The sequence below is a fragment of the Lactuca saligna genome, chromosome 4 (assembly GCF_052625555.1).
Source record: "Lactuca saligna cultivar CGN05327 chromosome 4, ASM5262555v1, whole genome shotgun sequence".
Lineage (NCBI taxonomy): Eukaryota > Viridiplantae > Streptophyta > Magnoliopsida > Asterales > Asteraceae > Lactuca > Lactuca saligna.
Window position 1 is genome coordinate 67438581 of NC_136420.1, and position 72089 is coordinate 67510669.

General features: G+C 33.3%; 4 protein-coding genes and 2 long non-coding RNA genes across 6 annotated transcripts; 1 reads left to right on the top strand and 5 right to left on the bottom strand.

The window, feature by feature from the left end:
- Positions 1–10667: 10667 nt before the first annotated feature.
- Positions 10668–15045, bottom strand: LOC145042074 (actin-related protein 2/3 complex subunit 1A-like). The gene is made up of 16 exons (XM_078990437.1): positions 14908–15045; positions 14732–14807; positions 13928–14013; positions 13709–13785; positions 13486–13580; positions 13221–13290; positions 13071–13140; positions 12799–12872; positions 12661–12712; positions 12335–12416; positions 11995–12083; positions 11821–11906; positions 11673–11736; positions 11447–11538; positions 11275–11336; positions 10668–10920 (listed from the first exon to the last, which is right to left on the bottom strand). The coding sequence occupies exons 2-16, from the start codon at positions 14799–14801 to the stop codon at positions 10856–10858; spliced, it is 1134 nt and encodes a 377-aa protein (XP_078846563.1). The 5' UTR covers positions 14802–14807; positions 14908–15045; the 3' UTR covers positions 10668–10855.
- A 6412-nt stretch (positions 15046–21457) lies between these two features.
- LOC145038591 (uncharacterized) lies at positions 21458–23210 on the top strand. The gene has a single exon (XM_078986902.1). The coding sequence runs from the start codon at positions 21591–21593 to the stop codon at positions 23073–23075; it is 1485 nt and encodes a 494-aa protein (XP_078843028.1). The 5' UTR covers positions 21458–21590; the 3' UTR covers positions 23076–23210.
- A 1076-nt stretch (positions 23211–24286) lies between these two features.
- Positions 24287–26580, bottom strand: LOC145038592 (putative polyol transporter 4). The gene is made up of 2 exons (XM_078986903.1): positions 26323–26580; positions 24287–25633 (listed from the first exon to the last, which is right to left on the bottom strand). Exons 1-2 carry the CDS (start codon positions 26441–26443, stop codon positions 24288–24290), a joined length of 1467 nt encoding a protein of 488 aa, XP_078843029.1. The 5' UTR covers positions 26444–26580; the 3' UTR covers position 24287.
- A 1943-nt stretch (positions 26581–28523) lies between these two features.
- Positions 28524–30762, bottom strand: LOC145039717 (uncharacterized). The gene is made up of 2 exons (XM_078987735.1): positions 29041–30762; positions 28524–28889 (listed from the first exon to the last, which is right to left on the bottom strand). Exons 1-2 carry the CDS (start codon positions 30760–30762, stop codon positions 28524–28526), a joined length of 2088 nt encoding a protein of 695 aa, XP_078843861.1.
- A 6964-nt stretch (positions 30763–37726) lies between these two features.
- LOC145038718 (uncharacterized) lies at positions 37727–38518 on the bottom strand. Its single transcript, XR_013679512.1, has 5 exons — positions 38436–38518; positions 38259–38306; positions 38084–38162; positions 37905–37956; positions 37727–37813 (listed from the first exon to the last, which is right to left on the bottom strand). It is a non-coding gene; the product is annotated as an uncharacterized LOC145038718 (long non-coding RNA).
- A 106-nt stretch (positions 38519–38624) lies between these two features.
- On the bottom strand, positions 38625–39220 carry LOC145038593 (uncharacterized). The gene is made up of 3 exons (XR_013679452.1): positions 39010–39220; positions 38798–38850; positions 38625–38664 (listed from the first exon to the last, which is right to left on the bottom strand). It is a non-coding gene; the product is annotated as an uncharacterized LOC145038593 (long non-coding RNA).
- Between the last annotated feature and the right edge of the window lie 32869 nt (positions 39221–72089).

The window sequence follows — 72089 nt, forward strand, 5'->3', positions numbered from 1 at the left end:
ACAACTCACCTCACAAGTAGCTTAGAATGATAACGTCAAACTCCTAAATACATCTCCAACTCCAACACCTACATCTATCAATGATCCACTTCTATAAATTCCCAAATTACTAAAATATCCCCAAAAGTCAAATTGGTCAACCCTTGGTTAAAGTCAAAGTCAAAGGTTAAGGTCAATAATCCATGTTGACCCAACTCGTCGAGTGTAGCTCACCGACTTGTCAAGTCCTTCCAGAAATCGAGAAATCGTGAAACCCTAGTTGACTCACCGAGTTTCCAAAAAGCTTGTCGAGTTCATGCGTGTCCAAATGACGGGGAAAACCATAACTGACTTGTCGAGTCATCTCACTGACTCGCCGAGTTCATGTAGAACCCACAAATGGCCAATCTTCATCTGACTCGTCGAGTTCTCCATGAAACTCATCGATTCCCTTCAATCCATTTCTCATTTAGATGATTTTAAACTACCCCAAAGCTCCAAATTGCAGATCTAACCTCCTAGGGTATGGTTTCCACGTAAAGTTGCATACTTTACGTACATACATGGTCCTAAATGCCAAAACCAAGCTAAGGGAAAGGTTTAACCAGACAAGCCAAAGCTTGCTAAATCTGATAACTTTATGACTATAGGGACATAGAGGAGTCCAGATCTAATGTTACAACTTCAGATCATGCCCAACATCCGAAATAACCCACAACTAACTAGAAAATGGCCCTAAACCTTTACATGAAGAGATCTAGATAAAGATAAGTCAAGGTAACGAATTGTTACCTTCAAAATGATGCTAAGATGAAGTAGAGTCAGATCCACAAGCTTCTATTTGCTCCAAGTTCCTTAAACTTCAATCCTTCTTCACAAAACCCACCTTCCAAGCTTCTTTACACACAAAAATGGAGAGTATGCGAGATTAGGGTTTTTTTGAGCTCAAGAGGGACGGTAAGGGAGGATAATGACCCTTTAAATAGGGTGCAAAACCCTGGAAATTAGGGTTTCATCTTCCAGCTCCTACTCGTCGAGTTGGGGTCCTCCAAATCGTCGAGTAGAGCGCATAAATCACGCATGCTTATTGAAACTCTACACGACGAGTTGGGGCCTCCAACTTGTCGAGTAGACTTCCTTAAGTGCATGAAATCCCTAAATATCATTCTCGGAAATCGGGATGTTACATTATATGAATATATGAAAGTGAATTATTCAAATATGTGTGACTTATATTATGTGCGTAGAAATTGGACAAATAATATGTGTATATATTATTTGTATAAAACTTATTTTAAAACAAAATAAATAGGGCTATAATAAGCGTCAAAAACAAAATATTATTTAGGATAAAAAAATCTAAATGAGAGTTGTAAAGATTGTGATTACGGGCTCATACATATAAAGAATGATTAAACATGACTTTGTATGAGGAAGTTAAGATTTTTCGAAGTTTCGCATCCAACCCTATATGGTAAAGTGTGTCGTAAAATATGAATTTGAGATAGGTTTCTTATTAGTGATCTAAATGAAATTCGTAGTCATCATAATTCTGAAAGCGTGCATATAAAGAACGCCTAAATCTGACTTCGTAGGAAGAAGTTATGATTTTTTGAAGTTTCATTGCAGTAGTGTGTGACACGGAAACTGAAATTAAAATTGTTTGATTGTTAACCAAAAAAAACATAAACGAGAATTGAAGATCTCAAAAAAATCAACCCATCGATATAGAGAACGTCGAGAATGGAGTTTGTATAAAGAAGTTATGAATTTTACATGGTCTTTTGGAGTGTAATCTTCATAGACTACTAAATTTAATATAGGATGAGAATTACCCAACATAATCTAAATGAAAGTTGTAGTACTCGTCGATATCTACGTGTGGATATAAAGGGCGTAAAAAACGAAGCTTGTATCAGAGAGATATGATTTTTTGAAGTTTGATAAAATTACCTGAGATCTGCGATGTTGCACCAACCATTGTCTGCAATGTGTCAGCTTTTCGGTGGAGGAACCACACCTACCTACCAAGGGCGCGACATGCCTCCCCTTAAATCCGCCTATAAAAAGAATGAAATCCTCCTAATTTTCCTCACCCATTCCAAATCAATTCCTTTGGAAATCTCCACTCTGATGGGTTTTTATACAAACAATCCTATGTGTGCATGCAACCCTAGAGTTGGATCTATGTTTTCACTATTAGTTATACAACTTTATGAACACAAAAAGAAACCTGGTATGCTAGTACTATTTTTGAAATCCACATAAAAGAATAGAATACATACCTTTTGATGTTATGTAGAAATAACAACTAGTTCCTTAAATTTCCTTAGCTCTTGAAAGCAAGTACCACAAGTGTAGTACCTCTAATGGCTCACAAACACACTAGGTGAAAGGATGAATATGGGAGAGAGGAGAGAAGGGTATCTTGCCCTAGATTTCGTCCTTTTTAGGGTTTCCCAAGGCTTGGACGAAATCTTAGTGCCTTAGGGTGCTATTTATACTTAAGGCTAACTAGGGTTTCAAGGTGTAAACCCTAATCCCTTAGCTTAGGGCCTATGCAAGTCCATGGACTCCTTTCCTTAAGCCCTTGGACGAAAACTCCTAGATCATTCTAGGATTTTCGTTCAAGCCTTAATAAAGGTGATCCAATGGCCCAAAGCCTCAACTATTAAATAATTACAAAATAGCCCCTGCACTTTCAATCAGTTCCTTTAATCCCAAAATTAATTCTAAATTAATTTCTGATTAAATACTAATTAATAATATGATTCCAAATTAATATATTATTCATATAATATATTAACAAATCATATTTATACCCTAATTTATTATTCTTAACAATAAACCAACCTCTCTCCTCAACAATCATCCTGTCTAGTCACCAGTGTGAAGGCAACCCAAAAGGACCATGCACAATCGGGTCAAGTACATACCAAAATAGTTATGGACTTTGACATTAATCCAAAACACTCTTGGGTCTGAGTACCTCTAGTATTTAGGAGTCTTTAGCGGAGCTATGCAGCATCAAAGAGCCCAACAAATCGAAGCTTTCGGGTCAGAGTTCTGCTGGCAAAACTTTTCATACTTTTTTCAGAAAACTCTATAAGTTAATTGAACTTATATTACCTTAAATATAACTTATATTTATGTTTATAAACATTATTATGAACCTATAAATAAGATTTATCAGTGATTCCACATCATAATACTGATTGATCTACTAACGTGGATGCTGTTTATGCTAGATTTAGTGAGGTGTTTAATGTGGATTTTCCAAACTATATATATATATATATATATATATATATATATATATATATATATAGTTTGAAAAATCCACATTAAACACCTCACTAAATCTAACATAAACATCATCCGTATATATATATATATATATATATACACACACACAACACACACATCCTAAAGGGATCCTACTTTCGATATGATCTTACATGGTTATTCCTTATCAGCTATATCTTGATGTATTCATTGAGATTATTGAGGAATCTAAACTATTACCATTATAGTCACGATAATTATGAAACAAGCACTAAGACTTATTGATAATTATATCTAGATCTTTCAAAAGGAAAAGCTAAGGTGTTAGGCTAAGCACTACACTAATCATAAGTCATCCACTTTTATTAACTGAGTACATAGTTACTTTCATTTTACACATAGATATGAAGTATTTAGATGATTAAATATTATATGTGCGTATTATATGTTTTTAAGATATCTGTGTTAGATGAAATAATATGACATTATTTTTCTTGATTTAACCGTATATGTATTTTCGTATTTAAAATATATTGGGTAGCAAAGGGTTATGAAACATGAAGATGATGATGAGAGGTTGTGACCATTATAGTACTAATGTACTGATGAACTAGTCATCTAACATCATATAGATAATGACAACAGGCTCGCAACCTATACGTGTTAATGAACCACGTGTTCGTTTGATGTACTTTATCCTGCTATGATTGCATTAATGATATATATTGATAAGGAATCCCTGAGGCGGTATTGTCTACTCGTTTCTTATAGTGATCCTTTAGGATATGTCCCTTGATATCGTCATGTGAGGATCAGGGAATGAGAACAACATGAACGGGTAATAAGGTTAACTGTTTCATGAGAAACATCGACTTAATTATATTACTGTTGGTTGAAAACCTTATGTGCTCACCAGACTCCTAAGCATGACCCACTCAGTTTCTTTGTATCACAGGTAGCGGTACGAAAGCATAGGGATGATGAGTTTAAACCTACTGAGAGATTTAAGAAGTTTGCTAACCATTAGTATAATAAGTTGATGTAAGGCTTGTAATGACTAGTTTATGCTTATATTTCTATATCGATGATAACATCCCAAGTTTGTAATTATTAATGAAATATGTTTCTTCATAAATGCTTTTATCTCACATTAAAATTATTATGGTATAAATTCCACACAAATAAAAGAATACTTTGTTTTAAATAAGCATAAATAAAATTTCTTTTCGGGCTGTAAAATTGGGGATGTCACACATTTTTTAGAGGATCTTGGGAATTGGGCATAGATAAACTGGGGGACAAGAGGATATCCAGGGTTGAATGACATGGTAGGGAATCTTCTGGATCATTTGAATGATGTGGATTAGATATTAAAGAATCCTCTCGAACAACCACTTGGGATTTCTTGGAAAATAGACTATAGGTCGCAAGTGGTAGCATCATAGACCGCCCAAATTGACTAGTATGCCTGGAGGTATTTGACGACTGGCCTGAGGTGGGGGGAAGTTACTTTGTGCAAGTAGTATAGGAGAGATAGTCACCAGAATAGTTTTCAGAGAAAAGATATTATGAGATTTCCTAGTCAGCGTTCCTGGATGATGCGTCGACGATAAAATTGATGATGTTCTGATAGGCGAGATAGTGGCGCCGAAAGGTGGTGAGATTACATACCTTAAATAGTGAGATTGTCGAAGGTTCGATGTTGGTGTAGAAGATAGGTGGTTGTCCTGAGATGACAAAGAGTTAGTTTGTACATCACTCGTTGGAGGTGTTGTTTTGCTTTGTGAAAAGACATGCCGTGATGAGCTGTATTAAAGGTGATGTGGCTGCTCATCAGAATTCAGTTCGATGTGGCTCCGTTGTTTGAGTTTAAAGACTAAACGATCCTAATTATTTATCTTGGTTTCTATAATTTTGTTTCTTTCTGTTTGTTTAGATGTATATTATGAAAAAAAAAAGTGTTGATTTTCTTTGTGTTATTTATCTAAAAGGTATGTGCATATGAAATTTGTGTTGTCTACAACTTTACACTGAAATTTCTCAAAGAAAAAAGTTTCTAGCAAGGTCAATACATAAGAGGTGATCATGCTCACTCAATGATTATGATTGAAGTTCTCACAAGACATATGGATTTCGCATGCATTCATTGGTGTCATTTTTTCCAACAATGATCTCAACGTCCTCCATCAATCTCTATTATTTGACGAACAAATGCATGGAAAGGCACCCAAGTGTCCATTTCAGGTTAATGAAGTAGATATACCACGGTTAAGCTGCTTTTGTGAAAACATTTACATATCCAACAAATGAAAAACGAAGAAGATTCAAAGGCGACATAAGAAGCAAAAATAAAGGATGTTGAACTAGCTTTTAGTGTACTAAAATCTTGTTGGTTTATACTTGCACTCCCTGCATGAGCAATGCAAGCACGGATGATAAGTGTATTTTATTCACCTATTTTTCATGCTGAATTTCATCTTCTCATTTCATTTTAGTCCTTAATTCCTATATTAAGTTAATAATCAGGGCACTTGTATGATTTGTTCAGAATGTCTGGTACTTCACCATTTTTGAATAATTTTGTAGGCATTTCATGCATGCGGGAAATGGAGCTTTGAAACATAAAGGAAAGAAGATAAAACATACAAGATGTGGAAGGAAGCTAAAAGACAACCCAAAGTGGTTGCATTTCATCATAGCAAATGACTACGCTTAAAATGCAGTCCATGTTGCACCACCATGGATCATGTTTGTCTATTTTATCATATTTTTGAGCAACAAGCTTCAGACTGAAGATAAACCGATGGCAGAGTGAAGATTAATGACCATTTGGTGTTTCAACAATAAGCGCAGTTGCATGCCAGATCGCATGGTCATGAGTTTCCTCTGCGATTAATCTAGGCGTTTACTAGATGAGTTAAAATAGAAGGAATATGCTCAATTTTTTTTTTTTTTTTTGGGGGGGGGGGGGGGGGGGGGGTTGGAATTTTGGGAGACTTTTGGAGAATTTTGAAGACTTATAATCATTTCAAACACTTTAATTTGCAATTTGTAAGCATGAAACGCTTTCAATTACATTAATTTGTTTGATTTGGTTTTAGCCAAGTATGGCTAAAATCCTTAATTTTCGGTTTCTATTTAAAACATGTTGCTTGTTTTATTTGAAACATATGACTTGATGCTTGATTTATGATTATACTAGACGAATGCTCGTGTGTTGTGCAGAAACACTCATATAGTTGAAATCTTTACAAATATATGTTTTTTTTAATTATAACAATAACGTTGTTATTAAATTTGATATAATAATTGTATACAAAAATGATATAATATATTGATTATTTTGCATTATATGATAATATATACATCTATTATAACTTCATAATCTCAATGGTTTGAATGACTTCTACCCGTGAGTTACACATGAATAAAATTAAATATAATATATGGCTTAATCTTATTTACAATTGTTATTGTTAATTATTTTTTTTAAATTTATTTGTTTAATGTTTTAATTTCTATCATTATAATTATTTAAAACATCAAACATCATTTTTATTTTAAAGGTAACAATAAAATCATTTATATACATTACCCGACCCGTTAGAGCCGCCAGAATCCGTGACATCGTGGCAGCCACAACGGCTGTAACTGTGGCCTGGAACATGGCAGGATCGAACTGAGGAGGTGGTGGCATTGGATCCGTCGGGGGATTGTTGTTCTTTCTGTTGAGTCTTTTCTTCGGGGGCATCTTGTTCTAAAAATAATCAGGAAGAAGAGGATGGTAAGTCCCCTAGATTTTTGAATCAAGAGATACGAAACAACATATATCTCAGCCTGAAAGATAAAGTGTTTTACAAAGCGATAAACAAAGAAAAGTTACCAATACAAGTAAACTATCGCTAGGAAGAAATAGTAGCAACACTTGGAATGAATCTCTACACCGTATTCGGTTCTTGCTAAAATACTCCTATAGTATTTTAAGTTGTATGTTGTGTTCTATCGATATCTTGTTATATATAGCTTATTAAGTTTTAGGCTTGTTGCAAAATCACAGTCACTCCCAAACACATGTTCATGTCTCAAATAAATATAGTTGATCGGGCTATATTGATCCCATACATGATTACATAACTATCCAGGTTTAACCATAGTGTCCAACATCCAAATACTTTTGTTTTGTTCTACTTACGATAATGTTTCTGGTACGTATGTACGCTTGTATACTTCTTATAAAATACTTATATTTTTAAAGTATACTTTTAGTTCAGAGCACTTCGGCCCCTTATCGTTTGTAGTTGTATACCATGTAAGGTTCGGTATACTTAGTTCGCTATAAACAATAACTCTGATACCAATCTGTCACACCCCCAAACCGAAACGGCGAAAATGTTCGGGGGTGGAGGACGTCATGTATAGTATCACAACAACTGCATCATAGTAATCAAAGTAAACACAACCATTACATTAAGATATGAATATTTACATCTATTTGATACGTAGCTTGTGTACATCAAAAGTATGACAAAATATGTAAAAGACGTGTCTCTATACGCTCCGTCTTCTCAAAATGTTGCGGGAGTACCTGTCTACTGATTTCCTGAGAATACGAGCGATTTTGAAAGAGTATCAGCATTAATCTGGTGAGTTCATAAGAATGTTTTTGGTAATGAAAACTTGTCCATGAATCTGTAAAATGTATGTATGTTTTCCCAAGAAAATCCAATATTTTCTTACATATATGCTTGTTACTACCAGTAAGTATTGTATGTTCTATTTGAAAACCCTGGTCACCAGCAGTATGTATAGTAGTTTTATTAATTAAAATAAAACCGAGTATGGTATCCCTAGAATCCTCCAGTGTAATGTATAGTAGTTTTATTAATTAAAATAAAACTAATGAAAAATGAAATCCCGTAAACAAAGGTTAGTTTATACTATTGTGAGTTCGTATAACCATGCTTGATATGACTGATGAGCTCAACGACGTTCTTCAGGCGTCGCACAATATGATATGTGTCACCCCAGGCATGTCTGTCTAACTATAGCTAGCAGTTTAGGTGTGGGATTGTCAGTCCCAAATAGATATATTCACAAATATCACACTCTCCTTCCAGGAGACTCTGTTACACTAAATGTTGAGGATTTTTACAAATGAAGAGTTGTCTCACAATCCTGTATTAACTAGTTTACGTGTAGTTTTGTATCGTTTTCTCGTATTTGAAATCGTTTTGTATACTTGGTAGAGTATCAATAATTATACTTAAATAATTATTTAGCGTTATACTCTTGTTATCCGAATATAGTAATGAATATCATTAATCTAAGCTATCATAGCTTATATGTTTGCCCATGTATATAGTCTGAATTGGTAAAAATTGTGTAATGAACTCCTCAAACTATAACCATTATAGTTTGCCTGAGATGTTATGTACTTGGTTCGTGAATTGTTCTGAAAACTATGCAATTATAATTTCAAGTTGAAAGCGTCCCTTATGCTCAGCATGTTACAAAATGGATAAAATATCTATGTATTTTATAACAATGTGAAAATCGTTTGACTGTATTAATTGCATGAGTTTTAAACTTGTTGAAATTCTTTTGTACTAGTTCACAAAATCATTTGTGTTTGGCTTGTATCCCCCCCCCCCCCCCCCCCCCTCTGAAAACGTTAAAAACCATAAAATCGTAGGGGTATGAACTCACTGTTAGTTGTGCGAAAGCATCGATCAACGAAACTGGAAACGAAGACCCTCGGGTTGATGTACGCGACACTTAACGAAATCCTAATAACAGTTAAATACATAATATGCATCTAGATTAGCGATTTCGTTAGATAAAGTGTTAGAAAAAAACACTTGTTTTCGGATAAGGAATGTTACCTGGACTTAATTGAATCAGGGAAAGCGGGTTTTCAGCCAAGTTCACCACTTGGGGAGGGTTTGCGGCTGTGAAGGGGGTTTACGGCCGTGAACTGTGTTCTTGAAGGAATTATGAATTTTTGAAGGGTGTACGGTCGTAAACTCAAGAACTGCAACACTTGATTTTGATGAAAAACTGATGATTCAATGCTCCAAAACGAGTTCCAATGCGAACAGAATGATAAATGAAGAGAAATCTTGTGTTTTCGGATGATGATTTTTAGTGAGAGAAAGTGTGTTTGCGGCCAGAAAAGTTCAAATGAGGGTGGGAATCACGTATATATAGGGGGTTTCATGGTCGGTGGTGGGGTCCACCGGCCGTAAACTAGTTTACTGCCGTGAACGGGTTTATTGCCGTGATCGGGTTCACGGCCGTGAACACCAGTCAGGCTGGAAACTGCTGATTTTTCAAAGGAAACTCGGGTTTTTCGCACGATTTTTTATTCTGACTTGTATATAAATTTAATTATATAAAACTTAATGATTTTCCAAACTATAGAAATTTACGGAACAAATAAAAATATGAAATATATCTGACGGGAAAACGGCTAACTTTAATAGATAAAGATTCGGTTGTCATAGTTTTAATCCCTAAAATAATAAATTTTTCTTTTCTGGCTTTTTGCCCTAACATTCGTCAACTTACGACTACGTGGACTCATCTGCCTTTTCTGTTTGTTTTTTTTTACCTCAATTTGCTTAATCATCCATTTTTATCCACTTTTGTTCACATTTCTTTATTTGTTTTGATAGTTTTAGTTCCTAAAATAATAATTTTTCCTTTTTACCTTTTTGCCCCATTACATAACAGCCAATGATTAGCAAAAAAAAAAAATTAAAAAAAAAAATCATCTATCATAAAACTTGCATGTTACAGTTTCCCAACACACTAAACTGTTTCAAACCCACAACGTATTGCCAAGGTTTTTATTAGTTACAATGATTGATAAACAATGATATGTAAGATTATTTAAAAAATATTAGTTTGCTTTTTCCAGGCTTATGTTAGATACACATCTTTTTAGTTCTCACAAAACAAACGACAGCTGGTGTTCTGAAGCTTGTTACTCAAACATTGAAACCTTGTTCCTCAAACTTGTCATGTGATTGTCACGTGTATCCGTGCTGTTTGTCCATTTGAATAAATCTACTGCTATAAGTCTCTTAAGATGTTATAACAAGTTAAGTCAAAACACAAATTTAGTCATTGGATTGCATGTTCTCAGAAGCCATGAATTGGATTGTTCCCAAGTAAATTCCATGATATCTTTCTATGAAGGATCAAACTAATACGAAAGTGCCTCAAACGACTAATTTCTATTTCCAAGTTCGATTTTCATTAACCTTGGTCAAAAACCCCAAAGTACCCTTACCTATTAGATGCTACATAGAGACGTCACGTCTAAAGTTGTGTGAACAAGTTAACATAGATCTCAACAACAACCACCACCACCAAAAAAAAAAAAAAAAAAAAGAAAGGAATACAGAATGATATTCAATTGATACTAAAAAGGAAACAAAGTCATAGCATAGCATAGCATCGTTACTTGATTTATATTGTTCTAGTATATAAGAAACACCATGTGAAAAACAAAAACACACTCCAGATAGAAGCTTGAAAAGTACAATCATCCATGCACGGGGTACAAGCTTTATTCATTAGATTTACATTACATATACTCGAGTAAGTCTTCCTGATTTTTCAAATCCCATATCACAACTTTTCCATCTAGTCCTGTAATATTTAATCAAAAAACAATATCATCAAACTGATAACTCAACTGTGCTATGTACTTATTTATGCAACTAAGTTGCAGATTTTTATAAAAAAAAAATATGTAATGTTGCAGCTTTCTTACCAATTTATACAGCCATGTATCAGTTTCTAACTAAATTGGTATTTCAGGGCTAAATGCACAAAATAAGAAATTGGTAATTTCGGCTATAACTTTTTTTCTTATCTCAGCAGTGTAATTAGCTTTCTATTTGGATGACATTGCTATAATTGGGAAGATATTTAATGTTGTAATATGAAGAAATGAAAGTAAGATGCTCTAAAAAAGAAATCAATGAAAGTCATTATGTTTACCTGAAGTGCTAAAGCTTGTCATTTTGTTACTCCCAGATGATGTCTTGAAAGGCACAATGCAACTACAAAAGTCAGATAGGAAAATTAATTACTTAATTTTTATTTTTAAATTTGTTGTGAAATTAAGAAAGACAAATTAAATTAGAAAAAAAGTAAGAATGGTGATATATACTTGATGCAGTTGTCATGAACACCACCACGAGTTTTATCATTACTGGTTCCCTGTTTTGAGCTTCCATAGAATTTCCCAAATGCTTCTGTCAGCTGCAAATCAGAAACAATATAAGGGGAAGGGGCTTACAGAACATTCAATGATGATTTATGGCAAGTTTTTCTGAAAATACACAAAGTTGACTTTTTTTCATCAAGAAAGGCGTAGATAATTTGAGTGTAAGAACCTGTGACCCATATCTTGCACTAGAAGATGCTGATTTTTTCTCATCAAGGAACCTCACAAAGCTCCTAAAAAAATATAGATCAAAGAAAACAAATGAAATATACTTTTGGTTGCAATTAACCCTGAAAAACTGAAAATCAGAATCGTACCATGATCCTATTCCATCTGCTGCAAAAACCATTGGATTGCAGTCATATCCCACACCAATTACGAGTTTCTCAGAGACAAACATAACCTTAAATAATAAAATATGTTGTTTGTGAACACTTGAATAACAAGAAGTGCAAAAAGTAGACAGAATGATAGAGAGGATGCTGACCCACATCACGAAGAGGCAAATCACGCAATACTACACTTTGAGCAGAAGGGGAAGGTCCGATATGGTCAACAAAGTATATCATTGAATTATGACCTGTTTGTTATGCCAACAAAAACATTGAAAATAATATATGAGAGTGTTTTTATTGAAAAAGGAAGAATTAAATTAAATTCCTTCCATCCACCCCTAGGAATGGTGAAATCCATTAAATATGGAATTTGAAACATGCCATGGAATGGAATCTCTAATTCCAATTCCACTGGATTCCATCAGAATCCACAAACCAATTACAAACTTATAGCAACTTAACTAGAAATATGAAGCAATAGAGTAAATGCCCTCACCTACATAAGCTAAGCTATTTCCACTTGGGGACCATTTGACACCAAAAGCCCAACAAAATGAGAGATCAAGCTGAACAATTTGCTGCTCAAACATAACAAGAAATAAAGTTAATCCTCTTAAGGAAAAAGAGGATAGCATTTTAATTGACATAAGTTATAATAAGTATCAATGAGAAAGTGCATGAATACAAGGAAAATAGAATTAGGGTTATGGTAGCATATATGTATTCCTCTAGGTTAATTAGGGTCATTCACTTGATTTTTTTTTTCTCCATGATTTTATAGCACAGATTCTAGGTTAATTCAGAAATATAATAAAGCCAAACCTCTCCAAATTTTGCATCTAATGAGGAGCCACTTCCTGATTTCCTTGGTTTACTGACAACCATAATCACATATGTCAGTGAAAATGTTGTGGTAAAAGTAAAGATATTGAAATGTAGGAAAAAGATGAAGCTTAATACCCTGCATCAACCCCTTTAATAAAAGTCGAGAATACTCTGCATTTTCCATCAGTAGATGTTGTAGCAATGAGAACCTGTCAAAAATAACCAATCATGTCAAAATAATAATATTTTCCAACATATAATTGTCTAACAAAACAGCAAAAGAAACGTATCCTAGAGTTGCAATGGTGAGAAGAAAAATGGGTGTACAAAAAGAAAGTTTAATATCAAATTTAAAGTGGAAAAGGGTTAAAATATTAAAGTTATGTGTAATAAGAGAAAATACAAACATTATTAGGATGCCAAGCAACACTGGTCACAGAAGAATCATGCTTTTTCCTGATTAGCTTACTAACCCACCTGAGGAAATGAATATTGTATATGGTTTGTAAGTAACTGAAGAAGTTAAAAGTCTAAAGAGGAAGCTATTATTATATTACCAGTTATTCTCCTGCTCATAGTAACATATACAAACAGTTTTAGCTCCACTTCCCACAGCAAATTTGTTTCCTGTAAACAATAATTAGTGACAAAGATGATACAGGTGAATCCTTCTTATGTGTCCATGAGTATATTACTATAATTTATTCCTAGTGTAGTGGTTATGAGGTGAGAATCCATATGAGAGGTCTTAGGTTTAAATCAAATCCAGAGATTGCAAAAAATAAAAAAATAAAAATCAAGAATGAGTATTTCTTACAATACCTTTAGGGCTCCATTGCACACAGAGTGCAGCTCGATTGAGCCTGAGGATAACAAGAGTTGGGACCCATACAGATCCTTCTTGGTTCCAAACATACCTGCAAAATTGAGAAGCTTTCATAACATAGGATCTAAAAAACAATAAGAACATTCACTCATGAATGAGAGAGAGATGCAAATAGGATCCCAAAATTGAATAGAATAAATATTTAAAACATTCACTCACGAATTGCGATCATGAGACACAGTAACTATTCTGTTTGATGATTTACTCCAATCTATTCCTGCAACAATTTGGTCATGCTGCACCAAGGAAGAAGCTAAAGTTTGAGAAATATAATGCAAAAGAATGCCAAAGAAAGTAAAGGATAGGTGTGATAAGTTAGACAGATTAAAGCATAAACAAGTATATAAAAAGGAAGTGATGCAAGAAAATATCAAGTACCTTTTGCAGAACATGAATCCTTTCCCAATTTTCTTCAATGGATTTGTAGATGTGAACCTCATGATTGTTTGGACAAAGAGCTATCACTGCAGGAAACAGAGTCACTATTACAATCCTGCATAATAGGCGTGAGTAGAGAGAAAAAGAAAAACATGTTGCAAAATGGCTATGTTATCATAGAAGAGCATAGTAAACTTAGCAGAAATAAAAGGTCCATGAATACAGTAAAACGCCTAAAGTAGTGGGCTACTATTTTCATAAGAATAGTTGAGAACACTTTCAAATACTGCTTTGTATGAGTTGAAAAGATGAAGTTTGGTCAGCCATTTGTATCAATCTTACTAAGGTCCAGATGCTCGCAATCCTTCATCTCCATGGTAATTCTAGGTAGTATACCAACCAGATCTCCAATATTTATATGGATTGCAAAACGTATCCATAAAAATCACGAATCACATTAAACTTTAGAACATGTACTATAAACAAAAAGTATGGAGATGTTGATTGTGTAATATAATTTATATGAATTCGTCGTTTGAAAAGTATTGCGGTTGAGCATATAAGTCAAAAACATTATATAGTATCTTAGGGAGCATAATTCATAATGGCAATAGGTATACCTACTAAAATCAAAAGAAATACATCAGTCCTGAAAGCTGTAGCATCCCAAAATTTTCTTTCATCATTATGAACATATCTCTAATCGTGGAACAAAAAGGGAGCATCTCAAGTTTATTAACCTATAATCAAGGTTACATCCAAACATAGACAAATTCATTATGAAGATATGTATCTGTATCTTACTTGAGTGATCGGGGCTCCAAGCATGGCAAGTAACGCACTCAGCAAACTGATTAACTGCAATTGCCGCCATTTGAATCTGCAAACCAGAAAAAACAATATACTTTCAAGAACTGCTCGATCGTCCTAATAGAATTTCCAAATTTCCGATAAATTCGATGAAGAGAGAGATAAAGAACCAGAATTAATTAGACTGGAGAACAAGGGTAATCATGTAGATTTGAATCGCGATGAAGACAAGATCTGTGACTGGATGCAAATCCTTGCGTTTTTTACAATCCATTAGGGTTTTAAAATTATTATTTTCTTCTTTGCATTTTACCTTTTTCGGGGGTTTTATTACGAAATTTCACTTTGAGTCCCTTCCGCTAAAACCGCTATGCAAATCAGTCCTCTAAGCTTGTAGTTGGATGTGAACAAAAAAAAAAAAAAAAAAAAAAAAAAAAAAAAAAAAAAAAAAAAAAAAGGGTCGGAGCGGAGTAACCGATAATATTTTGTTTGATTAAAAATAATAATTTGTATGTGCCAAAAATAAGATAGGTTTGAAATCGGATAAATACGTAAATACTTTTGTTTTTGAAAAAAAAAAAAATCTATAGATGATAGGTTATTAAATTTAATTACAAAAATGATATTATTAAAATAAAATAAATGTTTTTTTTAATAAATGCACTTAAGAAATTTTATGTATCAAGAATTTGGGCTCACTTGCCACGTTTGATTTATCTTAGGAAAAATGAATATTAGCACAACAATGTTTACAATTTGTGGATTCATTTTTTTTTTTTTTTGGTGTTTTCTAGATCATTAAACTTGTTTTTTACCTATTAATTAAGGGCATCAATTAGGGGTGTTCAAAAATATTTGTATCCGAAATTCCAAATCCGAATTATCTAAAAAATCGGATATCCGATTTTTAGGAATCAGAATTGGATAGTGTTTTTCAGATTTTTCGGATAATTCGGATATCCGATATCCGAAAATTTTGATTTTAATTTATACATTATTTGTTATTTTAATTATATATGTCTTATAATATGAATGTCAGTAACTAAAACATATTCATAATACCCCTAATTAAATACATATATTACTTTATATGTCTTTCTAATTTAAAAATATGTCTTTCTAATATAAAAACTTTCAAATTTTTACAAAATTTCAAATTTTCAGATATCCGTTTTGATATCCGAAATTTCAAATATCTGAATTTCGGATATCCGAAATTTCGGATATGTAATCGGATACCAAAAATCAACTATCTGAAATTTCGGATATCCGGTTATGAACACCCCTAGCGTCAATTGGAACTATCTCAGTTTACCGGTCAAAGGTTTGCCTAGTGGCATGCTCTTGTCCACATATATTACATTGTGTCAATTTTTAAATATATATGTAATTCCAATTTCTATATGATCAATTCTCAGATTCCCCCTTCATTCCTTTCTCTCCATAACCCTCACCATCGACACTCACAACTTTTTTGAAGTTGAAGAACACCAGTTCATCGGAGTAGTGTCCTAGGTTAAAAACCAAGTTCGTCAGATTACTGTTTCGGATAGTTTACAACATTGATTTTGATTACAAGGAGACGATGACTAGGGCTTCAATTTTTATTCCGACCGAAGAATATACCAACACTAGCATTTGCATCGTCTTCTCCAACCCCTTGTCTCAATCTGTTTGGGTAGGGTTATGTAGGCTAGACTCATTTATTGAGTTAGAGATGGAAGTGAAGAATTTGAAATGCATATAAAGCACAGATCTTTGGCAAGAGATATGCAGTTCCAACAAGATACTTATGGTAAGAATAAATCTAACCCATGCTCCTAATATGTTTGTCTCTCTAAAATTACCAATTAGTTTATTCGGTAGCAAAGTAATCATTTGTTGTAAGTTGTTGATTCATCGTTGTGTTCACCAAATTCTGCTTTTCAAAACCTCAACCCAAATCAGATTTATTCTTTTTATCTCCGAAACCCTCAATTTCTTCAATTTTGTAATTCCAAACAATCTTTTAGATGAAATGTTTGATGTTGTTTATGAAAATGGTTTTGTGCTAGGGAAAATGACTTATGAAGGTAACTAACTATTTTAATTGTCCATATATAGGTAATGTTTTTTTTTTGTTCTCATTAATGAAACCAACTTGTTATTTATGTTCATATTTAAGTAATATGACCGACTATTACTTGTTTTTGCTTATGTGGCAGCCACCTGGTACATGAGTTGAATACGTTGCACCTACGTGGCATTGTGCATATATTCTCTTCGTTTACAGTATAAGAAGTCATACGATTACACTTTGAACCCTAGATCGACGATGGCTTCTTCTTCCTCATCTTATTCTTCAAAACGACAAGATGAATTTCAAGTTGATCATCCATGTGATTGCAACTTACCATCTCGCGTGAAGACTTCAAGAACCCCTAACAACCCTGGAAGAAAATTTAGAGTTTGTCAAAACTAGATGGTAATCAGTATTGTTGAATACATTGCAACTTTCTTCTTATTCATCTTGTTGAATACCCTTTCTTCTTCTTCATTCTGTAATTTAACATTTTTTTAATTTTTCTTCAAGAATGGAAAAAGTCCAAGCTGTAAATTCTAGCAATGGCTGGATGAGGATGAAGGGAGGACAGATGGAAGAAAGCCTTACTGGAGGAAACCAGAAGAAAATTATAATCTAACCTTGAAAATTTGCACTTTGGAGAATGAAATCAACATATGTAGGATGAAGATCGAACAAGAAAACAACACCAATTTGGTTAACAGACAAGAATTAGACAAAGTCAAGTGGAAGTTGTTTACTCACAAAGTGGCACTGATTTTGTTATTTGTATTGTATGTGAAAATATTGGCTTGATTGTAGTTCATGATGTATTTGGGTTGAATGATGTAGTTCATGAATGAAACTTGATTGGTATTAGAATGATGTAGTCCACCTGTTTTTGTGTATGCTTATGTATGTAATGAATGGATGGAACTTTTGTTACATGTTTTTGCTTCTGATGTTTTTGTTACATGTATTAGAATGAAAAATAATCAAACATGGGAATGTAACATAATCAAACATTGGAATGTAATATAATCAAACATTGGATTCCCAGGAAATATTAGATTCCCATGAAACATTGTTTACAAAACATTGGAATTTAACACAGTTACACATGCATTACTGCCAAAAGGTACACACAAGATTCCAAAACTAACACATATGACTAGACATAAGTCCAAAAGTTACACATATTACTAGACAAAAGATTCCCAGTCAATAATGCCAAAAAATAACAAAGTGTCAAATTCTATTCCAATTCCGTTGGATTTTCACAACTACTCCCCTGTTTCCCCTCACACTTCTTTCTTATCTTAATTTTTGTGATTCTTTCTGAAGGTTTCCTTATTCTCTTTCCCTGTAGAACTTGAAATGCTGGTACTTCTTGCATATGCTCCTCTTCCACTGGATCTTGAACTGCAGCCTGTCCTTGGTCATCTTGTCCAACTGGATCTTGAAGTACATCAAGTTCTTCACCATCTTGACCTTCATACTGTCCTTGAACTTCAAATTCTACTTGATCTACAACTACAGTCTGGTATTCACCTTCTTCAACTTCAACATAAACAAGTGCTTCAACCTATTCTTCAAACCCTCCAACTTCAACATGTCCTTTAACTTCAACTTCAATCTTAGGTTGGTTTACATCTTCATATGTATGATTACCCTCTTCAAAATCAACTTCATAAGACTCCACCTCACTATCAGACTCCCTTTGAACTTCACTGTCACTATCAATTTCCACATCAACTTCTTGAACCAATTCAACCTTTACTTTACGTATTGTGAAATAATTCAAATGTTAGCATTAGAAGCTGTTATCTTGTAATCAAAAGGTAAAGGAGGAGAAATACCTTTTTTTTGGGTTTTTTATTTTTTGACTTTGGCTTTAGATTAGATGATTCCCCAATTGGGTTTTGAGGACATTCTGATTTATTATGTCCTGTTTCTCTGCATATGTTGCATCTCATAACAATACCCCTTTTTGAGACTGTATGCTTATTGCCCTTTAGTTCACTCTCAATCTGATCCCTTTTCCTTTTTGTTGATGATCTTCCTAGCATCCTTCTCTTTTTGCGAGGCAATGGCTTGATGTAATCAACATCATGCCACATATCACTACCATTTAGTGGCTTAATGGTGTACATGTAGTCATTACAAAACATTATTGTGGTCAACCATGGTGATACATAGTCCTCTGGATCCCTATTGAGGTTTGAAATGGCAGCATATGTATGCACGCAGGGGTAACCAGTTAATTGCCAACCTCTACATCCACATGTTTTCTTACCAAGGTCTACAACATATGCATCATGTAAAAGCCTCACTTCAAATTGTTGATAACTAGATGCTACAACTCTCCAAAATCTGTCCACACACACTTAAATGTAAATATACACAACTAAATGTCACACACATATATAAAAGGTATTCAACCACTAACCTTTGAAGTTCCTTAATCTTGGACAATTTTAGTTTAATGGCAGGACATATGTTTAAGTCTTCCCAAGAACTTCCCTTACTTTTTTGTCTACAAAGTCTCTCCATCACATAAATTTTAATTTCCTATAACATAGTGATTAGAGGTCTCTTCTGGCAGCTCCAATGATTGAGTTACAACTCTCAGAAACATCATTTTCATATGCATCACATGCCCTATCAGTCTGAAAGAATGCTTTAATCCAAGTTTTAGGGTCCCTCTCCATCAGATGATCATAGGCAAGTGGTTCTATCACCCTCGCTCAACCGTTCCTCTTAAATTCCTTCATTCTGAATAGTGTCTTCTAGTATCCTATTATACTCCCGAATAGTTTTCCTCTAATCTCTTTATTCCTATTAATCGATACAAATTATAATAATTTTGTGAATTGCTTAGGATGGTCCTCCACTGCTCTAAATCTCTACCTGGGCTTGTTAAAGCTAAGATATAAAGGGGTCATTGAATGAATTGGTCTTCCAAAAGTCTTAATCTAGTAAGTTTTTTCTAGTGTTTGAAATTTCTTTCATAACCTACTTGAAGTTGCGAAAATATGATAATGATTATTGATGAACAATTTTAAAGTTTCACTTTTGCTTATATAGCTTGCTAGTGAAGTGAGAAGTTATGGATCAAAGTTGTAGTCTTATTGATCCAGAACTGTTATAGGCTTCATTAATTTTTTTGAGGTAATTTTTTTCTTCGACTTCTTTTAACTTTTATAAGGTTTTCTTTAATAAGATTTTCTTAAATTTCTGATGTAATTGTTTTTTCTTAATATTATGATATGTTTTTGATATTGAAATTATAATATATTATGCTTTTTTGAATAATATGATATAATTTTTCTGAATAATTTGATGTATATGAAGATCTGATGTATCTCAAATTTTGATAAGTTATCTTAATTTCTTAAAATATGATGTATCAGATTTCTGAAAATCTGATATATATGTAAATTCTGATATGTCATGTGAATTCTGTTTTTGAAAAACTGATTAGTTTTTTAATTTCTAAATAATGTGATAATTTTTTTTTGAATAATCTGATGTATATAAAATTCTAATTTATCTCAAAATCTAATAAATTATTTTAATTTATGAAACTTTGATGTATCAAATTTTAGAAAATATGATGTTGATTCTCAATTTCTGCAAGACTATTTTATGTTTTTGTATATGTTGTGGTTTTTGATAGGTAATTTCTACGGAAAGAAGTTTTTCAATACTAAAATTATTGAAATCTTATCTTGGGATCTTGGGTGTACCTTGATTAATTAGATTAACAATTAATGATTAGAGTTAATGTCTATAAAGTCTTGATTATCATAAAATAACAAATGTTTTTGCTTAAAAAAAATGACAGAATGACACTCTTTGTATGTTTTTATTTGTACAATATTTTGTTTGACTATAAAATCTGATATATATATATATATATATATATATATATATATATATATATATATATATATATATATATATATATATATATATATATATATATATATATATATATATATATATATATATATATATATATATATATAGAAAAGTGAATATACCCTTAAGGGTATATAAGCTTAGGTACTCAAACTCACCATACTACATAGTTTTATATCATATAATATATATTCTAATTGTACAATGTTCATGTAATTTAACTTCTAACTTGATTTACTTCCATGATTTTTATAAATTACACATTTAACTTTCTCTTAAATAATTTTCATTTTCAACGACAATATATAAAGCCTAGTAGGTGTTCGATAAAAAGATATGGTAAAAGAGAAAGATAATAGTGAAAATTTGAAAATTTTGAAAGTAAATAACGTTGGAGGTTGAAATTTAAGAACATTATAATGAATATATCAAACAAAACGACGTATTATGATGTGTTTGGGTACCTAAGCTTATATACCCTTAAGGGTATATTCACTTTTCCCATATATATATATATATATATATATATATATATATATATATATATATATATATATATATATATATATATATATATATATATATATATATATATATATATATATTACGGCATTAATTAATTAATTTACTTTCTCGAATTCAAATTCAATGGACCGGCTTTGCTTACTTCATCACTCCTCTCACATACTATAAATAGATCCTCCATCCCTCCACGTCAATCTCTCACCATCAACATCATTGCGCTTGCATGTAACTTCATCACCACCGACTCCCCTCTTTCTAGAATTAAAAACCAGAGTTCAAGAAACATTGCCGCCATCGCCATTGAAGCACCACCATGCTCACCTGCTCTCTTCCTCTTCATCGCTACTAGAAATTCCACACATCATGAGGCAAACTTCAATGGAACTCAACACCAAAAACAAGAAGAGGTCTCTCTTCGCTTTCATCTCACTCGTTTTCCTTTTCTTGCTATCATTCAATGGCGCTTCCATTTTCTCCGTCAATATTCCTTCACTTGATCGCACCGCCCAATCGCCGCCAAAATTAGGCCGACATTCAAGAAACTTGATCTCGGTATCTTCTTCTTCACCATCATCTCCATTGATGCACGCAGTAAAAGAAGAAACGCCATCTGAAATTTCAATACCCCATCTGACGTTACAAGCAAACTCAGAAGAAACTGAAGTCACCGGCACCGGAGATCCAATAAACTTCGTCTCTGTACCCTTTTTCAAGCACCCAGTACAACAACGGCGAGAAAAAATGGCGATCGGAAAACAAGAAAACCTAAACCCACATGTAATTCCGAACACCCATTTGCCACATTCCCGTAAATCACACAGTTTCACGATTGAATCTGAGGATTCATCCTCAACCAGAAACAAGAAACTACTGAAGATGTTGACTGCTTTTGGGTCTTCTCGCGGCCGCCGGGGTATAGATTTTCCGGCGAGGGTGAAGGAGTTCTTTATGAAGAAAAACGACGGTGGTTCTTGCAAGGTCCGTTTCTTTATGACTTGGATTGCACCAGTGAATGCGTTTAATGAAAGGACGTTTCACTCAATTGAATCCATATTCAAAACAAATCCAAATGGGTGTCTTCTGATTGTATCAAACTCATTGGATTCGATCAAAGGAAACAGGATTCTCAAACCCTTTTCCGGAAAAGGGTTCCGAGTAACAGCAATTTCTCCTGATTTCGATTACTTGTTCAAGAGCACCATGGCAGAATCTTGGTTTTCAAAGCTAATCCGAGGTCATGTTCATTCCGGCGATGTCCCATTAGGCCAAAACATCTCGAATCTCCTTCGACTTTGTTTGTTATACAAATACGGTGGTGTTTATCTCGACACCGACGTAATAGTCTTGAAATCTTTCTCCAAATTAAAGAACTCAATCGGAGCGCAAACAGTTGATCAAAATTCCAAGAACTGGAGCAGATTGAACAATGCAGTCATGGTATTCGACAAAATGCATCCCTTACTTTACAAATTCATCGAAGAATTTGCATTAACTTTCAATGGCAACAAATGGGGTCACAATGGTCCTTACTTGGTTTCAAGGGTGGTATCAAGACTCCATGGGAGACCTGGATACAATTTTACCATTTTACCCCCGATGGCGTTTTACCCGGTTAACTGGGACAAGGTTCGGATCCTTTTCCGTGAGGGTAAAAACGAGACAGATGCAAGATTTCTGAGGGGGAAGTTGGAACAAATTCGAGACCAAAGTTACACTGTTCATCTTTGGAATAAGCAAAGTAGAGGGCTTCGTATGGAAGATGGAAGCATTCTTAAGAAGATTTTATCAGATCATTGTGTTTTCTGTAATTCATCAGCCAGCGACTATATTGTAAGTACAATGGGATAAAGATTCATTCGTCAACTTTCTATTTTTAGTAAGGCAGCTATCTTTCATCATGCATGAACTAACTCGGTTCACTTCACAATCAGATGTTAGATGTAAAAAGAGTGTAAAGTTGTACTTTCGTTTTTTTGATTCTTGAATGATACTAGACATATTCATTGAGTTTGATTTGTTTTTCGGAATATAAATTTGATTCTCTTGGTTCACAATCTTAGTTCCTTGTATTTTGTGTACTAAAAGTTGCACAAAACGAATATATATAGCCTTGTAAAAAATAAAAATCTTTGATACGCTGGAATTTTCTCTTTTGATATAAGATTACTTTATAATTTATATATATAATGAAAAACATAAAACAATGTTGCTATATTGATACGTGTTCAAATGATCAATGCTAGTTTTGTGATTCAATTACCACAGTGACAATTGGGCCTGATCTCGTTTAATTTCATGGAGGATTTTTTTTTTTCATAAAAAATTTTCGTTTGGTTTAAAGCAATCTCCGATCCTAAAATTGAAATAAGCAAAATAGTGAGTTTTTGATGATATGTTCTTCCTCACATATCATATATAAATACATCTGTTATATATTTTAATAATAAAATTATATATTAGTGTGTTACATATATTTTTATTAGAAAATAACAATTATTATATTTAACTAGCTATTGTGCAACTTTTAAATGTATTTATATCATTACAACTCGGTAAAATAAAAATTATAATTTTAAAATGTATATTAAAATTTTAAATATTGTATTTCATATTGGATTATTCTATAGATAGATTTTTATTATGATATATTAAGTGATTATTTTTTTTGTGTGCGTGTATGTTTTAGTTAGAGCGATGAAAAGAAATTACGTTTAATATCATAAATACGCAACGAATTATTGGTTCATTTTATAAAATATAATTGTTTAGAAAATGGTAAACGATGTAACTCTTTGCTCATAGTATAGTAAAAAATTCCCTTATTTTAAGGTATTTTATAAGTAAAACGATAAGACAATGATATTCCTTAACATTTTAAATAAGAATTCGTTATCCATTTTTTACACCATCTTTTTATTTTAAATTACGATCGGAAATGCTCTTACCTTCGTTTTTTTTTTTCAAAAACCTCATAGACTACAAAAAAAATATTAAAAGTCACTTACTAATTGTGTCCTAAACAGTCTAAAATCATTCTATATCGATAATTTACACTGCCACTTAATATTTAGATTTGGACATAACTAGACGTTGTTCTTCAATCTCCAATTCCCTCCTCGCACTCTGGAATATCGTTTCAATTTGTTCTAACGACTTTCCCTTCGTTTCTGGAACACATTTGTGAACAAACAAAACAGAAAGACCAGAAATTATCGCAAAAAGAAAGAAAACACCACCCATTGTAATTCGTCTAGCAATTGAAAGGAAAGACATTGCCACAATACCACTAATAACCCGATTCCCAACCACCCCAATTGCCGAAGCCTGTGATCGTAGCCGTAATGGGAAAATTTCGGAGCTTAAAACCCAACATACCGGCCCGATTCCAATTGAGAAAAACCCCACATTCCCACAAACGAATACCACAACCGATTCCATTCCGATGGAACTATTCTTAAGAACGGAAAACGCGATTCCGAGGCTTAATGTACATAAAGTCATTCCGATTGTGCTCACGTACAACAACGGTTTCCTCCCGATTCTATCGATAAGAACGATAGCTACCACGATCACAAATGTTTTTGTGAATCCAACGGCCATCGTTGTTCCAAGTAGACGGGAATTCCCTGTGATTCCAGCGCTTTTAAAAATCATCGGGCTATAATACACGATGGCGTCAATTCCCGTTATTTGTTGAAAACATTGGATTCCGCACCCCGCGATCAACATTCTCTTAACTCCCGGAGTCGGATTCACCAATTCCTTCCAAACCAATCGAGCATCGTTGGCATTCAAAGCCACTTTTCGAATCTCATTCAATCTCTCATCGATTTCCATTTCGTTATCATTAGTTTTCAATAAAACAAGTCTAGCTTCATCAATCCGGTTGTTCATCGCCAACCACCTCGGCGACTCTGGAATCACTAATAACGCGAATCCAATGAACACCGAGGGGATGATTCCAATTCCAAGCATAATTCTCCAATTTATATTTACGGGTAACCCTCGGAAAACATAACTTGACACATACCCTAATAAAATCCCAAAGTTTATGAAAATCTCGGGAAATGAGGTTAAAAGTCCTCGAGATGTTGTTGGTGATATCTCGACAATGTAAATGGGTACGATTAATATTGCAAAACCAATTCCGATTCCGGCCACAAGACGACCAATTAACAGTATTCCAAAGTTTGGTGCGATCGACATCACGATCACACCAAACTGGAATATAAAGGCCCCAAAAGCCATTGTCCTTTTTCTACCAATAGTGTCAGAAGCCTTCCCCCCTGCTAAACTTCCTATTAAGGAAACTATGTTCAAGATTCCAACGATAACTTCTACTTGTACTTCACTTATCTTCAAATCTTGTTGCATAAATATGATTGCTCCACCCATTACACCTACATCTGCCATGATAATCAATAATAAACGAAAATTATGGAAAATGTATATACCAATATGATTTTTTTTTCGGTATCAGAATTTCAAAACTTAAAATTATGCCTGAATAAATGAGATTAACTTCCACTAAGACAAAATTACATAAATCGTCTCTATATCTTTTACAAAATGTCACGTCCTCATTTTTTTTTATTGATAATCACTTTTTTAGGTGGTTGGTCTATAACCATATAAAGTGATTTTTATACCTATTTTTATAAAAGAAAATATAAAAAACATTTTATATAGATTACAGCCCAACTACTCAAGAAATTGAAGCAACATGGACCATTCTTGCAAAAAAAAATGTAAAATTATGATTTTTTGTAAATAAAAGGGACCATTTATGTAATTTTGTTTATTTATAATGTAAATGTTAGAATTAACATGGTTTTAATTTGAGATGAAAAACACATTGCTTTCTCCAATACATGTGCAATTTTTCAGAAAATCAAAGAAGCTTTTATTGGGATGGAAGGCATGAATCATGAATGTGAAACAGATTATGCGAAAAAGATTGTTACCTAGAAAGAATTGAATCAACTATAAAAAGGGTCAAAATCTCCGTTCTCTTGGAATCCATAAAGTATTATTAAAATTATAAAAAATAGAAAAAATGTAAATATAATAAAGAAAGAGAGGAAAGGGTACCAACCATAGCCAAGAAGAACAGAATTAAGAGATGCAAAAATAGCACAAGCAAATACAAAATGCTTGGTGTTGAATCTCGTCTGTTTCTTTTGTTCAAGATCCATTTCTTGTTGCGCCATTTTCATCCCATTTTCTTGAAATCAATTCGTTTGAATGCATATTGTATGACGAATATATGTTTTCTGGATGGCATAAAGATGATGAAACCTAAACCTGAATACCGAACTTTCTCTTGTAACGGTATGGATTTGGATAGAGAAAAGAGGGATTTTTGTGTGTGTGTGTGTTGGGGCGGGGGGGGGGGGGGGGGGGGGGGGAGGGGTAGGTAGATAGTTTTCATGGGTTCTATGTAATTCGTTTAGTACGGACGAGCAAAAACCGAACCGAAAACCGAAAAACAGAAACAAATCGACATAACCGAAACCAAAGCGATAACCGACGGTTTAGGTTTCAATCTTACAAAAACCGAAAAGGGTTTGGTTCGGTTTTGACGTATAAAAGCGTTCATAAAAACCGAACCGATCCACATATATATTATTTATTATGTTTTAAATATTTTTAATATTTATTATACATAGTATTGCATACTGAATTTTAAAAATATATAATAAAAATGAAATACGTAATGGCCTAATGGGTTATTGAATATTGATGACCCAATAATCAATACTCACGTTATCTATTATCAAATAGACTAATATGCATTGACTTAAATCCCTAAAACTCAATTCTTGTTCTCTTTTCCTTCTCATCCTTCACAGTCGCATCGGCCGTTTGCCACTCATGTATTGACCCAAATCCTTGGTTGTTTCCGTTCAATCTTTTATCTTGGAGGAAACCGACTGAAGCTATCTACTCCAATCTGTCTACTATTCTGAATGGGTAATTAACTAGTTTCTATAAAGAATACATTGTTCTTTATGTTTGTTACAATGTTTGATACTATGAATCGCAGTTACTGTTTCTGGTACTATGTCATCATCTTTAGTCTTTAAGACATCAACTGTTCAGGAATTTGTTAAGTAATCAAGTTTGTATTTTATGTCTTATAATTTTTTTTCCATTGTATATACGATGATTTTGAAATCGACTAACCTCATCATAACTTATAAAATTTAATAAGTGGTAGCAATTTGTTAACTAAATTTAGAGCTTTAGCCAAACGTGTAAACTACAACCCTACTGATCATTGTTTTTTTTACCTTTTTAGAACTTTCAAAACATTACTGGTATAACGTATTGAATAATGAATATATATATATATATATATATATATATATATATATATATATATATATATATATATATATATATATACTAGTGGGGTACCAACATGTTACTATTTTAATATATATATATATATATATATATATATATATATATATATATATATATATATATATATATATATATATATATATCGATAAGGTTTATACAAAATTTGATCTTATATATCACGCAAAACTTCTTGATACACTACATTTGATGTGTAAATTCCTCTTCCCTGAAATTCTTTTGTAGGTTTCACTAAGATCTTTGTATTCTCACGGGATATCCCTCTAGAAAGCGCCACATAAAGTTACCGATGCGAGAATACTGACTCTGGTAGATAAACACCAACGTTTGGAATTGTTTGACCTTGAGCTTTATTGATTGTCATAGCAAAGCTAAGCCGAATTGGAAACTATTTTCTTGTCAATTTGAATGGAAACATATCATTATCGGATGGACAAAGAGGAATTCTTGGTAAAAAAAACTCGTTTTCCGGCATGAAGGCCAACCGCTATTTCCGCATCGATCACGTTCATCTGAAAACCTCTGCATATCAATCTTCTGCCATTACATAAACCATTCGAAGTATCAATATTCCTTAACAGTATTATAGGGCATCTAGTTTTGAGTCGAAGGTAATGAGGAGGTAAATCACTGATATTTATAGAGTTTAAGAATTTCCATCGGATAGAAATTGTTCTTATCATCTTCTGCCTCATCAAAACTATAGTAAATCCTCTCCTCTCCACATAACCTATCAATCAGTTGATCATTAATTTCATCAACACTTTCATTTTTTGTTGATAGTATCGCCGTGGAAATAATATACTCTGAAGAGCCTCCATTGATGTGCAAAGAAGGAAAGATTGCATTAATCAACTCGTCTTTTGATTTGTCTTGGTCGGTGTAAGGAATGCACATATCATCAGGTATTCAGACAAAACTTTCATCGATGGTTTCTTCATCTCCGTTGCCAATTTGTATCAAAAAATCTGAAAACCATGGATCGGCCAGTGCTCTCATATTTATAGTTAAACGTATTTTTTTAATCAAAGACCAAAGAGGTGACATCCTCAAACTGGCGTCTACAATCTGTGCTCTAGTACCACGTCTGATTACTAGTAACACCTGTCTAAAATCGCCTCCCAAGATCATTATCTTTCCACCAAAAAGGAGGCTCACCTTTGTAATGTCTTGCATCGTTCGATCCACCGCCTCTACTGCTTGCCTATTCGCCATTGATGCTTCATCCCATATGATTATTTTGGCCAAACAAAGTAGTTGAGTAACCCCACTTTGCTGGTTGATTTTGCACATTGAGTTATTATCAAGATTTATCAGAATCTTAAACCGTGAGTGAGATGTTCTCCCCCCCCCCCCCCCCCGGCATATTATTAGTCGCAGCACCGGATGAAGCTGTCGCAAGTGCAATATGACCATGGGAACGAACCTCGGCAAGTAAGGCTTTGTACAAAAATGTTTTTCCAATTCCACCAGGACCATCTATAAAAAACACACCCGGATGATTCTGATTAACGTGGGTCATGATCTCATCATATGCATTTTTTTGGTCGGTATTGAGAGAATCTTTTGCACGAAGGTGTTTATCATCCACAACGATGGAGTACTCCTCTTGGACCTCGCGATAAAATCCAGATTCCAAATTGATGTTTGTATTTACCATAGGAAGATCAAACTCATTGAGATGCTTACCCATAGATTGCAAAATTATAGAGATATCCATAAGAACCATTGTTTGAACTCGCTCAACACTTTCACATTGTCGCATATAATCTTCAGAAAGTGAATTATAGTGGTCATCCCATAACTTGCGAACATCTCCGGTGTCGCAATAAATGAGTATTGTTGCAAATAACCTTCTAAGAGCACCTGGAAATTGATATAACGAAGCCTCCGTAAGACATTGAGATAGGTTATCATCGGTCTCTATTAACCCTCTCTCAAGAGCAGCTTTACGAAATGTTGGATGTAACACGTTGTTCACCGTGTAAAGATCTTCAAAGGATGTTAGCCCTCTAACATGTGATAGAAGTACCCGTAGGTAGTATCTCTCTCCTTCGGCAGGGTTAGCAGAAACCAATCGGCCTCTCATTGCTCCTTTTTTCCTTTGCTTCCAACAACGTTTGGTTGAATTCCATGTAAAGTATCTTGGGAATTCTTTATATAGATATTGCCTCGGAATCTTATCCATTTTATTCATGTCAAAAAATGCAATCAACATTGAACTCTTATCTTTCTCCCTATCCACAATATCAATCATTGAATCATTATTTGAGAATCTAACCAATTGTTGGTTCGGGAGATGAAGATGAAAAGACATGACGAAAGGGTGGATTTGAGAAAGCGCAAAGCTAAAAATCCTCCATATTGCCTCAGGGGGTGAGACGTAACGTGCATCTTGATATCTTTTAATCTCATTGATGATGGGTTCCGCTCCATCTTGATCAATGTGGACAACTTGTTTGGCATGTCCCTTGTAAACGTATTTAAAAGCATATTTCACAGATTTTATGCTTAAGCAAACCTCGACATTTATGTGGCAATTGAACATCATTAACAACTTCGGGTTATATGGTACCACCCATCTGTTATCAAGTGTATTTCCTCGTACGTTGACCTCTATCCCATTGTTTCTCCTCCTATATAATGGATATGAGTCTTCTCCTTGTGTCGTCGCTTCATTAAATTGTCTAGGATATCTCCACTGACATTGTTTTGGCTCTCCTTGCATACATGGACTGGTTTCTCGTAAATGACCACAAGGACCGTGCATCATGTGCTTCACAACAATTTCGTGCATTTTGGGATACTTTTTCGGATCTGGAAGTTCAGCACACACCATTTTGTCATAATGGTCAGCATTTGTCATCTTGTGTTCTGGTCTCATTATCAAGAGGAAATGTGCATGTAGCAAACCATGCTTTTGAAACTCCACCACATAAACATATGCTCGAACCACACCCAGGATATGATGCTTTAGATGTTGGTCCTTTAGATCCTCTAATTTTGCACGAAACACTCTTGATATAAGGTCTGGTCGATCTTGTGCACTTTGCCCGGGTTTCAAATCATCAACAATTTCTGGCCGGTTTGGATTGCATGTTACTGTAAGGAATATATCAGGCTTTCCGTCATCTTGAACTAACGTCATTGCATCTAGGAACCTTCGTCGCATGTCACGTGGTCCACCGATGAAAGATGCAGGTAAGACTATCCGTTGGCCGACTCTACTTGGTTCAACTTCACCAGCATTGACACAATCAACAATTCCTTGGTAAAGGTCAGATCTTATCTTCTTTTGGTTTAGCTTACAAAAAAGCAAGCGTGAAGTCTCGATCTTTATGTAGATATCTACCACAAATTGTTGTAGTAATCTTCTTCCCAATAGAATTAAATTTTTAGATGAATGAATCTAGAATTTGTAACAGTAGTACTCACGTATTATTACGGTATTCCTACCCTTCTTTGACTTAGCCCCTACATAAGGGTAATGTTAGAAACTTGTAAATTTTGTATTTATGTATATTTTTACCGAAATCATTCATTTTCATATTTCAAAAATGTATGTACCTTCTAAATCATCCACAATATTTTCTTCATTACCCACAACTTCATTGATGGACACCCCATCCCTTGCTATTTTTGCATGCCAACCAGACTCACCATTAGGAAAGAATAATGGATAAGACAAAGGATCATAAAACCTTAGTAAGGTTGAATTTGTGTACTATAGTCAGATCTCCCATATACAACAATGCTTCTTTTATATGTTGTTATGTTGTCATTACCTTGTACCCAAATACTAGCAACCTATATAATTTGTGTTTTTAGTATGGTGAATATGTAATACGATAACTGATATGACTTGAAATTAAGAGAAATAATTATTATCCAAACCTCAGATGTGGTCGGCCGATTGTATACCCTTTGGTCAAGTTTCCACTGATGCGTTCAAAGTGACTTTGTAGTTATCGAGAGGTCCTAGCTCACGAAGGCTTCGAAACGTTGTAGCATACGGGTTTATTGAAAGAACGCCCACCAACACTTGAATGATCTTTCGATCAATATTTGGCCATTGAAGTCTATGTGTAAAGTCGGTTTCGGAATCATAGAAATATAATTGTAAGTACCTAGGTAAGCCATCCCTCGGTACTAACTGATCAATTCTGTGATATATTGCTCCGTTCGCACGAAATGTATATACTCCGGATTTCATATTGCTCAAATCATCATCCAACTCTACTCCCATGGATGTGAAATAAAAGTTTGTATTGTAAGCACGTATAGTATCTCTAAATATTTTGCTTAACTCCTCTTCTGATGTAAAAAGACGATATAACTCATCAGGAATTTTGGAAGATGCCAACTTTGTTTTCCCACTCATGCAACAAAAAGTAGCGAATTCATTTTTGAACCGTTTGGCTCCACAATGAACACATATATTACTTCCCTCCAAAATAGAGTGTACTTCAGGGATACCATCGAAAATAGAATGGTATGGATCCTCAAGAAGAATGTCATCTGGAATTACGTGATTGACATGGACCTCGCTAGAACCTCCAACTTCTATAATATATGAAAACACATCTCTTTTAAATTAAAGATAAAAAAATGTAATTGTTCATTTTAAATAATGATGGTTTATACTAAAATTTGTTGTAGAATTAAATTAGGACTAACCATCTAATGTTTCGTGTGTTAACCCCGTATATATTTGGTTGTTTTCTTCAGCACATATAACATGATGTTTGTGAATGACCTCTGCAGTAGCAAATATACTTTCATTGTTTCATTGTTGGTGATCACTTTCAAGCATTCTCCTTTTTTCTTTGTTGCGTTCATAATACTTTTTGTTAGTATCTTTCCTATTTTGAGCAGCTTTATCCTTACTAAGTGGCATAATATTTTCTTTGTCTCTGGCTCGAGTACCGTGTGAGGTTGAATGGTTATTTGCGGATAGCATTATTCCACCACTACATTGGTTTTCCAAGTTTTGTAATGGTACCTTTTCTAATTGTTGTTTGCTCTTAATTCGTACATAATATTCGCGATTAGCTTTTTTTTTCGTTTTTCTGCACTATTTGGGGTTCCTCGCAAATAACAACCTTTTGCTTTTTGTTTTGCGTAAATCGTGTTTTCCAATATTCTTTGTTGTATCGTTTTCTTCTTTCTGCAATAATATTAATAATACAATCCTTTTTCTTATAAGTTTTTTAGTTCAAATTAAGAAAAAACAATATAAGATTATCATTAATATATTATGCATACCTTTTTCGATATCTAAAGAAATTTGCGTCAAATCTTCATTTTCATTTTCACTATCTTGGGTCCCTATTTCACACTATAAGTTTATAAAACATAAATAAAAAAAATATTATATCTACTAACTCAATACATAAATTTGTTCAATACTTGAATAATATAGATCAAAGATAATAAATTGCAACATAATAGATATATTAAGGTTACAACAACAAAATACCAATATCCAATATTCTTACATAAACAAACCACCAACAACGTTCTTAGGTTGTGTATTTTTAAATTGAAATATATAATTATATCATCCACAAATCGCCCTAATAGCATTTGCTTTTGCCATAACCGGCTCAAATGCAACCCTCGAAATGGATGTAGAATCCAAAAAGTTCACTGAAATTAATTTTTATACATTAATACTTCATATGGATAATAAAAATAATTAATTTGTTAAATGATTTTAATTGACAAGTTTATACTTACTCCCCCCTCGGCTTCGATATTTAACACGAGATACATATATGATCCATTTCTCTTGAATTGATCGTGCGAGTTTAAAAGGTAAGGCTTCAGGACCATCATTCAAAATCAACTGAATTACATAGCCACTATAATAATTTGAAATATTAATTTTAATAGTACTTATAATTAAAATCTTAATAATAATAATGATAATAATAATACAAAAACTTATGATTGATCTTGAAGAAGTAAATCAATCGCACAATCATGGTGTAAAAGACGTCCATCAATAACTTTGCCAACAACATCTAAACCACCATTTAAGTAAAACAAATTTTAGTTATTTTTTAAAAAAATGAGTTAAATATTATATTGTAATAACTATTTAAGAATTACCGATCAGATTTCGTTGACGTGGATTTCTCACCAGATATTCAATAGACTTAACCAATGGATAAGTCGGAAAATGATTTTCAATGACCGGCTCAACTAGAGTGAATCGTGTAGCTTGGTTGACAATTATGACATATTGATCATCAACAAAGTTGTATCCTTCATACTTGGGGAAGTCATCGGGAGTGGAATTGAGTTTAAAATGATTTATAGAATATAAGCGGCCTTCCATACCTCTTTATAGGTATCTTCCTATTAAAGAGCTAGGTACAACTACCACCATTTTTTCTCTCTAGTTAATAAAAAAATTGTTAAAAAATAGTAATAGAAAAACTCTTTATATGGTGAAATTAAGCATTATATATTTGGAACTTACATTTTGGTCAACTACAAGCATAATTACTTTACTTTCCCTTGTATCCACCCAAACAAAATCAATCCGAACGCAAGCGAAATTATACCATACATATGGACTATTGAGTGACCGAAAAGAGTTAACATTGAAATACATATCCATTTTCTACAAAATTTAAAATAAAATGTAAAAGTTAAATAATTGATAACAATATTATTAATTTAAATATTAAAAAGATTCATAATGTTCATCACAATAAATATTGTATCTATAATTATTAAAATAAACAATAGAAAATACAAATATAAAATATTTCAAAATTTCATTTACAATATTAATTTAAATATTAAAAAAATTCAAAATGTTCATAACAATAAATATTGTATTTATAATTATTAAAATAAACAATAGAAAATATAGATATATAATATTTTAGACTTTCATTTACAATGTTAAAAGTTTTGACAAACCTAATTTGATATCATAAATGCTACAAAATTTTATTCTTCATTATATTTTAATAACAACATATTAAACTAAAACCAATAAAAATAATAACTATTCATATAATATATTTCTATAAATATTATACTATTAGTATCTCTATTTCTTACATTTGGTCTTGTATAAATTTGCATCCACTTTTATATCCATATCTTTAAACGGTTTATACTTATATTTTAAATGATTTACATTTGTTATAATAAATAAATATAAAAGAAATTATATAGAGTATAACATGTAGCAAAAAAAAAAGATAATGATATGTAAACAAAATAAAACATGTAAATAAAAGAAACTACATAATATTATCAAGTTTTACACATAGGAATAACTAATATTATATTAAAATATAATAGAGTAAAACATATAGCAAAAAAATGATAATGATATTTAAATAAGATGAATAATGTAAATTGAAATACTTTTAATTTACCTCTATTTTGGACACAAGTCAAAAGTAAGCACCGCCCTGTATCATAGACATGATTAAAACAAAAATAAATTGTTAAAAAACAAATCAAATCTAAACAAAATTGTACGTGTTACTTTAAAGTATATACTAAAAACTTGTTGCTAGGTAAATGACAAAAAAATCAATACACATCACTTTATATTAAAAATAGAAATTAATCAAATTTAAACAAAATTGTAAATGTTACTCTAAAGCATACACTAAAAATTTGTTGCTAGGTAAATGAAATAAAAATCAAAACACATCACTCATTTAAAAATAATAATTGCGATTTAATTTTTGTATATCAAAATACAACAGAAAGAAAAGGAAGCATACCTTTTTTCTAAAACTCAAGCTTCTACAATTTGTTTATCAACCAATGAACATATTTATATAGGTTTTCCTTTTGGAATCTTTTGCTAGTACTGATTTTGAACAATTTTTTTTGTCTATTAAACAGTTTTTTTACAATCTATAAGCCTTTTTTTAAGAGTCTATAAATTGCTGTTTTCTGACAAATAAACAGTATTTTAGACAGTTTGAAAAATACTATTTATAACAACCTATTTACCTATTAATTTAATGTTTTTGACATTGGTTTTTCCTACTTTACACAGTCAACAATACTATTACTTTTCACAGTTAACAATACTATGCAACCAACAATACTATTACTGACAACATTTGTACCTAACAAAATATTTTACAATCAGAAAAATATTTTTTTTTTCACATGCAATCAATTTGTGTTTAAAAAAAAACGAAATTCCTTTATTTGTTTTATTTTATTCGTTATTATAAATTCTCACTTTCACATAAACACAAAATATAAAAAATGTACATTAACATTTATGATATGCATTAATTTTTTTATTCTATTCTTTAATAATAATAAAGCATCCAACTTTAACATTAACACATTCAAAAACATATAGAATATAGATAAATTTAGAATGTTATGACAATAAAAAGTGAGAAAATATGATATTATTATACAAAACTTGTATCATCAATGTTTACAATGCAAGAAATAGCATCATAATTTCAATTTTTGGTTATATTATAATCGAATCAATTAAAATAAGATGATATTTCTTATTCCTTACAAGGAAGCGCAAGAAATATCATTGTACTTCAATGCCGACATAATTATGAATAGCAACTTATTTTCGTAAGAAAGAAAAGCATAAAAAAGTAGGATCCCATAATATAGAAATCTTTGAAAGTACGATGTTATTTCCTACTTTGTATTTTAAAAACTGGGAAATAACAAGGTACTTTCACGATTTCTTTATCATTTAACCTTACTTTAACATACATACATACAATTACACACTTATGAACGGATTACATAATAGAAAAAAAATCATATTTCTACCCCTACTAATTTTGAAGGTTGTCCAAACACATCAAAAACTTGTGCCTAGCAAAAAAAAGGTAAAATATAAGTCATCATAAAACAATCATGAATTGTATACATATTTACATTGTAATTTAATTGTTGACTTAAGAGTATCTTACTTTCATTTCAATGAGAAAAAAAAAATGCATTATAAAAATTGGATCAAAGAAATTATGATGTTATTTCATTCTTTGTATTTCAAATATATTAGAAAACAACACTAAAAAAAGGAATCAATGAAAGTTTGTATTTACAAAACACAATATAGGATCAAATAGTGCATCATATAAATATAATCTAACTTTAATTGTTGCCTTAAAGCTTCTTAATTTCATTTTAGTTAAATAAAAGTAGTGCATTATAAAGCATGAATAAAAGAAAGTATGATCCTATTTCATGCTTTGTATTTAAATAAACATGAAAAATAGGATGCTATAAAGAGATTCAATGCGAGTATGATGCTATTTATAACTCTTTAAAAAAGAAATACTAATGCTTGTAATAAAATCTTTATAATTGCATTATTCTTTTACATACACACATGATCACATACATATACCATACAGTAGGATGTCATTATATACCTTTCATAAAAAGGTTTCATTTTTTTTTCTTTATATCAAATAAAGGTGCCATATAAAGTATGATGATATTTCTTACTTTGTGTTTTACAAAGGAATAAATATGATCGAGTTTTTGACTAAATAGGTGTGTTGTAAATTTTTATTTACCAAATAGGTGTAGACTCAAAAATATTTACCAAACAAATGTAGTTTTAAAATTTTATATTTTTAAACTTTCATTTTCTTTTTACTTTTTTTCTTTTAAATATTTTTTGACCTCTCTTTTTATAAAAAATTGCTATTTTTATCATTTTTTTTATAAACCCCATTTCTTAAAATAATTTGGTAATGTAAAACAAAGTTTGTGTCACTACATTTAACTTTAAAATTTGCCAAATTACCATACCATTCTAGTATGTTGATCTATTTTCACATAAAAAATTAATATCAAAAAGTTTTAAAAAGGTCAAAAGAAAAATATTAAAATATATGAAAATAGAATAAAAGCCTGAAAGTTTTAGAAAAAATATAAACTTTGAAACTACACTTATTTGATAAATATTTTTAAAACTACACCTATTTGGTAAATAAAATTTTAAAACAAAATATAATCATATATATTTAAATAAAAGTATAATGCAATTTCTAAGGCTAAAAAAGTTTCATAAACATTTGATTTAATTAAAACTTTAAATTCTATAATGATATCATATAGAAAAAAACCTCACCAAGTATATGAAGAGTTTAGAAAAATATCAACTACCTTCAATAAGTATTTATTAAACAATTAATCACACCCTTTCATCGGATCTGAAAAAAAAAAAACATAAACTATGAGTTAACCATGAATATATATAACATGAAAGTTTAATTGAAGTTAAATAAACACCAATAATTATACCTAAATAACATAAAAGTTAGTTGGTGCAAATCTGATAGCATTCCTTCTTGATCTGCTTGCATTTCATATATACAATAGAATAAAAAATCACAAAATCAGAATTTTTATGTGTAAATAGATAGAAAACGAAAATGTTGAAATGGTTCGTTGAACAAATAAAAACGCAACAGAAATATAACCTGGTAATATTCTAAAACACAAAGTAAAATTGGAGTTTCATTCAACATCCATGGGATGCACCGTTCCAGTTTTTTTGACCTGAAAAAAAAAACGATTTTTGTGGCTAATGGAGTTTGTTCATTATTATGGAGAAGAAAACTGAAAAATCAAACCAAGTTAGAAACAAAAACAAACCTTTCTCCTGTTTGTACTGCACGATCGAAAACCTCAAGATTGTGAGCCCTAGCACATGGAATCGCAAACAACACCAAAATCGTTAAAACAAGACAAAAGAATTATGGAGAACAAAACTCAAAAACCAAAACAAGTTATAAAAAAAGGAACCTTTCTATCCTTTAAACAAAAACGGACCTTTCTCTAGTATGTACTGCATGATCGAAAAACCTCAAAATTATGAGCCCTATGACATGGAATCGCAAGCAACACCAAAATCTGTTAAAACAAGATAAAAGGTAGGCGGTTTTGGCGATCTTTTTGAATTATGGAGATCAAAACTCAAAAACGAAACATGTTATAAACAAACGAACCTTTCTATAGTTTGTTCAGCATAATCTTTCAAAACCTTGGGATTGTATTAACCCTAAGACATGAAATCGAAACAAACAAGCAAAATTGGTTAGCACAGGACAAACCGTAGGGTATTTTGGCGATTTTTTTGTGACTAATTATGGAGAACAAAACCCAAAAACCGAAACAAGTTATAAAAAACGAACCTTTCAATCGTTTGTTCAGCGAAGTCTTCGAAAACCTTGGGATTGTATTAACCCTAACACATGACATCGAAACAAACAAGCAAAATCGGTTAGCACAGGACAAACCATAGGGGATTTTCACGATTTTTTGTAGCTAATGTCGTTCGTTCAAAATTCTGGAAAAGAAAACTCAAAAACCAAACCAAGTTATCAAAAAAAAAAAAAAAACGAACCTTTCAATCTTTTGTTCCACACGATCTTCAAAAACTTCGAGATTGTATAAACCCTAGCAAGTGAAATCGAAACAAAAAACCAAGGATCCGTGTAATGGCGACTACATTAAGAGAGATTTAGAAGGTGAATCGATTAAGAGAGGAGGAGGAGAGATCACGTGAAATCGAAACAAAAAACCAAGGATCCGCGTAATGGCGACTGGATCAAGATAGATGTAGACGACGAATGGATTAAGAGAGGAGGAGGAATATCTTTTGATATCACGATATGGAAACGGCGGAATGAGAAAGGTCCATACAATTTCACGAATGGATTAGAGGGATCCGCGTATTTGTTTTTGTGGTTTCCTATTGGTTCAAACAATTTCACACGGATTACAAATATCAAAATCATGACCCTTCATTTTAGATCCAAATGTCCATAATTGATCTCCTTGATTTTTAAGATAAATGTCTTAAATTATAGAGGGCCCACAAAGATAAACCTTTTATAAGATGGTATATATATATAGAAAATACGATGCACATCATGAAAGGAAATCCAGAAAATCAGATTTCCAAAAACATGTCCATTACAATTCTTGTTTGTGACTTGTGTATGTTTGGTTTTGATATGTTACTAGTTTAAGTAGTCATGTCTTTTGTTTTGTAGATGGAAGCAACTCAAGGAGCTCGTAATGAAGTTGAAAGTAAGATTAACCGGCAAGGTAATCCGGTTATTGATGTTAATGCTGATAATAAAAATGATGCAGAAAAGAAGGGTGGTACCGGTGGTCGAAAGGTATTCTTCATATGGGGACATTTCAAAGAAGTGGTGGGAAAAGACAAAGTAAAATGCACACATTGTAAGATGATAATGCAAGGAAATTCGAAACAAAACAGTACGAGTTCAATGGCCAACCATTTATACAACGTATGTAAAACCTCACCTCTTTATAAGAAAAAGACAGATTCGAAAAAACAAGCCACGTTGAATTTTAAAAAGTTAGGGCGGGGGGGGGGGGGGGGGGGGGCTACTTCTTTGGAATCTCATAGCTTTAGCCAAGAAAAGTGTAGGAAATCCTTAGCGCGTATGTGTATCAAAGATAACCAACCATTTAGTATAGTTGACGATGAGGGGTTTAGAGAATACTCATGGGATTTGCAACCCTTGTTTAAAATAACATCGAGGTGGAATGTTGCAACAGATTGTTTAAAGTTATACAACGAAGAGGTGTCAAAGCTTAAGGACCTTTTGAAAAATCAAACCATGTCTCTTACCACCGACACGTGGACGTCTGTGCAAAATGTTAATTACATGTGTCTTACGGTACATTGGATTGATGATCAAAGGGTTTTGAGAAAGAAAATTCTCAACTTTTATCAGATAGCAAATCAGATCACCAGGGTGAAACTATTGGGAAGCTAGTTTACAATTGCTTGGAGAAGCGGGGTATCGAGAGAAGTGGGGTATCGAGAGAGTGTTTACAGTAGCCATGGATAATGTTTCATTTAAATATGGGGCAATTAGATATTTAGTGGCCATGATCAAGGGACCTCATTCTTTCTTGGATTGCAAGTATTTGCATCTACGGTGTTGTGCCCATATCATAAATCTTGTGGTGAGAGACGGTTTAGAGGAACAATTCTCATCTATCTCAAAGATTCGAAATGTTGTAAAGTATGTGAGGTCATCTCCTGATAGGGCTGCAAATTTCAAGGATTGTGTTGAGAAAGTGAAGATTGATTGTAAAAGGAAACCAAGCCTAGATGTTGATACACAATGGAATTCTACATTTTTGATGTTGGAGACGGTAGAAAAGTATGAATCCGCGTTTAATAAGGGGATTTTATGAGGAATGCTTTAATTTTTAGGTGTATATTAATTTTTATTATATTTTACATACTAACATTTTAAATTGTTTTCATTTTTACTATTAGGCTTCATTCTATCGATTCTGGTTATAGAGCTTTCTGTAGAGCTGATGTCGATGAGGATTATGATGGTAGTACGAGAAAGAGATGAAGATACAATACTATTTATCGCAAACTATTAACGGTACTTTATGTTTATTTTTAACAAACTGTTAATGGTATTAAACTTTGATCTTTTGAACTCTTTTATGCTTTTAGAATAATAGAATGTGTGCTCTTTATTTTAGTATATTTAAAGTAGATAAAATACTATTTATCGCAACGTACTTTCACTGGGTTTGAATCCAAAAACTAGAAAAAAAAAAACAGGAGCTCATAAACCCAAGGCTTAAAACCGAAAACCCATAAACACAACACGAAAAAAAGAAAAACTGAACCTATATGGGTTTAAAAACCGAAAAACTGACTTTCAATGGTTTGGTTTGTTTTTAGCAAAAAACCGACCCATGCTCATCCTTACCATTTAGCTTAAAATTTAATTTTAGGTATTGAACCCACCAGGTCCAATTTATAATCATAAGCTTAAAGCTTCTATGTTTTATTGTAAATCTAACTAAACAATTAGGACTTATCGAAAAGTTAATTCTTTTCGTGATTCATTAGACCCATAATATTTTTTGGAGCAACTTAAATCCAACAATCTTTTTTAATCACTTTGGATAATCAATTTCATCTAACACTTTTCATGAGAGATCATCTTGGTGATTGTAATGTCATCCGATCATTTTGTATAATTGATTAAGATGAAAAGGGATTTCAACTAATATATCATATGAGTTAGTTAGTACAATATGTCATTTTGTACAAGACTATTTTGATTATAACTTTACGAATGTGATGGTTCAAGGGGTATGCACCTTATGGCGGTGTCAAGAGGCACCATATCAAAACCTAAACAAATTTTAGGATTACAAGTACATTAGGAAATGTGTACATAAGTATGCTACTAGTCATTTTAAAGTTGGTGTGCTAGGACCGACTAAAGCCACTTTGAACTCTTTTGCAATTGATCAAAGTTGATGTTTAACTTAGTTTAGAGTAACAACTCACTTTAAACCGTCGAGGTCGGTTTGAATAGACTGTACGTATAGTGTTTGGTATAACCAAAAGAAAACAACGATTCAAATTACCATATTGCCCTTTATATAAAAATATGAGAAATCAAATATTCTCTTACCATCTTCCTACATATCTAAGAGTGTGACACTTATCATATTTAATAAAATTAATTATTTTTTGTTACACTTGTCATCATCTATAACTGGTAGGAGGATGCGTAGGAAGAATAAGTAAGAGGATATTTAATTACTAAAAAAGTATTATAGAATAACCACCATAACTTCAAATTAATGCTAACCAGACTTTTCAAACCTAATCTATTTATATTGACAGTTGTTCGATTATGAACATAGGAAAAGATTGAAGATGGAGAAAAGATATGAATTTTTAGAAGATGTTTTATTTAGATTTAATATGTATGTGTAATGTATTATTTAATGTTGGTGTCTTGATTATTTGGATACATCTTTATAATTATATGTCTTGACACTTCAACATTTTAAATGTTAATCGGACTGTTTGAGATATTTGTCCACAATTTAATTTATCTAAATGATTTACTCAAGTATAACTAGTGGAGATGCCCATGCTTTGTATGGGTCCAAGGGGGTCTTATTTTTTGTTTGACTGTATAAGTAGAATGTAGTTAAATATGGGAAAAGGATCACATTAAAAGATAAACATTACATAAGTTCAAAAGATTTCAAATAGATAGATGATTCTAAAGAGGATGGTGGAGTTGAGCTTTTATGGCTATGATTTCAAACAAATATATGTATGTTGCTACTTTGTGTATTTAACGTGTAGTTGAGACATACAAGGATGCTAATTACCGAATGGCTTGTCCGGATCCGAGTAGCAACTAAATTTCACAATAGCAGCTTTCTGGCATCAACTTCTGGAAGTGCTCTTGTAACTTTATCAATTTATCCAAGTTATCTGGTCCTCTGAACATGAGGAAAAAAATCTTTATAGTACATATGCTGCTTATGTCAACATCATAAAAATGTATACAAAAGAAAAACTAAGACTCACTAAATAAATATAGAAATAGTGGAGCAACGACTGCTATCCTTAAGTTAAAAATCATTAGAAAAACAAATGAAAATATTATCTTCTAAATAATAATGTTGTAAGGGTGTGAAATGGAATAATCAACATACCGTTGTCGAAAGGTTACACATTATGGGAGTATGGGAAACCAAATCTCCATGGCCTTATGCTTCTTGTTGAAGTTGTTTCAAACATTCTTTCAAGGCACCAACAAGTTAAACAATTCGATCCTCGAGGGTTAAGTTTCTGACAAAATCTCAACTTGTCGTAGTAATGAAGAGGCCTCACTTTGAACTTTCTCCCATCCGTAACAAAAAAGAAAAAAAAACAACTAAATTATTATTTGTAACATCCATAAAAATCACAAACAATTTAAACCTTTCAAAACAACTCATTTACTCATAAAAGTGTTTACAAAATCATTGTTTCCACAACATTCTTTAAAATCAGAGTCTCCCAACACAACATGTTGACATATAATAGATAACAAACATATACATATAATCAAGGCAGACAAGATCACATGTAGTCCTACAGATCTACCAGACTAACATATCAACAACTAGCATAATCATACAGATCTATTCCATACTCAACATATCAGTGTACAACAGGATATCAATCTAATGGGATGACCTTGGTGCCTTCGACCTGTAAGTACAGTGAGGAAAACTGACCTCGATCCGCTGATAATCAAATACCTGCTCGGACCGCCAAACTAGATAACCTCATGCCAACTAACAATAAATACAATCTTAATTAATATAATTAACCCGATAACCCAAAATACCCTTAGGTCACACTTGGTCAACCCCGGTCAAAGTCAAAGCCCACGATCAAGGTCCAAAAGTCAATATTTCTTCCTAGCGGAGTACTCCCTGCGTACCAATAGAGTACAAGAGTATGCCCAACATACTCTGATGTTGACCAATAGCGGCGTGCTAACCACGTAGGAGCAGCATACCACCAGGTACGCCCAACATACTCAACACAGTCCCAAAACTCAATTAAGAGCCTATTCCATTAATTTCTTACATCCAAAACTCAGATCCAAGCCCAAAATGATGTCCTAAGTCATAAAGTTTCCAACCTTATGACTTTGCATGGCTATAAAGTGCTTAATGTCCAAAACCCTAAGTTCTTAACCCAATAAGACATCCCAACTCTTGCATGGAAGGGATAGAAGGGCCAATATCACATTTTTATAGTTCATAATAGCTTTATAATGGATAAAGTTTCCAACCTTATCCATTAGAATGGTCCCAACAAACAAGATCTAGTCTTTAAGTCTGAAAGGCACCCAAAAGTTCATCTTTATCAATATAATCCATTAAGTACAAGTCTCAAACTTTCAGATCTGAATCAAAATGATGTTTAGATGGATAAAGTTTCAACTTTATCCATAACAAGGTCACAAAATTTCAAGATCTAAACTTTATGCACTAAAATGACCAGAAGCTCATAACATCCAAAGCTAGTTAGATGCAACAAATGCATCATCAAGATTCAAACTTTATACCTCTAGAAGATAGATCAAAGCGAATAAAGTGCAGATCTACAAGCTCTAAAGCAACCAACACTTCTCCAAGAAGTTCATTCTTCTCCAAGGTTCACCATGCATACTCCAAAGCACTTAAAGACACCTTCTTTTTTGCATAATAAGCTTAACTAGAGTTAGGGTTTCATGGAAGGGGTGTTGGAGGGGTGGAGGCTGAGAATGGAGTGAGTTTGAGGAAGTTAAGGAGCTTAAATTGGGATGAAACCATAATAATCAGGTTTGGGCAAAGATTAAATACACCCAACGTACTTTTGGTTCACTTAGCGTACTCAGGGTGCCTTAGTACACCCATCATACTTTTGTACGCCCAACGTACTCAGGACAACCCAAAACCGAGTAAGCTTTAAACATGCATAACTTCTTTGTTCTAACTCTGATTTCGATGTTTAAATCCACAGAAAGGTAACGAGAAGCTTTACACTTCTATGAACTCATCATTTCCTTAAAACTTTCCGAACAAAAATCCAAAATTTTCAACTGAAGCTTAATGAATTTAGTGATTTATTTTATAAAGAACTGGCAAAGCTTGACAAGTTTTTTGAGAGCATTAAGGATAAAGTTGATTTTCTTATGAATGCTACTCGAACCTTAATTGAAGATGTGAGTGCCTTCAATAAGGATTATGTTGGCGTTTTAAAGCTTAAGAGGGAAGCTAGCGATAATTTTTTTGATAATTAAGAATTCGCTTTCTGGTTTTCATGAACGATTATCGAAGTTTGATTTTCCATCATCAACTTTGATATCTCAAGAGCAAATTTCTTCCACGATTTCATCAATGTAGTCATGTTTCAAGTATGAGTTTTCTCCCATTCTTGATGTGGTTCTTCGCTTACCCACCAATGCTCCATGTCCTTCTACGAACATGTCACAAGGGGGAGAAAAAGGGATTAGGTCATCGAAAGACTATGGGGAAGATAAAAGGAAAATAGTTAGGAAGTTAATCTCTACTCATATTCCAAATTCTCTACTAATGAAAGCTATACTGACAACTTCGAAAACTACTACTGCTCAAAATGTCGAATTGCATTTGCCCAAGCCGTAATAAAAAAAATGGTTGAACATTAGTGAGGGAGGCTCAAGTACTTCAACAGCCAAACCTATTACAACATTTGACCCTGAAGATAAAGGAAAAGGTGTTCATGTTGAACCAACGAATGAATAAAAGAAGAAGCTTTAAGAGCTTAAGTTGGAAAGATTAAGGCAGTTGGACATCAGATAAGGTTAACAACGAATGATCCACCAGGTCTTAACAAGGGTGATCCCAACAAAGTCTGGTGATATGAAACGATTTAAAGCACAACTTTTGGCGAATATGATGATTTTGTTGTAAGACCAAAGAAAATCTATGCCATTTAAGATTCTAATTTCAATCAACTAGATTTTGTTGTTCGTCATTTGATGTTCATATTTCCTGAGTTCAAGCTATTAGATTAAGGTGTCCAAGCCAGTAACTAAATTGGTATATTCTAGTAATTATAAGCAAAGTCCTTTTTGGGTTGCCCTCATAACCAGAAATAGCTATAAATGATTAGGAGAGAGAAGTATAATTTATTATATTATTATATGATTAACAAACTAATAGGAAATTATGGGAAAATGATTTGTTAATATATTAGGTGATTAATATATTAATTGGAAATAAATAGTTGATTTGTTGATTTATTATGTGATTAATAAATTAATATGAGATCAGTTGTCAAATAATTGATTTGTTAATTTATATGATTAATAAATTAGCGTGAAATCAATTAGAATTGATTAATCATTAATCAAAATTAATCTGAAATGGGATTAACTGGAATTAATTAAGGGTGCAAGGGGTGAATTGTAATTGCTCAATAGTTGAACAGAAGAAGCAATTCTATAACCATCCATGGTATGGACGGTTTTGGAGGGTTTCCTACGGTTTCTGGAAGCCTCCTGGTTGCATAAAATGAAAGGATTTGAATTATGATTAAATCTATTATTTAATTAATTCAAATTTTGCTTTACCTGCAACTTACCTAAACTATAAATAGGACACATCGGCTTGCAATTTTGGTTCAACACATTACCAAAAGGCATAGGAATGAAATTTCCTTCATATCTCCTCTCTCCTCCTCATTCTATAGTTTATGGTTTTGGGTGTGAGTCACGAGAGGCATCATCCTTTTGGTGCTTGATTTCTAAGGAACTTCAAGAGGATTTGATTTGATTATTTTCTATAATAATCAAAATGTATGTAACCCTAATCTTTATGTTAATTTCGATTCTCATAGCCTATCTCTAGGGTTTCTTGATGTTCATAGGTTATTGCTATCAATGGAGAAAACATAGATCCTTTATAGGTTGCATGTGAACTTAATGGTTTAAGTGTTTTTCTACCACATGAATTTTTTTATAACCTAGAAAACCCATCAGTGATATCATAACATTAGTTTTCTAATTAATTGAGAATAATAGTGAATTAATCAAAATTAGGGTTTATGGAGATTAAACCCTAATGGCCTTAAATTTTCGCAAAAGGCTAGGGTTCTTGAAACCCTAGCCTCCACCCCTATTTTTGAAAATGCTAGAGTTTCCCTTAGGGTTTCTAGTTTCATTAATTATAATTTTAAATGTATTAAAATTTGGATAACTAAAACCTACTAACCCTAATCCTTTTATTTTCGAAAATTAGAAGGGTTACTAGATTAGGATTAAATTTGATGTCGATAGAAGCTTTATTGACCATAGGTTTAGAAACACGATAAAACATAAACGTAGTAAAACTTACACGATAGAAATGGAAATTGGCCAAGTAAAAAGCACCTTAGAAATACTTACCAATTCTCTTCTTACCCTAAATAACCATGTCTTTCACGACGACCTAATACTTATGACCATTGGAAGTTTGGATGTGATTATCGGAATGGATTGGTTATCACCTCACCGAGCCGAAGTTCTATGCTATGAGAAAGTCATTCGAATACCCTTACCCAAAGACGAAGACCTTATGATTTATAGAGATAAATCCCGGAAGAACCTAAGGCTCATTTCTTACATGAAGGCAAGAAAGTACTTATAGAAGAGTTACTTCATTTTCTTGGGTTACGTAGTGGATATGCAAGAATGGGTAAGGAAATCAAAGATATTCCACAAGTGTGAAACTACTCAGATGTATTTCCATAGGATCCACCTGGATTACCCCTAGTCAGACAGGTTGAATTCTTAATTGACTTAATCCCAGGTACAACACTAGTGGCAAGATCTCCTTATCGCCTGACACCATCAGAAATGCAAGAACTATCCATTCAACTTCAAGAACTAATTGGAAAAGGCTTTATCTGGCAAAGCTTATTACCATGGGGAGGTCTGGAATTATTTGTAAAAAAAAAAAAGAAAGATGGATCATTCAGGATGTACATGGACTATCGAGAGTTGAACAAACTCACCATCAAAACCGACACCCACTTCCGCGGATCGACGACCTGTTCGACCAGCTACAAGGATCCTGTTACTACTCGAAGTTCGATCTAAGATCCAATTATCATAAACTCAGAGTTCAAAAAGAAGACATTCCAAAGACAACATTCAGGAATTAGTAAGGCTACTACACGTTCCCGGTTATGCCCTTCGGGTTAACCAATGTACCAGCCGTATTCATGGACCTTATGAATTGGGTGTGCAAAACCTATTTGGATAAATTTGTGATCATCTTTATCGACAAAATTTTAATATACTCACAAACGAAGGAAGAACATGGCCAACACTTGCGATTGATTATGGAACTACTAAGGAAAGGGAAACATTATTCAAAGTTCTCAAAATGTGAGTTTTGGATCAACAAAGTACATTTCCTCGTTCATATGGTTAGTAGCAAAGGGATTCATGTCGACCCTATGAAGATTGAAGCAATTAGGGATTGGAAATCACCAACAACTCCAACGAAGTATGCCAATTCCTAGGGATTTTAAGCAATTACTGGAGATTCATCGAGAGCCTCTCCAAAGTAGCCAAGCCTCTCATCACTCTAACCCAGAAACAAAATAAGTTCGAATGGGGAGACAGAAAAGAGTATGTATTTCAAAATTTAAAAGATTTGTTATGTAATGTATCGATTTTGTCTCTTCTAGAGGGAACATATGGCTTTGTAGTATTCTACGATGCCTCCCACCAAGGATTGGGATGCACATTGATGCAAAGGGATAAGTTTATTGCAGATGCATCAGGGAAACTTAAGCCAAATGAAACAAACTATACTACCCATAACTTGGAATCAAGAGCTGCAGTGTTTGCTTAAAGATTTGTAGGCACTACCTATATGGAATGAAGTGTGTTGTGTTTATCAACCACAAAAACCTTCAACCCATCTTCGATCAGAAAGAGCTCAACATGAGACAACGAAGGTATATGGAATTGCTAAATGATTATGAATGTGAAATTCGTTTTCATCATGCCAAAGAAAATATCATAACAAACACTTTAAGTAGGAAGGAACGAGCAAAACCACTTTGTGTAAATGCTCTAACCCTAACAATCCACTCCAATCTCACCACTCTAACTCGAGAAGCTCAACTGGGAGCCGTTAAACCCAAAAATATCGTGGAAGCAAACCTGTGAGGAATAAAAAAGCAGTTCGACGTCAAGAAAGACAGAACACGATATTTCATGAATTGAATTGGGACCCCGAAGTTTGGTGAAGTCAGGAACCTAGTGTTAAATGAAGCTCACAAGTCAATATATTTGATACATCCCAGATCAGACAAGATGTATCTCGATATTAAAAAGCTTTATTGGTGGCTCAACATGAAGGTAGAGATTGCCACATATGTCGGTAAATGTTTGACTTGCACCAAAATCAAAGTAGAGTACCAAAAACCATCAGGACTACTACAACAACCTTCGATTCCGGAATGGAAATAGGAATGGATAATCATGGACTTCATAACAAAGTTGTTGAATACTTCGAGCGATTATGACACCATTTGAGTCGTGGTTGACCTTTTGACCAAGTCCGCCTATTTCCTAGCCATTAAAGAAAATGAAAAGATGGAGAAACTCACCAGGACCCACATCAAGGAAATAGTCAGATTGCATGGAGTGCTGATATCTATTTTCTCGAACCAAGAAAGCAAATTCACTTTTAGATTTTGGCAAACATTAAAGAGATCTCTAGGAACCAAAATAGACATGAGTACTGCATATCATCCTCAAACGAATGGACAGAGTGAAAGGACGATACAAACCTTGGAAGACATGCTCCATGCTTTTGCGATAGGCATTGATAATGCATTTAGATATTCATTTACCGCTAGTCGAGTTTTCATATAAAAATATTTATCACACCAGCATACATGCTCCCCCATTAGAGGCCTTGTACGGACACAAATGTTGTTCTCAACTATGAGGGGCAGAAGTTAGAGACACGCAACTGGATAGAAAGCATGTTGGAGATACTTTACGTACTGGCCCCGAAATCATTTAGGAAACCACATAGAAGATTGTTCAGAGCAAGGAAAGGTTAAAGGTTGCACGTAGTTGTTAGAAAAGCTATGCTGTTGTGAGATGTAAACCGCTTGAATTCGAGGTAGGAGACTATGTGTTAAAGGTTGCACCGTGGAAAGGTGTCATTTGTTAGAGAGTGAGGTAAGCTAAATCCCCGATACATCCTACCTTTTGAAATCCTAGCAAGGGTTGGCCTGGTGGCTTACAAACTCCAGCTACCTCAAGAACTTAGCAAAGTCCACGATATTTTTTCGTGTGTGTAACCTTAAGAAGTGCCTCGTTGATAAGAATCTCATTATCCCTCTCGATGAGATCCAAGTCAACACTAAACTTCACTTCGTAGAAGAACCGGTTGAGATCATGGATAGAAAAATCAAGTACCTCAAACAAAGCCGCATACCTATAGTAAAAGTCCGATGGAACTCTCATAAAGGGCCAAAGTTTACTTGGGAACGTAAAGACCAGATGAAGCAGATGTACCCATAGTTGTTCGACAGTGCTCCCTCCACAATTGGAACAATGTAGTAATAAATGAAATAATTTCACAACGAAATTCCTCTAAGAGGGAGGTAATGTGACATCCTAGATTTTAGGGCTAAATCTGTAAACAGTCAGAGCACCGTGAACCTTCTTGTAACTTGATTTATCTAATTTGAATGCATATTCGAGTTAAAATATAGTATCATTTCAATTACAATAAGATATAAAAATGGTATCTTACTTCCCGTTGGAAAATCTAAACCGAATCATAAACCACAAATTGTAATCTTAGTTAACGTCTGAAAAAATTGAAATTTGGTATTTAGCGACTGTAGCTATAAAAATATTCTAATCTCGTAGTTCATGTTTACCTGAGTCCAAAAATATAAAGAACATCCAAAACGGAATTTGTATGCAAAAAATCCGACTGTTTTAAGAAACCAAACCAGTATATACTGATTTTATCTGATTTGCATAATCGTTTTAAGCTATTGAGACACTTGTACACCTCAGATAGAAATTATGAGATTTTTTTTACTAAGAATATGGTCTAATATTTGATTTCACACTCGAAATATTATTTTTATAAAAATATTTGTAAAAGTCGAAAAATTAGATATTTTAGATCAATTAGACGTGAACCTTTAAACACGAATTCTCGGAGTTCTACAACTCAGAAAATTTATCCGTTCGTGTTGTTGGAATTCTTGAATTAAATTCTATCATTCGCTATTTTCGGAAAAATTACTCGATATCGAGAATTGGACACGCGAAACGAGAACCGTTTTAAGGTTTAATAGAGATTTAATGAAATTTAAGCCCTATTGGGCTTGGATTAGTGCCTATGTTAAACTTTAGAAACTCAAACCCCTTACCACTCTCACAAACCTCAAAATTTTACATTAAGAAGGAAGTGCAGGGCAGAGATTTTGTTTGGTTACTCTTGGACTAAACCCACGCCTCCACCATAAAACACCATCATCAATAACTCACCACAAACTACACCCTATATCTCCCCACTCTTTTGATTGATCAAAACACCACCACCCACTGCCTCCCTCTCGTTCTTGGATTTGTGCCACCATAGAACCATCATTGCCACCATCTTGTTCCCCACCAGAAACCACCAACACCCACCACAACTGTTGTTTTCGGAGCTCTTTCCTCCGCCACCTATAGCCCTCCTTTTTCCTCCACTACCGAGAGGCACCACCCCCTCCATTCTCCCTTGTTTTTCTATAGATCGGAGCAAAGCCAAGCACCAACCACTGCCTCCATCCACCTGTTATAGCCTCCCTCTAGTCGAACTATCCAGAACAGGAGCAAGGATGAAGTTGCAGAAGGCCACCGGAGCAGCCCCCTGCCGCACACCGCCGCCTATTACCATCGAATCGCTATACTCTGCCGCTGGAACACCCATCGACTAACTTGTTTCTGACCATTGTAAGTTCGATCACCACCATCACCTTTCTCTTTTATGTTGCTTTTCTTGTGTTGTGGTCAGCCGAGAACCAAGAGACCCATCAGATGGGTGTCGTTCTATTTTCATAGACTTGTAAGCACGATGGAGTCGGAAGATGACCACTGTGCAAAGTTGATTAAAAAATAATTAAATCTAACCCCTGAATTTGCTAACCTTTATGAATCTGGCGCCTCTCTTGAAATAACTCATCAATTAGGTCAAACTTCCTTTTAATAATCAGAAACGGTCCCCCCTTCGAAAATCTTAACAACCTGAGTCCTAAAACTTCAACTTAGGCTTAAAATGTGCATTTCAGCCCCTATTTTGGAAATAGATTACAAGCTCAGTCTCTTGATGATGATTTTAGCAAAATCAATCTGTATAATTTATTTGTTTTAAAAAACCACCCTATTTTGGAAATAGATTACAAGCTCAATCCCTTAAGGATGATTTTAGCAAAATCAATCCGTATAATTTATTTGTTTTAAAAAACCACCCTATAACTAATACCAAATTACCCTTAGTTTATTAGGTAATATAAATAGACCCGATGATGTGTTTTAAGAGCAAGGAACATCGAGTAGCAATTTCTCACGATAAGTTTCAAACCACGAACCTTATTCACGCTACGAAAGTGAGTGTTTACGGCCCCCTTTTTAATATTTTTATGCTTTGGAGAAGAATATATGTGCTATATATATTTATTGTTCATGACAAACACTTATAGATTTCAAAACAGGTTTATAATGTTATTCTGTTAAATAATATTTCATTTCAAATAAGCTAGTGATAAATATGATTTATGTATATATGTTATAGTTGTTGTTAAATAATACAACTAGTCAAGCAACATATTCTCTTACTACAAAAATGTTATAATTTTATGACAAAGTATGTTATAAAACTTATGTCATAAAAAGTTATCAACTTTGTAGTATTTCAAGTTAACATCATATATATATATATATGAGTTATTAAACTCATATCTCGAATTCATTTATGTACCATGTGATTTCCCACTTATTCGAGCGAGTATTACATACTTTTATGAATTCTCTTATCGAACATACTCAACTTTTCCTGATAATCTTAGTTAGGTGCTTTATGAGTGAGACATTATTCATTACCTAAGTGCAAAAATACTTAGGATACCAATACCACTATAACCGTTAATCTTTGGAGCTGAGATATGTATGTACAAATCTATACGGGTTGACACCCCCACCTATGGTTGCTAACTACAACCTCGACCGATCAATCGAAACAAGTGATAAATATATTATTAATGTCTACTACGTCCAATTAAGCATTATAAGGGGGGGGGGGGGGGTACTTCAGTCACAAGTTTGGTTATTGGACTCAATATAAGCATTAGCTGGGTCTCTTTACCTAGAAACCATAGATTTCGTTTCTCTGTTTATCAAGCATTTGAAGTATATTTTTACTTTGATTTCTCTATTTATCAAACATTTTTAAGTATGGACTTACTTATGTTTTCTCTATTTATCAAACACTTTAAGTATGGATTTACTTGTAAATTCTCTTTTTATCAAACACACTCAAACATTGTTTTAACTACAAAAGATATACTTTTTAGACTTTTTAAAAAAAGAGTATCATTATTGTGGTTAGTAGAAAACCTGCAACTCTCACCAACCTTTGTGTTGACTCTCAAACTACATGTACTCTCAGGAGATCATTGAATTAGCCTCGAGCAGAAAAAATATTCATGGATTTCGGGCAACCTAGTTTCACCTAGTTTTTCTTATATCAGCCTATCTGTTAAGGAAAATTTATGAACATATTATTAATATTTGTATCAACCATGTATTCAAACATTAAAGTGGCATATAACTATTGTGTTGTTATTTTTGTAACTTGTGATGTATATTCATTTTGCTTGTGATCCATGAACTAATTGCACAACCTGGAAAATTTCGCCACCTCAGTCGTGGGTTTGACATCGTGGCTATTAAATTTCCTCATTACGCTTCTCAATGATCCGCTGGAGTCCTTCATGATCCGAAGGAATTCAAAATTTGGTCAAATCGGCAGTGCAAAGCAAGTTTCCATCAAGTTTATTTCCTTAGAAATGCCTGGGTTATCCTCACAGTCGGAAGTTGTTAGATGAGAAGCTTGATGTGGCCACTAGTTCCTTACTGGAACACCAAGTATTAGGTCAAGAAGCGTTTGAGCCACTTAGGTTGGGTATTGATTATTGAGAGAATGGTTATCTTGCAAAATGGATCTCTATCTATGGCCTAGGATAGGCAGTTGTCAATTTTTGATCGGTTTTACAAGTAGGTATGTGTATTTTCTTTATTACAAGTTTTATCGAATATCATCATAAGTGTGGGAGGAATTGAGTGTTTAAGGATAGTTTTCATATGAGGAGTGGTCGTAAGGGTATGTAGTGGTACAATTTGAGGTTTACTAGTGCATAAGTAGTAATTAGGAGGTTTATGTATCAAGATTGTTCAACCAATAGTGGATCGGTTGTATTCGGTGGTTATTATGGACATGTGCAGTTATTTGAAGGGCCTGACATGAGGTAATAGAAGTTTAAATGTCAGGAACAACTTTTCGTCAATTCTCAATGTCTAGCTTTAAGTTTACATGAAGGTCATTTATGGGATATCGTATCGGTGCGGATGGTAATTGGGTTGATCTAGCCAAGGTTCAGTTAGCATTATTATGGGTGATTCTAGAATCTCCCTGAGATTGAGAGTTTCTATGAGATAGTGGGGTTTTAGCGTAGGACCGTTTAAATTTTTTTCAAGGTCTAGGATCTTGTTCCAGTTGTGTAATTGAGTAAAGTTGTTGGTGAGTTGTTGTGCTTCAGTTGGTTTAACCTAAGGATAAAAACGATGAGGTTATTAGTTTCCAAGGTTCTCACTCTTTGAATTGAGTCGTACAACAGAAGGAATGCAGTGGATCGAAGGAGGCTTGTATGCCCCCTTCGTTGTTATGTGAATCTTGGTAGTAGATTTATGGCGCTTAGTGTGTTCTCTTTATGGGTTATTTTTGGCAATGTTAATGGTTTCTCTTGTGCTAGAGATGTAATTGGTATTGAAGGCTATGGTCAGACCGTATTAGTTATACGAAGATTATGAATGGATATTAGCACATGTAGGCATACTCATATATTTATGGAAATGTAATACAATGTCTCAAGGGGCATATGGTGAGGTTGTGTCATGGACCTCAGAACCATAAGGAGTTGTGGCTTGGTAACTAAGTACTTTTTCAAAAGCAAGACTCAAGATCAACAATTTTGAGGAACAAATTATTATAAATGAGGGAGATTTGTAATGCCTCGTTTTTTTCTAGACAAGAATAATTCTAAATAATTATTTATTCCGATTAAATAGCTTTGAGATTTTAAGAATTATTAGATAAATCGAAATATTGATTTATTATCATTTCATTGATAAAAATGGATTTTTAATGAAATTAAATGGTTTTATAAACTAATAAATAAAATAAATAGATATTAATAAATAAGTAATTCAAAAATAAATATACATATCACATACGACCTTGAATGTTAGTATTATAAGTCTAGGGGCTATATGGGTCAATTCTTTAACTTTATATGTTAAGATTTTTAATGGAGGGACCATTAGTGTCAAATTTGTAAAATAAACAAAGGGTTCTTATCTCTTGTGTGCGTATGCTTCATCCAACCACATCATTTTTTTTACATGTTGTGTGGCTCGAATCAAGTCCTTGTGTTCGCTACCTTTGTTTTGCGCAATAGAGTGAGAGAGAAAGGAGGGAAAGCATAGAATGTCGAGAGAAAGGGAGATCGAGGAGGAGGGAGGTGCACTGGAGGCAGTCGTTGGATTTTATCGTTGAACCACTGTTTCTGTTGTTGCCGAAGCTAGGGAGGAGGAATGGAGGGTGTTGTGTCATTTGAATCTTAGTGTTATAACATTATCCTAATTGTTTTCTTTCTTCTTCCTTTCAAACACCACACATAACCACCACAAACCACAACCTCTAGGAGATGGCTTCTGCCAAAAAATATCTTTTCCACCACCTTAAGTTCAATGGGTGGCGGTGAGGTCATTAATGGGTACAAGTTCCATGGCTAGATTGTTTATTTTTGCAATTATTTCCTTTCAAGTTCTTGTTGCATTCCTCTTTGAATTTGGCTTGCTATGAGGGTTTTGAACACCCAAGGATCGACTATGACTCCATCATGTTAACACCACTTCATGGTGGTTGAATGGTATTGTGTTTTTCAGATTAATATGTTATGTGATAAGCACCTAATGAGTTTGGTTTGAAAACTAAACTCATAAATCTCTTCTAATGAGCTTGATGTGAAGAAGTGGGTTTATATGTTAATTGTTTAAATAAGTTCTTACTTCATTAAGTCATTTACTTTTAGTATTGAAAATAGTTGGTTTAATTTCACATTTAACTGTTTTGGTTGTTTTGGGGGTTAACCAGTTAGGACTTAATGAGATAAGTGGATTACAAGATAAAACTCAATTATTTTGTAAAATTCTGAAAGTGTATCCGATTTTTGAAAAATCGTATAAAATCATTGGTTTATCCAAATTGTGAAAGAAATATATATTTGGAAAGGCATGAATGTCTAGTTTCACCCATATTAATGGAATAACCTGATTTTTATGTTAATTGTACAATTTTCACTTTCGACACACGTTGGTCCAAAAAATTTGCTGATTAATTTGGTAATTTTGTAGAAAGTATAACTAAATCTAGGAAGCTCCATTTTTAATGTAGGTTTTCCCAAAATATAAATATTTATGTTTAGTTTTAATGTTAAATGGCGATTCGACTTATTCCATTCCTACGCTAGATGGAATAGGCATTTCTTGAAGGCTGGTCCAGAAACATGTTTTCATTAGTCATTTTTGTAAAATGAAATCTAGAAACATCTAAATCGCCTAAATTTGATGGCTTAATTTAGATGGAAGGGTCTAGTTTATCACATAATTTTTGAACGGAAGGATTATCATCCCTTCTAGGGTGTTGATGACCATTTTTCTAATTGGTCTAGTAAAGGGAAAATGCTTATAATCAACTTGTGAAATCTTTAGATTTTAATAGAAAACTAAGTAGAGAATGCGTCCTACATTATTAAAAGCTAAAGAAGTGTATTATAAGAAGTAATATCAACCTTTCATGGGTATAGGGGTTGAGTGAGGTTTAATGTCCCATAAAACCAATTGCTACAACGATAATAAAAGTCAATAAGAAGTATATTACGAAATATCAATATATAATATGCATGATATGAGATAAGTAAAGATTATTCATCTGATTTTAGGTGTCGTAAGAGCTGAAATCGAATCTTAGCTATATTTGTGGTTTTATTCTATGTAACTGCTTCAGGTGAGTCTCTTCACTGTACTCATGGGTCGAAGGCACCAATACCGGCCCATTAGATTATTCTTGTAGGATGTTAGTTGTCCTTGTGACTCTGGCATGTGTATCTATGTTATATATGGATGGGGTCTGATTACAAGGGTTGGGCCTGATTATATGGGCGCGGCCTGATTATATGTGTTAGGCTTGATAATGTATGTTATATATGGGCGGGGAATGATTATATATGTTGGGCCTAGTTATGTATGTTATATATGGGCGAGGCCTAATTATATGGGTTGGGCCTGATTATGTATGTTATATATGGGTGGGGCTCGATTATGTATGTTATATGGGCGGGGACCGAATAATATAGGTTGGGCCCGAAGCATGTATGTTGGGTGGAGCCCGTTCTTTTGTGATATGTGGTTTTTTGGGTAACTCGCTAAGCTTTGTTCTTGCGATTTGATGTTTAAAATGTTTTGGGTTTTCTTATAAAGGAAGGGCGTGGTTTGATTGCATTACATCCATTGAAGATTTCTGCACTTAATAACTCTTATTGTATACTTTGATAAATGTTTGAATGAAGAGGTTTTATTTAGACCTTGATAACTCATGCAGTTTAAGTAAAACCTTCACTTCAATCAAAAGTCCATGTTATATTTCAAAGTTAACTTGGCATAATATATTAGGACATCATGCAGATCATTCTCTCAAAATGTTATTAGGAAAAGTCTTAATTTAGGTATTGATGGTATTCCTCCTTGTGATGTGTGTCATAAAGCTAAAATGGCTCGTTAATTCTTTTAAACTAAGTGAATATAAAACCACTAAGTTAGGCGAATTAATTCATCTTTGTGACATCCCCAATTTCTCGGCCATAAAAGACCGATTGTTTATGCTTTGTTTTATAAATCAGAGTAATCGTTTAAAGAAAACGGTTTCAGAATTTGTTCCTAAAACAAGATATGATAAAAACTTATCAAACCATTTCTCAAAGAGAATGTATTTTCATTAAATAGTAAAACATCGGGATGTCATGTTACAATACAGAAACATAAGCATATACAGAACATACATTCATTTACTCTAGTGATTTACATCTCCTTTAATCTCTCAGTGCAAAGCAGCTTCGTATCGATAGTTGTGATACAATTAAACTGAGTGGGTCAGGCTTGGGAGCCTGGTGAGCATATAGGGTTTTCAACCCACAATAATATAATTATTATATTCAATCATCAAACAATCAACCTAATTACCCATCCCCATTATCTTCTTTTAATCTTCCCTAAAGATATTATCCTAAGGGTCATCTCCTATATCATATTTACCGCTCATCTCCTTACATCTTATATCCTTATATGCTTGTTCCTAAGAACTTTTCCTAAGGATCATCGCCTACATTGCATAGACAATACTAATTCGGGGATCACTCCCTCAATATATGTCTAGTAAGGGTTAAGGTATCATCGCATTATTACGCAGCCACAACATCGCCTGGAATCGTAAATCATAATAAGGGTTAGACTATCATCTCATGAATACGTAGCCACAACATCGCCTGGACTCATAATTCATAGTAAGGGTTAGTATATCATCGCATGAATACGTAGCCACAACATCGCCTGGACTCGTAAATCATAGTAAGGGTTAGAGTATCATCGCATGAATACGTAGCCACAACATCGCCGGTCAAGGTTATGGTATCTCCTCTCATCTCACATCACCTATTTATCATCACCTAATTATCATCACCTATCTCTCATCATGTAACATCCCAAAAATTATGGACCAAAATTTTCATTTTTTTATTTAGTGAATTGCAAAACGTTAATAACAAAATATCATTTAACCATATCATTTAATAAAACAAGTCCCGCGTTTGTAAATCAGAACATAAATCATAATAATATCAGAGTACAAATCCCAGAATGTCTCATACTGCGGAAAAACAAGAGCGTGTGCGTGATATGCCGCTACCGCGCCAGCTCCTTCCCCTTGGCTGAAAAGGTACCTGAAACAACAACTAAAAACCGTAAGCACGAAGCTTGGTGAGTTCCCCGAACGTACCACATACTAAATAACCATATAACATACAATTATTGTCAGGCATATCTTGGTGCCCGACCTACCCCTTCGGCCCTCTCAACCGGATAATGACTAGCGTATCTGGGTGCTGGTCTCCCCTTCGGTCCTTTCGACCGGATACTGACTAGCATATCTGGGTGCTGGTTTCCCCTTCGGTCCTTTCGACCGGATACTGACTAGCATATCTGAGTGCTGGTCTCCCCTTCGGTCCTTTCGACCAGATACTGGGGACTATTTCACCCCTACCACTACCGCATAACACGTATCAGATAATCTATTTAGCATGGATGGGCACGACTGCCCCTTCGGTCCTATCGACCAATAACCTGGGGACTATCTCCCCTACTATCGCTAGCACATAGCATCATATCGTACAAACACATAAACATAACACAGGTAGTGGCAACCCTAGATGAATATCACAGAGACACTCATATAATCATACAATTCCTACTAGTGGACCGGCATTGTGGCCTTAGACCCACCGCTACTGGAAGGTAACTCACCTCGAAGTAGTTGCTGAAAGTCTGCTTGCTGAGCGCCCTGCTAAACTGGAACCCTCCAGCTACAATTTCCATAAACACTAAGTCAGATACCGATAACTAATCTTAGGGTAAAATGACTATTCAACCCCCAGTCAAATTCAACATCCTCTCCAAGGTCAACTTCCTGGTTGACCGGACTCGCCGAGTTGGCTCGCCAACTCGTCGAGTCCTTTCCATCTATTCTAATTCTACGCCCGTTTCTACTCGTCGAGCTTAGCGAAGACTCGACGCGTTCTTCCTTGATGCATACATACTAAGTCCAAGTTCATCTGACTCGCTGAGTTGAAGAACAACTCGTCGAGTCTAGGGCAATCTCCATCGGACTCGCCGAGTTGCTCATCCAACTCGCCGAGTCCACGACTATCTTCATAGGACTCGCCTAGTCCATCGTTCTACTCGCCGAGTACATCGAGTCCTTTTTCATACAGACCTAATTTGAGCCATGCAACGGCTCCAAACCACAGATCCAAGCTTCTAGGCCATGCTTATCACGTAAAGTTGCAAACTTTACGTGCATGCATAGCTTTAGAGGCTTCAAATGCCCAAACTAAGCTTTTAATGGGTTCTAAGCTCAAAAGGGACCTTAATCACCATTATGACCCAAACTTAACACTTCAAGAAGCTAATGAGAGTCCAGATCTAAAGTATAACCCAACCATAAGGTTTCTTTTCAAGGATTTGGGGTTTTAGGGCTTAAAAGCAACAATTTAGGGACAAACAAGATCTAATAGATAAATAACAAAGATGAAAACTTTATTACCAGAATGGATGATGACAAATGAATGTGTTCTGGATCTAAGTCCCCTTCCTTGACCTCTTCAACTTCTCCCTTCTTCCACTTGCTCCAAAGTGCACCAAAAGTCCCTTTACAAGGCAACAAATCACTCAAACTCACCAATGGAGGCTAGGGTTTCGATAAGGATTGCTCTGAGGGTGATGGGGCTGAGATGGGGCTGCAAGGATGCTTAAATAGGGTGCAAACCCTAAGGATTAGGGTCTCCTCCTGATTGGCCTACTCGCCGAGTCCAGGCGTGGAGTCGCCGAGTAGATCACTTAAAGCCCGCATCCAACTCGACATCTACTCAGCGAGTTAGGGCTACAACTCGCCGAGTAGCCCTTCCAAAGAAACATTTAATAAAAATAATTACGTACCAGGAACGGGGCGTTACACATCACCTATTTCTCATCACCTAATTATCATCACCTATTCCTCATCACCTAATTATCATCACACATCATCTAATTCATCTACCCATGTTCTACCCAACATATTTGTAGATATAAAATACATGTATAGATTAACTCATTTAACACCTATATAAAACATCCATTCCACACTCATCTCAAATAAACAACAATATATAAACACATAGCACGTATTTCATAGCAAATACTTTATATATATATATATATATATATATATATATATATATATATATATATATGTTAGAAGAAAGTTATCACATACTTACCCAAAACATATACTTAATACATTCAAACAATACTTGTATTAAAATCGTGTTATGAAAGGGACTATACACTTACGCATATAAACAACTTTATATTATACACATAGCACATATTTCATAGCAAATACTTAGTATTTATGTGTTAGAAGAAAGTGACCACACACTCACACGTATAAATAACAATATATATACACATAGCACGTATTTTATAAAATACTTCATATCTGTGTGTAAGATGAAAGTGACTATACACTCACTTGATCAGAAGACGATCGGACAACACTACAGCTCTAAGAGTAGTATTCTTCGGTGAAACCGGGATCACTTCACATACTGGGTTTCTCGCGGGCAGAGCTTCAACTCGGAAACTCTTTTCTTCTTAGGATCTTCGGACTTCGGGACTCGCTTCAGGTCTCAGTATTGATACTGGGGCTTCGGGGGGGTTAACATTGCATGTAAAACGATGTAATATGACCGAGAGAAGAGATATTTGGCAACCACAAACGGCTGCCCCTTCAAATCTATTTATATGGCTGCTTTCTCATTTTCCACGTCGTAGGCACTTCTCCCACGTCGTGGGCTTGAACGTCATTGCATGCATCATCACAAGCTCAATCTGGGGGACTCCTGGAGGTGTCAGAAGACTTGCCACGTCGTGGTCTCTGACACAGCTTTTGGGGTTCGCGCCCCGAACTTCATAAATTCATAACTTTCGCATATGAACTCCGTTTTCGACGTTCTTTATATCGATGCGAAGGTGAGATTATGCTCTACAACTCTCGTTTAGAATCCATTGGCTAATTTTGAATTTATTTTAAATATATTGTAAGTATATTACTTATATATTATATTTAGCAGGTCGGAACAGGAAAACCCCGTTCGAAATTCATAACTCCTTCATCTGAACTCCGTTTTCGTCTGTCTTTTTATCGTTGGACTACTATCGAAGACATCTTCGACCCTCGTTTAGATCACTAAGGACAGATATCTATCCACCTTAAATTCACTATTTACATCGCGTTGGGTCGTGCTGAGTCATGTCGGTTTTGTCGCGAAACTTCGAGAGGTCGTAACTTCTTCGTTATAACTCGGATTTTGGCGTTCTTTATATGCACAGAAACCTTGTGACATATACTACAACTTGGTTAAGGTTAATCATTCTAAATAATCTTCCATGAAAAAGTCATTTTTGATGCTTATCGTCTCTAATTTGACTAGTCCGGATCTACGGGCATTACAATCTTGATGTATGGGGTCCCTAAAGGGTTACTACTTAAGATGGTTTCAGATTCTTTTTAACTATTATTAATGAATCCACAAGAGGTGTTTGAGTTTATTCGATGAAGTCTAAAACTGAAGGTTTTACTGGTTTTCTCACATCTTTAATATCCTTAAAAATCATTTGAATGTTTGTATTAAAACTTTGAAATTTGATAATGGGACATAATTTTTAATAATAAATTTCATGAGTTTTTCAAAACTAATAGTATTATACATCAAACTACTTATGCTTATACTCTACAAGAAAATATAGTTGTGGAGAGAAAGAATAGAAATTTACAAAATGTTTGTAGAGCTTTGCTTTTTCAGTATAGGCTTCCTCTAAAGTTTTGGGGATAAGATTTGCTTACTACAAAATTTTTTAGGCTTCCAACTTTTGTTTTACATGGGAAGTCTCCTTTTGAAATGATTTTTAATAAGGTTCCTAATTTTGAAAATTAAAGAGTTTTTGTTTTTCTTTGTTTTTCTGTTAAGTTTCTGACAATCTGTCTGAAAAGTATGAAAATTTGTTTTGATTGGTTATTCAAATAAGAAAAAAGGTTACAAAATTTATAGTCTTGATAGTTATTTGGTTTTTCTTTTCTTGGTATGTAAAGTTTTATGAAGATATGTTCCCTTTTAAAATGAAAAACGATTTTAGCGGAGTAAATATTTTTATTGATTTATTTGATTTGACTGATGAGTTAAATTCCATGTACTTTATTTCCTATGATGATTAAAATACTATTATAGTTGATACACTTGAACATGATGTGATTGGTTCAAGTATCCTAACTGGTGGTAGTAGTGCAACCATTTTTTCTAAGCCCGCTCCAAGGTGGCGAGGTACTTAGTCCTCATTCTTTAGAGGTTGTACCTAGCTTATATGGTTTGTCTTGGGAAACTGGATTTTTGAATATGGATCATCTGGTAGTAAGTCTATAGGAGTTAAGAGGTCTGATAGGGTGTTTAGACTTCCTTTGAGATTGTCTGATTATGTTGTAGAGAGTAAATATAAGTATGATATTGAAAAATCTTTGAATTATTCTAAGTTTTCCTCTAAATTTTTTGTTTTGTTTCCAATTTAAAAAAAATTATTTTACCGCGTTGTTATTTTGAGGCTTCTATTGACCCAAATTGGGTAGAAGCTATTAATACTGAAATGGATGCTTTATATCGTAAAAATACTTGGATTATTACTACTTTGACTCCTAATAGAAAACCTATACGTTTTCGTTGGATGTAATAAAATTAAATATAAACCTAATGGTGAGGTTGAGCGTTATAAAACTAGATTAGTAGCAAAAGATTATAATCAGAAGAAGGGTATTGATTATGTGGAGACTTTTTCTCTTGTAGCCAAAATGGTTATTGTTCGTGTTGTTATTACTTTAGTTATTTATAGTGGTTGAAGTTTATATCAATTTGATGTGAATAATGCTTTCATTTATGGTAGTGTTGATAAAGAGATGTTTATGTCTCTTCCTCAAGGATATCATACATCTGGTGATAATAGAGTTTGTAAGTTGCTCAAGTCTTTGTATGGCCTTAAACAGTCACCTAGAAAGTGGAATGAAAGACTATGTAGTGATTTATTTGAATTTGGATTTGTTCAAAGTATTAATGATTATTCATTGTTTGTAAGAAATAAAGGTGATTATGTGGTTTTGTTGCTTGTGTTATGCGAATGATATTGTTTTAATAGGAAATAGTATGTTTGAGATTAATAAAGTAAAGGATTTTTTAAAATCGAAATTTCTTATAAAAGATTTGGGAAAACTTAAGTTCTTTCTGGGAATTGAGGTAATTGAGTCTGATGATGGTCTGTGTTTAACTCAAAGGAAATATTGTCTTGAATTGGTGTATTAGTTCGGCATGCTTGGTTGTAAGCCTATCAAAACTCCTTTAGACATGAATGTTGTTGTTTCAAATAATGGTATTGATGAGAAGGATGTTTTGTTGGAAAACATAACTAATTATTAGAAATCAATCGGGAAGCTCGTTTACTTAACTATAACTATGCTGGATATTTCTTTTACTGTTCAAACTCTTAGTTAGTTCATGCATAGTCATAGGCACTCTCATTTAACTGTTGTTTTTAGAGTTTTGAGGTATTTGAAGTTAAATCTTGGAAACTGTGTATTGTTAAATATAATGGTTAGTGTATATGGTGATGTTGATTGGGTTAAATGCTTGTCCAGTAGAAGGAGTGTAACTAGGTTTTGTGTTTATATTGGATATATTTTGATTTCGTAGAAGAGTAAGAAACAAGATACGATTTCAAGATCTTCCACTGAGTTTGAGTATAAGGCTTTGACTTCTGTTTCCTGTGAAATTATGTGGATTTTGAAATTATGTTTTGATGTGGATATTAAAGATCTTATTCATGTTAGTGTTTTTTGTGATAATGAGTTTGCAATTAAACTTTCTTTAAATCTTGTATTCATGAAAAAAAAAAAAAACACTTTGAAGTCGATGTTCACTTTGTTCCTTATAAGGTGTCAAAATGATTTTTTTTTTTTTTTTCAGAAAAACAAAGGGAATATTACTTTACCAAGTCTCTAACATATACTCAACATAATTTCTTATGTTCTGTGTTAGGGTTATTTGATATTTTTCAAGTATGAACTCTAAATGTCTTTTATGATTATCTTGAGAGGAAAACAAAATGGTCCAAGATTATTATAAAAGGGTTAAAAATAAAAGTTATATTATGTTTTGTTGTTTTGTGTCTATTTACTATGCATGAGGATTGAATGTGGATAAGTTGATAGTTGAGGGATGTCTGCTCGTTTAACTGATTCTTGTTAGACACACGGGTTCTAGATGGGTCTGGTCTTAAGTTTGATACGGGTAATACCCGTGTTGGACCTGTTGAGTTTACCCGTTGTATTTATAGTGTTCCGACTCTCATTTGTTCGACATTCAGTCATATTTTAGTTCTCATTTTCTCTCATATGTTCTTCGTTGTTCTTGTAATAGAAGTTAGAGTTCTTAGGTTTTGTACTGTCGTTTAATCAATCTGCTCTTTCTTTGTAATCTGTATTTCTGTTTTAGTTTCATTAGAGTGTGAGCGTTATTGTAATAAGCTTTGTTTTGTAAGTAGAGGTGAATCAACTGGATTTTATTTTCGTTAATACAATATTTGTTGATGTTGTGATTGATTTGTATTTTTCAGTGACATCTACAATAACTTTTTAAATCAGAGTAGAAGTGGTTGTAGTGATTCAGATGTTTTGAAGGCTCCACTCGAGTGATGAAACCGGTTTGACATAACATGTCGGCGTTTGTCCCTGCATCCGCTTACATTTTTCTTAAAAAATCCCCAAAATAGGTGACGATGCCTCCAATAGGTTATCCAACTGGTTTGACTCGAATAATTATACGACATCGTCAGATACAAATTGCCACCTTGACCTCAACGACGAAGGTGAAGAGGATGAGCCAGAAAAGCCATAATACCTGATCAAGATGATCAAGAGTGATAAAAGAAAATAGATTTTTTATCAGGTTTTTTTTTTTTTTTTTTTTTTTTTTTTTTTTTTTTTTCAATACAATTGAAAAGCTACATGGATTAGTGGAGAAGTTTGAGTTGGAAAAGTTTAGTTGACTTATGACCATCGTATGAATTCTTTTTAGAAAAAAACAGTATGAGGAAAAAAACACGAGGAAAATATTTGCGCAAAGCGTGCGATAAAAGGATAAAAAAGATGAAAAATGGGTATCATACTTTGAAATAAAGAGGAGATAATTATGTGTGTGATGAGACTCTGAGTCAGTGTGACAATGAAACATGGACAGAAAGAGTACAGGGGTTTATTTTTTGGGCTGTAAATTATCAAACTGGGATTTCCTTAAGTTAAAAGTAAAAAATCAATTTCTTTCTTTTAGTCTTTAGTGGACATACATAAAAACCAAGAAAGAAAAAGGCCAACTTTTTCTTTGGCTTACGAGCGACATCAATTTTATTCTTTCTATTATTATAAGTAAAAATTTCTTAAACTAATCTTATTTTTATATTTAAATATTGTAATCTTTAAATTTATAATTTTATGGTGATATAGTTATAATATTAGTTTAATTTGTGAATTGTGTGTTAGAATTTCAAATTTATATAAAGTAGTATATTGTTAAATTGTGAATTTTTGATCTAGTATTCATTTGATCTCCGTTAGATACCGAAACTTTATGGTTTGCCAACAACAAATTAGCTGGTTGTTTCTAAAATGAAAACTCATATAAGACAATTACAGTATGTAACTTAACTATGTAAACTTTAACATTTTCTTTTGTCACGGCTTACCGGTAATTAAATCTTTTTTGATTCAATCCATAAAACAAATATATAATTAAATTTTTTTACGTCTTAACATATCAAAATCTTGGATCCGTCTTGGACTATAATGTCAAAAGGTCCATACTTAGACGGTAGATATCATAAAATATCCAACAACCAGTGGCGGATCTATAATGGAAATTAACCGGGGTCCATCATATTAAAAAAAAACAAATAAAATTATAACACTTTGAAATTTTAGGATATTTATAGTTTTTTTCAGCAAAAAAAAATTCAATGGGGGACTTTTCTTGTAAGAGTGGATGCTATTGAGGGTGTTTTTTAGTAAAAGGAAAATTATTTAAGGGTATATATATGATAATACTATAGCTCTAATCCTCTTCCTAACAAGCTGGCTCTACCACTGCCAACAACCACATCTGATAAATTAAATCAAAGTTAAACCCTAGAATTAAAAAACTTGCTACACTCTCCACTTGAAACCCGATATTCAAGAAAAAGATAATTCTTAACCTCTTATTATACATTTAATTTCTATGCAATTTGTGATTAGTAATATTATATGAGTTTACGAGCAGTGGCTGAGCCAGATGACATGTTGAGGGTACTGTATCACTTCAAAAAAATTGTTTTATGTATATAAAAAAAAATTATTTGTAGATATATTATTGTACCTCATGCTAAAGAGATTATATCATGTTTTTTAATATCCTGAATATGATAACTACATAGAATATTTATTGATATTGTTTGTACCTCATAAAATTTTCTAGCTCCGCCACTATTTATGATTGTTTTTTTTTTAATTTTTTTTATTTTATAATCATAACATAAACAATTAGCAAGAAAAGAACCATCGATTCTTTAAATTGTTTTTTTTTTCAACTTTTTTCAAATATAAAGAATCTATTATGTTATTCCAATATCTTTTTACGATATAATCCCCCTCATTCAAAAATTTTAACTTTATCTCTACAATGAAAGGTGAAAGATGAGTGTAATAGATTGCTTATTTAGAGTGTTTATCGACTTATTCCGATTTGACACACTCTTTAGTGTTTGGATAAAAACATTTCATAAGTATTTATTGACTTAAATTAAGAAGTTTTGATAAGGCACATTTTACTAATATATTGATTTATTAAAAGAGTTTTTGATAAATTGCAGACACAATTGCAAAAATAATCATTGTGTTTAGCTGAAAACGGTCATTTTTGTCCAAAAAATTTTGAACCAAGATCATTAGTTCAAAATTAAAGTTTTATTGTTGTTTATGTTTATACTCTTGTATATAAGATTTGGGTTTTGTGTATGTCATTGTGTATGCGTGTATGTGTGTGTGAGAGAGAGAGACTGAGAGAGAGTTATTTGGGTTTTATTTTTTGAAAACGGAAGTTGCGTCGTTCGATCGTTCCATATTCTGGCGACTGCTCTGGCTTTGAGTAAGTGAGGGTAGGCATTGGGTGGTTTCTTTTGTTTTTTTAATTAAAAAATGTTAAAGGAAATGAGAAAAAAGAAAAAAGATAATACCAAAGGCAAATATGTAATTTTAAATACTTTTAAAAGAAATTGGACCAAAGTCTATTTTTATTTTGGATGATGTTAGTTCACAACTTTTTGTATGAAAGTGGTAATTTTCGGCTAACGATATTTTTGCAATTCTATGTAAATTGTATATTATTATTACACATAAAGACCATTAACTTATCAATTTATTTTATTTTTATACCAAATAAATTAATTCAACATATTTTTTTAATTTCATTTTAACACCAAATAAACTAAAAGGACTTTTACAAATAAATATAATTATATAAATAAACAATCCCAATCCCAGACATCCCTTACTTGATGATCAAACTACGTTTAATTTAATTTATGATCATATTTAGATTATTTTTTAAAACTTTATGATGAGACAACTTTTAATTTAATTTATGATCATATTTAGATTTTTTTTTAATATATAGAACTGTGGTAGGGGTCTGTATCGATTGAGGTGAAACATGTGAGTCCAAGTGGGAGGATCAAAATCTGTAGTACACTGATCTACTTTAAATTGAAACAAGACAAACCGGCCATTCTCTATTCTCTTTCATTTTCACATCCACATCCCTATTTTTTTATAATATTATTATTTGGGAATTATTTGTTTTAGGTGAGAATAAATTTAATAAAATGTACGAAGTTTACATCTTCAAATACATAACTGAATTCAAACGTTGTAAATTATTAGAAATGGAACACTAAGATTTGAAAAAAAAAAAAAACGTTAATGAAGAGCCGATAGTTGAATTGTGTAATGTATATCGATATTAGGTTTACAAGACATCCCTTTATATATATATATATATATATATATATATATATATATATATATATATATATATATATATATATATATATATATATATATATATAAAGGAAACTATTACACTTTGGTGCCTTCTAGTCTATTTTTATTATAATCATGTCTAATATGCCCCCTCAAGCTAAGGACAATGAACTGCGTGCAACTTGGATCGTAGAAAGAGGAAACTCGGAGTTAACAACGACTTTGTAAAGATATCGACAATTTGATTATGTGCTGACAACGCTCACATATTGCCATACCATAATACAAGAGCATAAGCAATGTTAACACCAAGTTCACCAAGAAGAGATTGAAGCCAAATAAGTTTGCATCTGTTTTAACAAGGGCTTTGTATTCTGACTTTGTAGAGGAGCGAATTTTTTTTGTTGTTTACCAACGATCCATGAAATAAGTTTGGAATTATGGAAAAAATTTCCCCATGTGGACCGACGGTCATCTAGATAACCAACCCAATCCACATCATATAAATTTATCAGAGAAGAAGGTAAAGTTGTGGATCCTTGCCAATGGGTATCGGTGAAGACCTGAAGTTGAGTGTTGGAGGTCAGGCGAATAAGCATGTCGTGATCAGTTGTGCTACAAAGATATTGTAAGATCATTTTAACAACAAACGAATGATTTTCTGTAGGGGCATGCATTAATTGGCACACTTTGTTGACATCAAAGGTGATGTCTGTTGTGAAAGTGTGACATATTGAAGAGCACCCACATTCTACCGAAATTTAAATGGATTGGAGTGGGCAGGATTGTAAATTGCATAGATAGGGTTGACATGGGAGATGACATCGTTTTGGAATCAGATAAACTAGGAAATAGTTTAGTTGTCCAAGGTTTATTAAAAGAAAATGTTTTCCTAAGTTTAGTGCAACCTCATTGATGGAAGCATTGTTGTTTTCGGTGATAATAATGTTATCAACATGGATCCATATATATATATATACATAATGGTGCCTACATGGGAGTAAATGATGAGTGATGGATCAACTTTGGATCCCTTGAATCTGAGAGCATGACGAGCTTAGGAGAGATTTTAGAACTCTGTGAGCATGCTTCTGGTCGTAGATGGACTTGTGAAGAAAACACACATGGTTGGGACGTTGTGGGTCAACAAAGTCAGGTGATTGTTTCATGTAAACATTATTATTAAGGGTGCCATGTAAGGCGTTTTAAATGTCTAGCTTCCATAGAGACCATTATGTGTTATGACAAGAGAGAGAGAGAACAACCTAAATTATTGTTGACTTGACGACAAACCGAAATGTTTCACAGAAATCAATACACCACTATTGTAGGAGATATTTGGCAACGAATCTTCTTTGTAACGAGTGGGAACACCATTGTTGTCATATTTTAACTGGTAGACCCATGTACAATCAATAATGTTACTGTTGGAAATGGAGATGGAGATCAATTCCGTAATGGAGGTGGGAGTGGTTGTGGTATCGTGGGCATAAGGTTGGAAGGGAGCCCGTTGTATCAGATTTTACCTTAAATGAGCAGGACGAGTACGAGATAAGGTGGTTTGTCGGTCATCATGTGAGGTGATGCCGAAGATGTGTAAGATAATGATGTATCGGTCACCACATGAGGTGGTGTTGGAGAAGATTTGAATGATGATGTGTAAATTGATGGATTTTAGTATACTACAACATCTTATGGTGTACATACAATCCTAAATGCTTTGGATATATGTTTTCTCTAATTATACATGCAATATTGTTTCCAAAACATTAAGCCTACAACCAGCATACAACTAACATAAACAACATAAAATACTAGTTAGGAGATTACCTCTTTATGTAGCTTGTAGAATTTGTTGTATTTAGCCTTTAAGAACTTAGCACCCCAAGTGTGATGCCTCAAACGGTTCACAACACACTTAGGACAAATGAGAACTTGAGAGAGATGTTGCTAGCTTCAAAATCGACTCTAATGAACTCGAAGAACTCTAATGGCCGATTTTGGGTGCTAAAGGAGTCCTTTTATATTGTGGCAAAGTCTAGGGTTACATCCATGCAAACCATAATGCCCATGACATTTCATATTACTTAGGCTCCATGGGTTAAACCTCCATGGACTATCCATGGAATATCATATTGGTTTAGCGCATCCTAAATAACAATTGGCCCATACTATAAGAATCATTGATTTGCCAAATCAATCCCTATATATATAATTAGTCTCTCTTGATCACAAAATTAATTCCAAAATAGTTCTTGATCAATACTAATTAAATTATATGATTTCATATTAATATATTAGAACTTATAATATATTAATAAATCATAAGTAACCTCTTACTCAAGTATCCATCCTATCAAATTGTCCTGGTGATATGCAACCCGAAATGGACCATGCTACTCTCGGGTAAAGTACATACTAGTTATAGTTATGAGCTTAGACACCTAATCTAACAGTCTCCCACATAGATAAGTCTAATAACTATTATTGCAAGTACGACTCCAGAATCCCGACTAGCAATCGTAGCTCTTAAAAATTGCTATTGAACTCTGATCTAGTCAATAACGCGTCCATTAGATAAGGGATCATATATTCCTCCATTCTAGATATCATATGAGTATGAGACATGAATTATAATCATTCACCCTGTCCATCTGTTGTTTCCTGATTTGCGATTTATGATGACTGAATAATTAAACAAATCAAATCAGTCCAGGCTTAGCCAAACACTTAGGGTTATCATTACTAAAT

Bases quoted from the DNA above. Each gene is read 5' to 3' on its own strand.
- LOC145042074 (XM_078990437.1), bottom strand. From the start codon at position 14,801: ATGGCGGCAATTGCAGTTAATCAGTTTGCTGAGTGCGTTACTTGCCAT. The intron at 13,141-13,220 runs GTAATATAATAA...TCATTTCCTCAG, and splicing joins TATGAGCAGGAGAATAACTG to GTGGGTTAGTAAGCTAATCA. The intron at 11,337-11,446 runs GTATATATCACC...TGACTTTTGTAG, and splicing joins GTTCATGACAACTGCATCAA to TTGCATTGTGCCTTTCAAGA.
- LOC145038591 (XM_078986902.1), top strand. From the start codon at position 21,591: ATGAGGCAAACTTCAATGGAACTCAACACCAAAAACAAGAAGAGGTCT.
- LOC145038592 (XM_078986903.1), bottom strand. From the start codon at position 26,443: ATGAAAATGGCGCAACAAGAAATGGATCTTGAACAAAAGAAACAGACG. The intron at 25,634-26,322 runs GTTGGTACCCTT...TTATCATGGCAG, and splicing joins TTCTGTTCTTCTTGGCTATG to ATGTAGGTGTAATGGGTGGA.
- LOC145039717 (XM_078987735.1), bottom strand. From the start codon at position 30,762: ATGACGTTAGTTCAAGATGACGGAAAGCCTGATATATTCCTTACAGTA. The intron at 28,890-29,040 runs GTTCGTTCCCAT...AAAATCAACCAG, and splicing joins ACAAAGCCTTACTTGCCGAG to CAAAGTGGGGTTACTCAACT.